This window comes from Sparus aurata, chromosome 17 (assembly GCF_900880675.1).
Source record: "Sparus aurata chromosome 17, fSpaAur1.1, whole genome shotgun sequence".
NCBI classification, from domain to species: Eukaryota; Metazoa; Chordata; class Actinopteri; order Spariformes; family Sparidae; genus Sparus; species Sparus aurata.
In genome coordinates, this window is record NC_044203.1 from 27,437,466 (window position 1) to 27,508,434 (window position 70,969).

General features: G+C 41.9%; 3 protein-coding genes across 7 annotated transcripts; 1 reads left to right on the forward strand and 2 right to left on the reverse strand.

The window, feature by feature from the left end:
* Positions 1–6,228: 6,228 nt before the first annotated feature.
* eva1ba (eva-1 homolog Ba (C. elegans)) lies at positions 6,229–20,470 on the forward strand. The gene is made up of 4 exons (XM_030392917.1): positions 6,229–6,543; positions 17,463–17,604; positions 19,114–19,208; positions 19,307–20,470. The coding sequence occupies exons 3-4, from the start codon at positions 19,142–19,144 to the stop codon at positions 19,732–19,734; spliced, it is 495 nt and encodes a 164-aa protein (XP_030248777.1). The 5' UTR covers positions 6,229–6,543; positions 17,463–17,604; positions 19,114–19,141; the 3' UTR covers positions 19,735–20,470.
* Positions 20,471–24,287: 3,817 nt separating this feature from the next.
* On the reverse strand, positions 24,288–39,839 carry sh3d21 (SH3 domain containing 21). 3 transcript variants are annotated; one of them, XM_030392915.1, is made up of 17 exons: positions 39,674–39,837; positions 38,733–38,890; positions 38,558–38,615; positions 37,690–37,799; positions 37,196–37,286; positions 37,052–37,113; positions 36,928–36,967; positions 35,320–35,414; positions 34,514–34,615; positions 34,082–34,133; positions 30,066–30,116; positions 29,858–29,975; positions 28,353–28,518; positions 27,506–27,586; positions 27,171–27,367; positions 25,707–25,770; positions 24,288–25,595 (listed from the first exon to the last, which is right to left on the reverse strand). In XM_030392915.1, the coding sequence occupies exons 1-17, from the start codon at positions 39,675–39,677 to the stop codon at positions 25,563–25,565; spliced, it is 1,482 nt and encodes a 493-aa protein (XP_030248775.1). In that variant the 5' UTR covers positions 39,678–39,837; the 3' UTR covers positions 24,288–25,562. The 3 variants fall into 3 exon arrangements, with proteins under 3 accessions (XP_030248775.1, XP_030248774.1, XP_030248776.1); XM_030392914.1 differs by having other exon boundaries at positions 28,353–28,521; XM_030392916.1 differs by lacking the exon at positions 27,506–27,586 and having other exon boundaries at positions 28,353–28,521; positions 39,674–39,839.
* Positions 39,840–41,855: 2,016 nt separating this feature from the next.
* thrap3a (thyroid hormone receptor associated protein 3a) lies at positions 41,856–60,151 on the reverse strand. Of its 3 annotated transcripts, none has more exons than XM_030392911.1 (11): positions 59,800–60,151; positions 53,318–53,462; positions 49,081–49,968; positions 48,115–48,795; positions 47,805–47,977; positions 46,964–47,075; positions 46,572–46,656; positions 44,172–44,353; positions 43,860–44,040; positions 43,563–43,709; positions 41,856–43,433 (listed from the first exon to the last, which is right to left on the reverse strand). In XM_030392911.1, the coding sequence occupies exons 2-11, from the start codon at positions 53,437–53,439 to the stop codon at positions 43,200–43,202; spliced, it is 2,805 nt and encodes a 934-aa protein (XP_030248771.1). In that variant the 5' UTR covers positions 53,440–53,462; positions 59,800–60,151; the 3' UTR covers positions 41,856–43,199. The 3 variants fall into 3 exon arrangements, with proteins under 3 accessions (XP_030248771.1, XP_030248770.1, XP_030248773.1); XM_030392910.1 differs by lacking the exon at positions 59,800–60,151 and adding an exon at positions 53,553–53,711 and having other exon boundaries at positions 43,091–43,433; XM_030392913.1 differs by lacking the exons at positions 53,318–53,462; positions 59,800–60,151 and adding an exon at positions 51,735–51,843 and having other exon boundaries at positions 43,091–43,433.
* Positions 60,152–70,969: the final 10,818 nt, after the last annotated feature.

Genomic DNA, 70,969 nt, shown 5'->3' on the forward strand with positions numbered 1-70,969 from the left:
CCTAACAAAGGTTTTTTTAATACCATAAACCATACATTCTCACTAGGTTAAGGTGAAAGCTAAAGAAACAGAAATTTGCAACAAAAAGAAATGCATATTTTCAAAATGGTTTGCAGAAATTCCCAACATTTATTCTGGCGACTGGGTTGAAGATCACCGAAATTGACTACGATCATTGGCGATGGTAAAATCACAAATCTCCACCAGCTGGTGGTGTTCATAACAATTTGTCCAATAGTTGTTAACATATTTGAGTCTGGATCAAAGTGTTGGCCTGACAAATGGAACAACCCAACTCACACAAGCTAAGCTGCTAGCATCGTTAAAAAAAAAAAAAAAAAAAAAAGGTGCACTCATAGATAAGGGTTAAATTTCTACACTATCAGTGCTACAAGTTAAAAATAGCAAAGTATAAGAGCGCAAACCTGCAGACTCACTGTCTCCTATTTTACAAGGAATGTTCACCAGTTCTTAAAAAAGGAAACCTCACTCTTTTTAATACCACCTAACTTGACACCAGGACCATCATCATGATAAGCTGAGCAGGAGGAATGTGAGAGGTTCAGCTAAAGTGCTTGGATCCTCGTGGTAACTGGCAACTCACTGTCAGGAACCGAGGCCGAATTAAGTTGAAGAAGTGAAGAGGAGGCAGGGAGGAAGGGAGACTATCTGACTGAGGAGGTGAGCAGAGACATGATGAGTTGCTGCAGTGTCGAGATGTTTATGTAATGTTACACCTTACTTTCTCAGTTTGTGCAGTCACTCCTTTCTTCCTACATTAGTTTAATCTCTGTCAACCCCTCTGTGGTGAGTGACACAAAGTTGGATGAGGGGGAGGGTTGAACACTAAGGGCCTTATCCTCGCCCCCATGGTGGTCCGAAAGCTGCCTGCCCCGTGGATGGACGGCCTCTGCGAAACCCCCGGTCCATTTCCTGTCCCGGGCTTCCCGCCTTATACCAAACAGACCTCTCCCTCAATCTCCTCTCTATTCAGAACACTGTTTGGGTGTGCCGGAAGTGAGGTATTAAGCCCCTTTTCTTGACGCGGTTCCAAAAACATAGATGTTTGACAATATGATATACTGTACTCCAAGCTTTGACAGGACAGGAAGCCAGTGCGACTTATTAGCTGTAATGAACCATTCACTTTTATTTAACCTCATCCTTTGGATGTTTAAAGTGCTCCATTAAAGAGCATTGGTTTGCAAACAGTTACAAGACAGGAGTCAATGGTTTATTGAATAAATTCATGTTCAACTCAAAGAACAAAATGTCAGGGAGAGTAAACGATATAGTAAAGCAGAACTAGACAGAAAGGTAGCCTACCGTGATTGGTGTTCTAGCTGGTTAGCAGATATCTTGCCAGCTACAGTGGTAAACCAGTTAGCCAAGCCCCCAGGAAGTGCAGAAGGCTTGAAACCAAGTTGATATATTGTCAAAAACCTATAATCACAACATGGCCCAAAGCCTGCTGTAAAATGGTGAATAATTTTCTTTTTTACAACAACAGTGAAATGACTTGCTAGATCTGAGAAACAACTCCATTGTGAATCAAAGATAGCGCCCATTCTGTCCAATGAGAATTGTTCGCCAGCTGCATCAGCCAAAAAATTGTTCTAGCTTCCAGGTTGGACATCACAATTTGATGCATTCACCAAATATGCAGCCCACAGAGCATGAGCAGTATGCATTCATCCAGGTTTTCGGCCTTCTTTTCCACTTAGTAACTTTCATACCTGTATATAATCCATGCAACTAACCCCATGAGCTGTACCTACATTACCAAGCTTTTAATATGTTGCAGTACAGATTAATTTTGACGTCCTGTTCCTAGTTTGACCATTTCTTTATTACCCCCTTTTGACCAAGGCGGTTCAGATGCTGGTACTACTCTTGAACCACTTCTTTCCAGGCCGGGAAAACTGGTTCTACAGTGGCACCAACACTAAGATGGTCTAGAACAAAGAACAGCTTACGTCAGGGGCTGGGGGGCAAAGTTATTATGACCAAGGCCCAATTAAAACCCTGGCTGCATTTTTAAAAACCAAAGCAGGTAGCTATAGACCAAATCAAACTGACAGTGGTCCGAGGACCAGTCATGTTTGGATGCCAACATAGGTACACAAAGCCAGGAGCCACACCTGTAAAGAGTCAATTTAGTCTGCCATAGTTTTTCCAAACAATGCTGACCAGCTGGAGGAGTATACAGTGACTGAATGATGTGACACTACAGTGGCTGTCATCCACCAGCCCAAAACCAGCACTTTATTCACTTTGGCTCGAAAGAGGGCATACAAGGAAAGTCTCTTGAATTCAGTACTTTGAGCAAACAAAGCAAAACTATCTGCATGGCCAACAGGTAAGTAAGAACATATGTTTTTTGGTAATTTGAGTGAACTAACGTGAGGAATTAACACCACAGCAAGCATCAGTCAGTCAGTAGATACTGTACGCAGCATGCTCCTGTATGTCTTTATACATGTGTTTCTATGTGCCTACATATGTGCATTTGATTTCTTATTCATGCAAGCAGAGGGATTGGAAAATCACAGCGGGAAGGAGATCGGGCTCATGATCACAAAACAATCCCCGAGCACAGGAGCTCCTGCTCTGGGATCCCATCTGTCCCATAAAGAAGATACTGCTGGCAGATGCCTCCAGTTTTGCTCTTTTATGGGGGGCACCGGGGGCCAAAGACAAAGACATGTGTTTTCATGCACTGGAAAGAGGGTGTGGAGAGTACCTGAAGGTAAAGACCCAGACTGGATCCATCTACAAGTTTGAAGAAGCTTTAATGAGCAGTTTGTGAATGCCAAAGTGTTCCCTGACAAACGTGATGATAACCTCCATTAAAAAATGACACAGAAAATCTCCTCCCTCCTCTTTTCGTCTTCACTCATCCTGTCTACTTTTCCTTGTTTTTCATTAACCTTGTCACTTGGCGTAAGTTCTGAGCAACATGTGTTTGCAGTTTGATATCTCAATGTGGTTTTGATTCGAAAAAGAACAATGCTAATTCTCTCGGGGCGTCCTCCTAGGATATTAATTTCAGTGTGCAGAGTGCAGATGAGTCATCCATGGGTGGTGTTTTTTTTTTCTTCTTTTCTCTGAGGTTGCACAAGGAAGTCGAAGCTTTAATTATTATGCTTCAGTGTCAATTATCAGATTACTGGCTTTTCCTGAGAGAAAAAAAATAAAAAATTACCGTTTCCCTCACGTGGATCGTGTTTGCACATTGTCTGGAGTGCAAACAACCTAAGTGTTGCTCCTCTTGGTTTTTCTCTTTGCCCTGTGATCCGCCCTTATCAACCAAACTCAGGCTTACATCATAGGTTTCCGTGCACCATCCATTCAGTACAGCGCAGATCGCCAACAAAGGCTCTGTGTGGCAACCTTTGGAAAAATGAGTGGGTGAGGCCACTCTCACATGAAACGCACTGCAAATATTAATCTAGACTAAAGACTGTGGTTAGCTTTTGTTCCTATGAGACCTGACGAGAGCGTATCGCCTCGCTTCACCCCGGCAGTGAGCTTTCAAAAAAATAATAAACGAGTGCTATCTTGTTTAAAATCTCCCCACCCATCCCCCGTCCGTCTCCATCCGCACACCTTCGCTGCTCGTTTCATCCTCTCCCACCTGCAGACGGAGCCTCCCCGGTCATCAGCGCACATATCACTGCCTGTTTCCGCCTCTGCGACAGATAAGCATGATGTATTGTGTGTTTACACTGAACGCCACACCGGCAGGCGCAGGTTTTGTCTGACATGATCCAGGAAAAAAAAAAAAAAAGCCATGGGTGCCCTGTAATTAGGCCGCTCTCATTTCTCTTTAAGCCTCATTTTCACCTCCTCTCTCTCTTATGCTTGCTTGCATTTTCTTTCTTCCTCTGTCTCTCTACTTTACTCCTCTACCCCTTAACTTATCCAACCTCTTCAGACCAGCCCAGTGCTGGAGTATAAATCAGCCCCAGGGACAGGTGGACATCTGCCAGCCATGAGGAGATCCAGGCAGGAATGTGATCACTGATGCAGCTCAGAGAAACGTTTAAATCCTGGCACTAAAGGGACTACTTTTATCAAAAGAAAAAGCCCCTGCTCCAGCCCCTGCATACACCTCCTCTGCACCGATTGAGCTGACAGTAAAAGGTATTGGAGAGGTGCCTCCCGCTATCCTTTTTGTTTTGTTTGCATCTAGGATTTTCTGTTGTTTTTGTTTTAATGAGGGTATAGGGAAAAGCAGAAATTTGAGAAAGAGGCAGTGGGAGGATGTTTGATTTGGAGTGATGAGCCCGAAAGCCCCAATGGGCCCCGAGCGCGATGCAATTTCAGCCGAAGCGAGTTCATCATAAGATTTTTGCGGGCCACTCGTTCCCAGCCTGCTCAGGTTAGCGAGGCTGGCTAATGAGTGAAATATGTGGGATCGAGACCAAGATGTTCTTTCAAGTCCCAGCAGGGTGTAGCGCAATAACAGCTCTGCTCCAGTGTTGACCGTTTGGAAGAATAAATGAACTCCGGATTTAAAGTTCTCCTCTCCTGTTTTCTCATGAATAGCAGGGGTAAACGCTAATGAAAAACGCCACAATGCCCTCATGAGCGTATGGCTTCAATAAGAGGGAGCACGGTGGTCATGAAGATTTACAGCTGAGCCCACTGAGATGGAAGTGTGCGCTGGGGGTTCAAATATGTGGCATATCGAACAATGTTGTTGTCGGCGTCACCTCAGCTGTATGGTTGATCGCTGATGCAATCTACCATGAGAGCCGTTTTGTTTTTTCATGTCGCCCACAGCTGCTAGCAATTAGTCCATCAACTCCTTCAGCATGGGAGTTGACATATTATTGTGATTACATGTTTACCATGTTTTTTGTGCGAGGCTGCATTCACCAGAGCTATACAGGCTTCTCATTATAGCCGTGCGCTGCAGCTCTGGGAGGAATGTGACCTCGGTAATAAGCTGCAAATGCTCATAGCATCTCTGAAAATGTGACATAAAGCGAAAGCGATTCTTTCATCGTATTGTAAGCATCGTGGCGGCGTAAGACCACTGCAGAGACACGCTGTATAGAGGTACATTTGCACAACTGTGTACAACACTCTGAGGAAGCTCTTCTGGCATTTTCTGTTTGCACATTGAACCGCATGAAAACAATACATAGTGATGATAAATGTTCTCTTACTTTAAAGGACTTTTTCATCCGAGCCCAACAGAATCAGAAATAATCTACTTCAAACGGTATAAATGCTGTAAAGACTGTAAATACAACATGCATTTAAAGGGGCAGTATGTAAGAATTTTTGAGATTTTAGAAATAGTACTACCAAAATTATCAACAGAATGTGAAAGAGCGCTGACGTGTTGACATATACGCATTGTGTTGCAGAGATGTCTGAGTTAGCCAGCTAGCCAGCTAGCCTCGGCCCAACCCGACCCAAAGCTCCGCTGCACGGCTAACTGAGCTAACTAGCAAACAGCAGCTACAGTTAGCAGCAGTTAGCCTTCACTCTGTTGATATGCAGCTTCAATTTATTTCAAAGCTGCCATAGGCGTTGGCGCTAACCTCCCGTCTGTTTTGAAGTTGGCGATCCCCAGTCATAATAGGTCCGCCTCTTTATGGAGTTCTCTGTCCTGATTGGATAAAGTTGGTAGGGATACCAGAACATCACTGGTCAGTTCCTACAAACTGTACTGCACCTTTAAAGAAATATTTTGACATTTTGAGAAGCACGCTTCTTCATGACTACTCCAGGCCAGTAAAACACAGGGGCTACAGCCAGCCAACAGTTAGCCTAGCTTAGCATAAAGACTGGAAATGGCCCCTGGAACACTGTTATCGATCTTCTCATCTAACTCGCACAGTACATTTCCAATAACAACAAGCTATTGTTATTAAGATTTAAAAAGGAAACTTAAAAAAAACACACACTGCAACACACAAGCTACACACACACACACACACACACAGTATTGTGTCTTTGTTGATGTTGTTTTTCTGTCTCACTGGACCGTGCATGGAAAAACTTGAGCTAATTTGCCTGGAGTCGCTTTCTGCTTGTTCCCTTAACAACAGAGGGCAAGCCCACACCACATCACACCCCACCACACACACACACACACACACACACCACCACCACCGCCGTTTTCCTCCCTCCTCCCCTTCTTCCAAGAGCTTGCCCTTTTTAGGCTGTTCCTTTTTTTTCCATCTGAAAAGGGGGATAGTATGACAGCTTTTCCTGCTTCTCGTGGATTGGAGCCGGGAGAGAGAAAACTCTGTTACTCACTCCGTCTCCAACTTTGGGAGGAAGTTACCACCTCTTCCCCAGACTCTGAGCACACACACACTCACGCTCAGGCAGATATACACACACACACATACACACGCTCTTCAGGACTTGACCACAGCAGCAACAGGGACTCGGCTGAAACAGGACTGCTTGTAATGCTGCTTTTGTTTTCAAAATTTGGAGGGAAAGCCGGCTGAAATCTGAAGCTTTCTGCACGGACTGAACGGCTTCAGAAGGCACATTTCTTGTCATCACAGACTGGTGAGTTTGACAGTTTAACTCAGTGCATGCGGAGCCCCATAGAAACAGCATTGAAACCGCAGCTCTTCTGTCACTGAACTTTTTCAATGGCTGAAGTGTTTCTGCGGCTGCTCTGCATCTCATTTAGAGTAAAATGTTAGTGCGGCAGGCTTGTTGTGAGGTGAGTGTGTTTGGGAAAACTTACAAGTGCTGTAAAGTTCGGTATCTGGTTTCAATCACAGCAGCTCTAGTAAGTTTTTTACTTCAGATGAAATATCCTCATGTGGTTGTTTATGTTTTGATCAACTTGTTAAAAAGGACTGAAAAAGTGAATGAGTTTTGGTAGCGGCAGAGTAAACACCTTGATAAAGCCATTTTACGCATGATGTTATCAGAGCACAGTGTGTTTTTGTCAGTATCTGTCCAGCTGAAGATCAATCCATCGGAGCAGTCTCGTGTTTTTCTGCATGTTTTCAATGAACCGCCGCCAGAAAGCAGCTGATGCAGCACTTGCAGCTTGAGCCTGGGTACGGCTTTCCTGTGCAGCTGCACGTTATTGGCTAACCTTGTGGGTGATTAATTAGTTGTCACCTTGCCACAATCAAAGCAAACATCCTGTCGCTTTTTGTATTTTTCTTGCTAGTCGCATAATCAAAGACAACTGACGTGTAAGATCTCAGATACGAGGCATGAAGGGCGCACACATGGTGCATATGACTCTTGTTTTTCAGCTGTTCCGCCGCGATTCTCAGAGTTCATAGGAACATTCATGCAGAACAGCAGTTGACCATATGCTTCAGCTCCCAAAGGCCCCCTCCCTTATCCTCTGTGGTCAGCTCCTCTTATCAGCCGACTGGAGGTGATGGGTGGAGGCTGGATAGGGGCTGGGCTGCTCTCAGGGGTCTCCTTTAATTCACACTATCTGAGTGGGCTGGCAGCACTTTAGCTGTGCCTCCTCCTGCAGTCAATCAGATAGCCTTCCATAGGATGAGTGTGAATGCTTGGTTAAGTAACCCCTTCGAGGCCAGCTGGGAAGAGTTGACTCCTGCGTGACCTCTCCGACTAAATAAAGCCAGGAGACGTTCCTCTTCCCCAAAACCCCCGCCGACCCACTTATCAGTCGGGCCTGTCTTATCTGTCCCGAGGATGGTTGTTAACGTACTCTATTTACCGAGATGCCAGAGGTCAGACTCTGATTTGAACTGCTCGTCTAAACTCCCAGGGTACCAATCTGTTTGCAGGGGAGATACAGAAAGTTTCAGCCAATCAAAGCCGAGCTAAGGGAACAGAAAAAAAGCCCTGCGTAGACAGCATTGCACAAGAAACAAACACAACCCCCTGCAAGAGAACAGAAGATGTGCTGTTCATGATTGTTTATACCATTAGTGAGCGAGAAATATCTACTTAAAGAAAGAAATCAGAGCGTGTGATGCTGCCATTATTATTATTATAGAAACCCCACAGACTTTGGATTTGGCTGATTTAGCACTCTTACATATGAACTTTAAAAATACATTGTCATCACTAAATAGTCCCAGTAGATGTTCTCAAAGTCACGCTCATTAATTTTCAGTTTTCTCATTTAGTTTGTAGCTTAAGGAGAATGCTCTCATATAAAAAAATTAATTATCTTGGACTGTTAGACCAAAGTAATAAGATGAGGTAATTTTCAAGTTTAGCGATTTAGGTTTCCTAAAGTATATGCATACAGTATCGTGTGTTCTCCTGTTTCCCAGAATTACTAAATTGATTATTAACTTCTGCATCAACAGCTCACTGATGGTTGGTCAGGTTCTGTATTGTAGCGTAAAAGCTGGTGCAACAGGAAAAGTAAAACGGATTAAATGGAGAAGTTTCAAAACTCAAACAAATGTAATCCCTCTAATAGTGAAATATAGTTGGATTGTTGAGTCTCAATCGCAGGTTGTCATATACGTTGCTTTGGGTTGGCGAGCCAACTTCAACGATCTTTATCTAAAATCGCTTACTACTCCTTTAAATGGTGTCTTATCTGCATAGTATGCCTTTAAAATGAGTTATGATTTCAGGAGCCGCTCTGCTGTCGCGTTTACCTCTATTTCCAAAAACTCTTCAAGGCTAGCTACACATCACTTACAGTTTACCTCAGAAGTAAAAAAATAAATAAAATTTTTACTTGAAAATCCTACTGACCCGAACTGACCTACGACTTTGATGGCCTCTAGCACTGACCGAGGACGGTCGTATTGTGAATACAGGAAGACATTAATGTGTGAAAAGATCGAACACTGTGAAAAAAGATTTCATGGTATGCATTAAGGCGATGACATGGAGCCATTACAGTTTCACGGATCAGCTGATCATCAGATGATCTTTCTTAACAGAGTGATCCATTCAAACACTTGGCTGCTGCTGTTATTTTTCAGCCAGTGCCTGCTATTACACTACAAACTGTGAACGCATCCTCGTGCTTTTGATTGTAAGAGGTTCATTAATCGTTTTTATAACACTGTCTACACTTTGAAGTGTAAATGTAAATGGACTTCTCAAATAGCTTTGCAACACCGATAAGCATTCACCCATTCACACAAATGTGGCCAACTGCTCATCAGGAGCAATAACCATTCATATGCACACTCACAAACCACTTGAAAAGCGAACAGGAGCAATTTAGCTTTCAGGATCTTGCCCAAGGACTCTTTAACATGTAGACTGCAGGGGCCGAGGATCAAACCTCCTCTATCTCAGGAGCCACTGCTGCCCCCTTCTCATCTTGTTGTTTTACTTGAGAACCAAATGTCTTTTGCTCATTGCACCATCTTCCATCATGCAAGAGTTTGGTCTTGATTAATGCCTTTTCCATACCCTCATATTATGGTCATCTAATGGCAGAGTTTTGGAGATAGGAAAAGGTTTACTTTAACCAAAACCCTCTTTTATGATGTTGCTGTTCAAATTTGAATGGTAAACATCCTGAATATCTTCATGAGGATAATGACAGGAACTCCTGTTCTGCCAACCGCAACTCTAATCTTCACTAACATGAAGCAACCGAGAGGCTATTTTAGAGTAATTGAGAAACAGGAGTTTGATGAATGACGCATCTCACAAACTGTGTTTAGCAAAGCCCCTGTCAAACGCTGATGTCTTGCAGGGCTCAGGGCTTACTGCTGTCTTGTAGGAGCTTCACTGGTCAAGACACTCCCCTGCTGAGGCTCTGGCAGATGTTTGACATGCTAAGTCCGGCGGGTTTGCCTAAGCTCACACTGCTATCTCGGACACGCACACTCACACACATACAAAGGGAGGCCACACAGAAAACCGAAAGACACACAATAAAAGAACTAGAACATGCACACAGGTGGTTAAACTGCCTGCTGGTATTTGCTCAAACAGGACGCGACAGATCAGAACCTCACGTATTTGACATGTTTGTTGTTTAAAGTTGTTTTTTTAGCAGAAGAGAGTTAAGACAATCCCAAACTGGAGGCAGTTTTAAAGGATAAGAGCACCCAAAATGTAAAATTCAGTCATTAAGTCGCGATTCGGGGAACTGCAGTTTTAAGCACTTCTGCATTGGCTTCATTTTTTCTGCCACGGAGGTTGCAACTTGATTTTTACTCATCTCTATAGTGAAATATACGATGCCGATGTACTTCAAAGGGGCCATGACAAATGATAAGACTATTGGTGTCTTTGCTTTTTTACTGCTGGTCACTAATCAAGGTCAGTTAAAGTCACTCAAAGGCTTTTTAAAACACTGAAAACAGGCACCGGCCGCCGCTCACGCTAAACAAAAACAGTTCCTGTCACGACAACATTTCAGGAAAACCTCCTAAATCTCACGGAGCCACACCGTGTTCTCGAGCGGTAAAAGGTAAATGCCGTGGACCCAATCACTGAAAGGGCAAACACGTGTTTTGCGTCACCGAGTAATCTGTAGGGCCCATGTAATTGATACAGTATGTGGCGCTGGCGTGCGGGCTGGATGGTGGCCCAGATCGATGAAAAAGGGTGAGATCATGGCTCTATTTTTGGAGCTCTGAGTTAAGGTTAATTTAAAGCCTGCTGCGCTTTAGAGAATCATAGAGGAATGTTCATTCGAATCAATTTTAACGTACACAAACACACGCAGACGACCAGCATCTGTCAGCACGCAGACACATACTGTACACACACACAGCTGTGGTGGCTTCCTACTGCCATGAGCGCTGCTTGATTTGCTTGATTGGTACCGCGATAGCGTCAGTACGAAGATGGCTCGCAGGATATCTCCTCTGGATTTACATAGTAAAGCATTCTGGCTTTGCCTCACATCAGGAACACATCTGGGTGCTATTATCCACTTGCCCTAACCCCCAGCTCAGTCAGATATCTCCATTACCCTCCTATTACCTGCCATAGCCCACAAAATATGCTCTTCACGGGACAAGCAGTGCACTGTGGTTCACTTTTTATGACACGAAGGATAAACAGGGATTCATTGGGCCAAGGGTTGCAGTTAGTCTGAGCCAGGCCGGCGTCACGTTGGCATCCTGAGTCATGTTGAAATGTACAACCCTCCCCCCCTGGTGAAAAGCGCAGTGTCTTCAGTCAAGTTGCTGGCCGACGATGTCTGACTGATTTCTGTGTTTGCGCCTGGAAAAGTTTTTGTCCTTAAAAAGCAAAAGCTGTTGTTCATCGAGTGTACGTCAAATAAAGTACATGCCCAAAGCCGAATACATCAACACGCAGGGAAACACAAAGCTTTCTTTCAGCTCTGTATCAAGCAATAAACCATATTCAAGACGTTTGGATAAGATCAAAATCCTCTACTGGAACAAAAATGTCAAAAGTTTGAACGCCGCACAAACAAAACAGGTTCGGATCGCAATTCATTTCCAGCTAAGAACCACTCAAGAGGAAACTTAATAAAAAGTTGGGCAAGTTCTGACTGTGCATTTACTAGAGCCGTCTGTCTCTGCAGCTGGCAGCACATTGTGGTTCAGGCGAGGGTCAATTATTGTTTAACATGGGTTGTTTTGATTGTTTGATTTTACCTACAGACTGTGTTAGATTGGTGTGGTTTTGCACAGTGACGTGTAGCGTGGTCTACATGCTTTCTCTGAGGTGCTTTAAGAACAATCTGAAAGTGATGAAAAGCTGTTTTGTTTGGGGTGATTTCAGGAAAACACAGGGACAATAGCACCATGGAAACCAATTGCGTCACCCAATTTTTGTAACTTTGGTAAAGAGAAGGGAGAAGCCAAACCGAAACCTTGAGAGTATTTCGCGGATCTGGTCAGAGTTTCACGGCACAGACTGAAGAACTTGACAGCGCTGCAGTGATGAGTCAGCCGTCAGAAAACTAATCGCCAATTATTTTGATATATCTCCATATCATAAATATGGAGATATCCTGACTTTTTTTTTTGCAGAAATCACATTTAACCGACAGAAATATGCATGGTAAAGAAGCAAACAGGAGTTGGAGAGGGAAAGACAGATTGGTATGACATGCAGCAAAGCTCTCCAGCCAGAAACCTAAACTGTGCACCCAAGTTACAAAGTATGAATTTTAACAACTCCACTGCAGGATCCATCACCAGGGAAAAGGAAAGTTTGGAGGGATCAGAGTCTGAATTAAGTTCCAGGGACATTATTTTGACCCCCAACAAGTCCCTGCTCTGGAGTAGCGCTCTAAAAAAGTACAGGAACTTTAGAGTTGGGGACTGCTGAACACTTCAGATTGGGGGAGTACTCTCAGCCTTACACATAGGCCCTGGGTTATACAGAAGAAAGCATGTGACAGATGGAACAATGATGACGTCCAGGCTTTTGTTGTTGTGTAGTCGCACACAAAAATGCCATGTAGAGACAGCTTTTGCTTGTTCATGCATCGGTGGACGGGTCTGCCCGTAATCTCCGTGGGTCTTTAATCTGCAGTGGAAAAACACGGACAGCGTGGAGTGAAAGAACGTTTTAGTTTTGTGAAAATAAGCTCCCAGGACTACACGTTTGGGATCACTTGGGTGGAATCACGGCTAAAGCAAACAAATGCTGGAATAGTGCAATGTTTCCGTCTCTGCGGCCTGTTAAACTCATCAAACACTAATCTCCCTTTGGCTTAGAGATGTTTAGCTTCTCCTCCTTTGAGTGCAGTCGGTCTCCATCAGACCTTGTTCTGCCCGTTTCTTTTACAAACCCATATGTGGTCGTTTCAAAACATCTTAGTCCATCACATTCTCAGTGACACACTGCGTCTCAGTAATCCAGCACGCAGACAGAGTAAAACAAACCATAAAAGTATTTGCAAACACTCCGTGACCCAGGTCTGTTTGAGGTCACCTTCACCTGGTGCTCCATGTCTCGGCCCTGATAGCAACCACATGCCTGTCCTGTCTCCAAACGCAACAGTTCTCCCTCTCGGTCGGATCCTCTGGCAGGCCTCGACCGCGAGGGGAAGCAGCACTAACATTACACACAGCTTGAAACCAAAGATCTTCATGTCAGGAGGAACTGGGAAGAAATGCACCCTCGCCGTCTCCAGAAATGTCCTCCGCAACCCTCCACAAGACAATTAACCTTCACCCCACCGCGGACCGTCGTGAGCGCTTTCACAGACACTGACGTCGGTTTGGACGATGTTTCTGTTTACTGTGCGGAAAGTGATCGCCTGCACCTCTGCTGTTCTGGGGGAGCGCTTGAAGATCCATTATGTTTTAGTGCTTGGAGACGGTTTTCTGGCCTGATCGCAGGTGTGTGACGAATGGCTCGTAGAGAGACTTTTGTGATACAGTTTCAGATTCTCTGGCAGTTTGAAGGCTGCTGTTAACCTTTCATCAGCTACTGAAAGAATTTCTCGCTCCAGCCAAGCCTGGGCTTTGATTCAGTATATTTATTTAAGGGGGCACACGCAGAGTTTCAGAATGTGCTTCGCGAAGCCCAAAATAGTGTTTAAATGACTCAGATTGGTTTGTTTGATGCTGTGCATCATTAAGAACAGGCTGATTTTTTTTTCTTCAGTAGCAGCCACAGAAACAAAGCAGGGACATTTTAATGAACATAATCAAGAGCGAAAATAAAAATACTATAAGATGCTATAAATCCTTCTGGCAGCTCCTGTGATCTCCCTCACCAGAGAGCGCATGCATGTGTGTGGACTTTCATAATAAATGTGATTAGATTTAAATCTGGCAGTTTTCAGTCAGCGGAGCTTTTGTCCCAGGCGAAACCGCAGAAAAAGCCGTCCGCGGTGCCAAGAATTGTTGCGGCTGCACAGAAATTCGAGGCATTAAAAATATTTGTTCCCCTCTGCGGTCCGGCGTGTGTCATTACAATGAGTGGAGAACACCAACGCGCTCCCTCGCGTAATCGGACCTCTTCATCTTCTTTGTGTAAATCAAATGTGGCCTGACTCCCTGCATCATTTTCACCGAAGGGGCTCTGACTTTGACATGATTTCTTCATTGTGGAAAGGAGGAGTGTTGAGGTCGGACGGTTTACGAAACGAAGGATTACTGGTGAGGCAGGGAAAAGGGTTTGTGTTCTGTGACAAACTTTCGCTTTGGAGGTCTGCAGCCTATAAATCACCCGGCTGACGTGTGCGTACAGCAGACAGCTCAGTCATTCTGTCCCAACACACTTATCTCAGACAATAACAATGATGCTGGAGGAAGGGCTTCGAACCTGGATGTTGTCCCTGCGGAAAAGGGACAAAACGTCGCGGGAAGGAAGCGCCATTGTGTTTATGTGCAAGTGGATGATAACAAAAAACATCACACTGCATGATAGTTTGGAGTTTTTGCTTCCACTCGACTCCTCCATCGGAACGAAAAAGCAAACAACGCTCCGTCAGAAATAGTGTTTGGCCTCTTCCCCGGGCCACGACAGACCGTGTTTGTGCTGGCTTCAGTCGGTTTCTGCTGCGATCTTACATAAATAACTTGCCGCTGACTGACAGATTTAAGGAAGAAGAATTAGCCGAGTCAGTTGCAACCTTTAACATTCGCTACTGGGAAAGTGTTATCATGTTTTGATTTAATGTGAGATAAAGAGATGTGGACGCAAGTTTCCCACACAGTTACGGCCGTATCAGGACGGGTGAAGTGATTACTCAATAGTCAGCAGCGTGCGAGGGACTCAGGAAAGGGATGCCTGAGTGTTTGACCTCAGGATATGAGTAGATAGATGATAAGCCAGGACTGACCAGAAATAGGACCAAACATTAACGTCACGGGAGCTCAGGCGTGGCGCAAAGACACGTGCTGCCAAGGGTTTGGTTGGATCACTGGAAAATTACATCTTAGCTGTGTCATATCTTTTGTTTTCCACACTTGACTTACGTCTGATGGTTATTCGATAACTAAACAACGGAGGCTTGTTTTAAAGCCTAACAAAACTGCAGGGAAATTGGATTTTATAGCTAAAAAATTTTAGGCAGTTTTTTGCCACATAATAACACCATACGGTGTCCTGATTCTCGAGATATTCTCACTTCTGTGGCAGAGCAGTTGGTGCGAAACGCTTCCAGCAGTCAGCAGTCCGCAAAAGTTGCAGTTTCGAGTGCGAGAAGTGCGAAGCTTTGTTTGTTTGTTTGTCTGATTTTTGCCAAAGTTCATAGCTATCGCAATCCTACCCAAAGTGATGCACTTCATTAGGAGTTGATTTCCCCCCTCTGCAATCGCTGCTTTTCAGTTAAGCCGCCGCGGTTATTGGGAATGTTTGATCACGTAAGGGGCCATAATTTGAGGATTCATTACATTTACCAGGCTTAAGTTTGAGTAAAAAACGATGCGACAAAATGATACATCCAATCTCTAATGCATGACTCCTTTGTTACAATTAAGGTCTCGCTTTCAAGGCTGTAAGGGTAAGGCAACATCTGCAAAAAGAAAAAGCGAAACGGGTCACTTGGAGAAAATGACTGAGAGTTGAGAGCATGGGATCGTACATAGCTGGGAAGGAGGGAGGTCTGTTAATAATTTCCTTCTCGGGCTAAAACAAAAACACAACAAGACAACAGGGCAGGGTAATTAGTGTTTAGACAGGCTTTAAACAGGTCTCCAGTTGTTTTTAACCACCAGTTAATGGATGCCTGGGTCCTGATGAAGCTCAGTTTGGCTGCGTTCCAGAGCGAGAGGAGGCCAGTTACTGTACTGGAGGTGTCCGGTCATTAACTTTGACCTTGGCTTGAGTCATTCGAGCCGCTCGCTTTATTACCCTCGAGACAAAAACAAAATATCTCATTGAGGGCCCGTGTTCCTGGATAATGATGAGGAGATTCCATTAGCAGGGAGGGATTAGGCTCCGCGGGAGGGGAGGAGATGAACTTGTTCATAATTGAAAAGAAAGGAAGGAAGCTCGACGGGTAGACAACGCGTAGGTCCATCCCCGCGGTGCCTGGCAGAAACAAAAGGGCCATTCGCTGTGGCTCCCGCGGGGACCGAGGGGGTGGCCTGGAATAGCACGTTGCCATAGTGACCGCGCTGTCACTTAGCCCCCCGAGCGCTGTCTCAGTCGGCCGCTCCGTAGTGTACATTGGATCTGCCAAGAGTCAGCAAGATCAGAATCTGCCCTGGAAAAGCACAGCGGCTCTGCTAAACCAACGGCAGCTGGCAGAGGAGTTTTTTTTCCTAAACAAGGCTACGAGTCAGAAAACTTCACAGCTCAGCATTTTCTACAGCTCCTGATCCCCCCCACCTGGCATGTGAAGCACCAGACCCCCCCCCCGCACAAGTTACAGGGCTTTTATTGAGTTATTCGAGGGCTCCTGTTGTCGGATTTTAGAAAGATCTTCTAGATTTGAGCCGTTGCATTAAGAGATTTCAGTGTGGCAGGAATACCTCATATTTGTCACATTTAATTATGTGTTTGAAAGTTTTCTTCGCTTTATTCCACCTCCGTCCTGTTTCAAAATCAAAGACAATAATATATCATTATATATAGTACAACATATAATGAGACATGCAGCTATTGTATTGTGTTTGTTTTTCAAAAGAAGAGAAAGCTGCACAGGATTGGCAACGTGCGCATGACTACACCTTCCCCTCTGCAACCCTCAACTCATTCGAGGTTCAATCATGCTGTGAAGTTTGTACTCCACTTGGGGCCGTTGGAAGACTGGTACCCCCCGTCATTCGGACAGATTTCCCAGATTTACCTAATCATAACTATATCTAATACGGTGCAAGTTTGATACACAGACTTTATATACAGGCCGTGGTTTGATAGAACGATCTGTGAACCAATTAGGGTTTTGTCGAAGCAAGTAGGCAAGACGTTACACAAGCAGTCCACCTGAACCAACATTAAGGCAAGAAATTAGCAATGTAGTTGCTACATCTCCGCTCGTCACACTTAAAAGAAAAAAAAAAATCGGCTAACTTAAAAGCATGTTCCAACTTTCCTAAGGAGAAGTCACTACTTTGCATTGGCAAGCTGGTCTGGCTGTGGCGGGCTAGGCCCTCGACACTGGTGGTCTGGAGCCCCCATATTCAAAAAAATGCTGCAGAAGTGCTCTCTCGGATGCCCCTATGGTAGATAGAACATGATAGAGTGCCCCACTGTGTACAGCTGGTGCCTTTGTTATGTTTTCCTCCCCTTCCTCTCAGACATCCTGAGTCCGCCACTGGCCGTTGGCAATGAAATGATGCAACTAACTACACTTACCACCCACACGGACACTGAACGAATACAATTGCAGTAAAGACAAAATGCAGGGCTTCTGGAGAAACTAAAATGTATTATAGCCTGGGAATTTCTATGGTTTTGGAGTCTCTGTGCGTTTTACAGCACAGTCGAAACCCAGTGAAAAACTGAAAAGCCTGCCTCTAGTCTCCTGCCGGACCGTGTATCCTGCTGCAGGACTGTCATTGTTTGCATTGCAGACGCCTCAGTGCGTTTGGATCTAATGTAGCTTGACGTCTCTGTGTGTGTGTGTGTGTGTGTGTGTGTGTGTGTGTTTGCTCTTGTCTGTTTAGCCTGAGGACCAAAGATCACACGGGGCCCTGATCCAGAGGCAACGGGCAGAGAGAGATAGGACCGTGTTCGCTTCTGCATCTCAAACCTCTCGCCTCACCATGAACCGGGAGTGAGTACGTGCTACGAAGTTTCATTTTTGTGGTAAGTTTTAAACTCTATCCGTACTCCACTTTCTGCTTTACTTCTGCTTTTAAAAGAAGAGCGTTTGGGGGTGTTTTAAAGTTTATTTGCAGGCCACGTTACACATGGTTTACACATGTGTGGTTTCATGTTTTGAGTCTGACTGGAAGCTGCGTCAACAAACAAGCACAAATGCTGCATAAATCACCGAGGTATTTGCATCAGGCCACGCATCAGGCTCTGAGGTTATCAGCGGGTACAACTTAGAGGTAAATGCAAACACAAACATGTGGTTTGTGCAATTTGAGGACGTCCATATGATCCACGTGTAGGCGCGGCGACATGTGGTTCGACTTAGAGAGCAAGCGCGCACAGGTTAGAGCGGGGGGTGGGGGGGTGGAGGCAACGTCGCAGCCCGTCATCGCTTCACATGGACAGACTGTTTTTTTCCACAGCCCGGCCACAACACGAAGCACATGTCTGAGCGTGGCGCTAACATTACAGTGACTGGAAGGATTAGAAGCACCTCCTTTTATTTTGAACTGGTCTCTCCTCTGTTGCCATCAACACTGTTATGGTGCCACACCGTGACGTCATCACACCAGGGAGGTGGAAATTGTTCTCAACGTGAGGGAGAAAAGCCAGAGTCAGCAGGAAAGGGCAGCAGGGTGGAGGAGGAGGAGGAGGAGGAGGAGGAGGAGGAGGAGGAGGAGGAGAGTCGGGGAGGGAGGAAATGCACAAAGACACGACCCTGGTTTGGTATTCCGTGCAGGCAAATCCAATATTTTCAGATGAGAAACAGACTTGTTTCTCCTGAGGAGCAAAAAAGCTACTGAGTGAGGAGGAGGTAGAATGAAGGTAACACAGAGGACTGGATGTGGATAATCGCTGGAAACAAAAACCAGACTGCAGGGGAGAATGAACGTGAACTTTTCTTGTGTCTCCTCTCCAAATGTTTTACTTCCTAGGGAGTGTGACTTGCTCGCAGGAATGGTTAAAAACACAATAGATCCTCAGATCAACAGGAAAAGAGGAGGATAGGCAGTCAAAATGTCAGGGACACTCAGCCTTAACAGTACAAATAAGTCCACAACACACTGGCCTTTTAGCCCGAGCTCCACAAATTGATCTGGGAGTCCCATCAGCCTGGAAGGAGTCCTTTGTGGATACTTGGAAAATTGACTCTTGACCTCCTTAATAGAGGGCTGTCATGGTTCAGAGAGAATGGCAGAGGCAGAGTGCCATGTGCCAAATACGTTATGATGATCCCAGCTGAAGGCAGCACTTCAGGAGGACACAGAGGGGCTTTTGTTTGACACTTGGAAGCCTCATCCCACCCACACGATGGCGCATGAAAAAGCGCCGCGCTCGGTGGGTTTGACATCCCGGCGCCGCACAGAACTTGACACTGGAGGAGGGGTGCCTGGGAAATATTTCAAAAGATTTCCAGTACCTGGAAGAGCATCGATGTGGTGTCGAGTTGCATCTTAAGACAGATTTATATGATGTGTCTTGTTTGTTGTTTTCCAGGTGCGAGGAAAGCAAAGTCAGGACCACCATGGATGTGAAGAAAAAAGAAATGGACCTCCTGAGCAACAGCATAGCCGCATACGCGCACATCAAAGGTAAGTCGCACTGCGGCACAGAACAATAAGATCTCTATCCAAAAAAAGAACAAGTAACAGCACTGAACTCCATCTGCTCGTCTGTTCTCTTTCCTCAGCAAACCCGGAGAGCTTCGGCCTTTACTTTGTGCTTGGGGTGTGTTTCGGCCTGGTGCTGACGCTCTGCCTCCTGGTCATCCGCATCTCCTGCAAGCCGCGCACCAACATCGCCCCCTCCACGCCCGAGAAGAAACACTTGAAGGACATCAGCGAGGAGGACGAGGAGAGCGAGGAGGACGACGACAACGACGACGGGGACGACGTAGAGGCGCCTGTCCTGTTGCCAAGCACGGAAATCCCCGTCGGCAACCACACCAGCCAGTCGGACGGGACGCTGAGCGTGAATGTGTTCACTTCGGCCGAGGAGCTGGAGCGTGCACAGCGGCTGGAGGAGAGGGAACGGATCATCAGGGAGATCTGGAGGAACGGCCAGCCCGACATCCTCGGGTCGGGGACAGGGACTATTGGAAGAGTGCATTACTACTAACACACACACGAGAGGTTTTTAGGGGAAACACTGTGAGCTCCGAGGCCTGATGTGGACCTTTGGGTGGGCCTGGCGTCCCCGGAGCCTGTGTTAGATTCAAGGCAACATCATTGAAACAGGACACTGAAATGCCAAATACTCTGACTGAACTTTGTGATATTGCACTTCCTATGTAGCAATGATATTTTTTCGACTGACTACATGAAATTAAACCAAATGGTGTCTTAAGGACTGATGTGGGAGCTGACGGACACTTGAAGTAATCATTGTTTTTTTTTTGTTTCTTTTGTAATATATGGCGCTTATGACAAAAATGCACACAACTTATGTATGAAATAAGTGAAAGATGAGAGCATATGTAAGGACAACGTATGTACTGTATGTCTTGATTACCTGTTTGCAGCGAGGATGTTTATCCTCCAGGGAAAAACAGGAAATGACATTGTTTGAACAAGCACATATGAATCAATTTAGGAGGGGTGAGATTACACAGTATAATGTAAAGTCAATACAAAAAAAAAAATTGGAGTCTTTAATTTATGAATACATTAAATTGGTGTCTGTGTTTTCAGGGATAATTCCAACAAAAAGGAAATGACAGAATTAAAGTATTACAGTGAAAATCATCTACTGTTGTTTTCTCTTCATCATTCTCTGCAGACCCTTTGGCTCAAGATTTATAATCTAGATAAGGATAGAGAGACTAAATTTGCTAATAAAATGACTGGAAAGGTCACTCTTTGTCATTTGTTATTTCTGCACAATGTCTCAAAAAGGTTAGAACATGTCAAGTAAAAAGAAATGTCTGGCAAAAGAAAAAGGGCCCTGGCAGGGTCAGACATTAGTGCTGTGAAAGGAAGATGTTCTGATAAATATATGCATCTCCAAATTATATTAATTTCCTGTTGCCTTTACAGAGAGACAAAAACTTGCAAATGGAGCCAAGTCTGTAAGCTAGTTCAGGTGCACGGCACGGCCGGTAGCGACGGTGATGCAAATCAAGCGCACCCTATGTCTAACGGCAATTAACTCCACACCTGTTGACTTGTTAGCTTCTTTAACTGTCTCCTCTGTCTTATACAAAGTGGCCTAACCTCGTTACATTGGACTGGTAATGCCCATTTTCTCCTCCGTCATCCTTCCACACGCTCCACCTCAAGCTGAGGTGAGTTTTCCTCCACCTGTCCTCAGCTGTTGGACCACAACATCCCTGCTCCCCCACCTGACCGAGCTAATTGCTAGCTTAGCTATGCTATGTGCCCAGCAGTCCAGACTGAAATATCTCAACTATTTAAATGCTTGGCCAAGACATTTAGCACAGATATTAAGTGTTGCCTCGAATAACTTTGTAATGACGTTAAAGACTTTTCATTTCGAGCTACCAGCAGGTCTAATTTATTCATTTGTGCATTCAAAACATCTCAACATCTTACCAGTCCTTGCTGGAAAAACTAGCATAGACCAGCATAGCTGCTAACTAGCAAGAGCAGCATATATTGCGTTTTGGTGCTGGTATGCTGGTGACCAGCATGGGATGTGTCTACAACTTATTCCATATTGCAGAGTATGAGGAGGAGTTAAGTTGGCTGTGAAAGCCCAATACAGGGCACAGAGTCAGTGAGGTGTCACAGTACACCAAGTTTATTGAACACAAGTTTCAAACCTGCAAGATTTTGGGGTCATTTGAGGGCACCTGAAACAAACTGTAAATACTGCACTAAATATACAAACATATAAATGCAACACTTTGTGTTTTGCTCCCATTTCTCTCACAAGTTGAAGTAAACAATTTTATATTGGTTTTCTTTTTTATGTACACAAAATAATTAGGCTAGTTCTTTCAGATTTTGAGCACGTTTGTTAAAATCCAATCACTTAAGATACTAGTTATTTTTCATATGTCTTGCTGCATCAGAGCCAAATGAGTGAATGTTTAAATTAACAGATTTTGTAGACACTCAGAATTAAAAAAATGATATTGACAATTTAAAAAATGCTGAATATTGGATAATCAATGTACCCATAGTATACAAACATGTAATGTATGATTTACCTAACGTGTAGTTTTGATACTTTTCACATGAGACTTTGCCAAAGCAATATTTTAACATGACGTCTTTACTGTAGTGGTAGACTGATTTTTGGCCCTGGCAAATTATTGTGGGCAGATATTCAGCATTTTCCAATTATCTGTATCTGTGATTTTTTTGTCATATTGCAGATAAAATAAACACATTTAAAAATGTGCTATGTGGCTCCGATGCAACATCCTCTCACATAATGTTCTGCACACAACATTATCTGATTGGTAACACGTCAGAATTTCAGTTATAGCCTGTAAACACAGACTAATCTGAATCTGCAAAGTAACTATTAACTACATTAATTCAATAAATGTAGTGGAGAGGAAATGAATAAGCGGCGGAAAATGGAAATATTCAAGTAAAGTAACTCAGAACTGTACTTAAGAACAGTACTAACATAAATTGTTCTTAGGTTTATGCTGTATTTGCGTTGGTAGTAATTGTGGACATCATCTCAATGAGCTGGGTTAATTTCTTCTCTTTGTTGTTTGGCATACTATGATGCTTTGAAGCTTGTGATAGGGGCTTAATTGGTTTCATGCCGTATTTCCATCTTTGTTGGCGACGTTGCGGGCGGGCTGCATTGCTTATATGTTGGTTTCTGCATTTTCTTCATACACTTCATGTTTGGATTAGTTAGGGAGTTGACCCTCGCTACAGCTTCATGCAAGATATTTTCCTGGATTTGAGGTCAAAGTAGTGGTAGTAGAGTCGACCCAATAGCTGGTGCCTTGCTCTCTCTCTGATGTGGTTTTGGGGGAAGTCTATTAACATTGCTCCCCAAACTCTGCTGCTGTGACTTGGGTGCATGCTCACAGGGCTTGACCAGGTGAAATGGCCAATATCAACTCTGTTTTCACATTATAAATCTCTTCCACCTGAGTCGACTGACTGAATCGTTGCCTGGCTGCCAACAAAGACTTACAGAACATTGATGAACTGCCCACCCTGGGCGAATGTTTGTATTGGACACATGCACAAGTCAATTTTTAGTGGTTTGGTGATTTACAACTTATGAATAAGGCTAGTGTGAGTTCTTGGCATGGCAATTAAGACACACAAAGGGGAAAATGTACAAAATAATCACTTTTTTATGGCATATGTTCACATTCAGTCGAGCAACCTGGAGCTGCTGTGAGGCTGGTGTTGCTTGGAGAGGGGGCTTGGTTGGAGATGGAGTCAGGCCAAGGACATCTACTAGAGTCGTCCTCGTAGCACAAGCAGACAGGCTCCAGGTTTGCCTTGGGCCCTGCTCTGTTTTTAGAGGGAGCCCACACTGGACTCCTCTCTGTTGAGGTCTTAGAAAAGCCTCTCATGTGGTCACGGGCTTTCAGAAATCAGTGGCGTTGATGGTGTGGACTCTTTGAAGAAGTACAAGTGTAATTACATTTGTATAAAGTTCTTGTGAATGGCATCTACTTCCAAATCATACAACCCAAAATGTGTTTTACTCAAGCCACCATTCAGTATTTTGAATAGCGTGTTTTTTGTTTGTTTTTTTTATTTTACAGGATGTGACCAAAAAAACACATGTAATTAGAAGCAACATATGTTAACCTCATGGTAATTATGCAGTTATGAAACAATCAATGAAATTAACATGAAATCCAGTTAAGGAAAACCATAAATCTGAACCACAACACGGCATGGGAAAGAGCTCTACAAAGACCAACATAGTACAGACTGTTTTTTGCGGTCCCTCCATAAACCAGATAATAACATTCAAGCCATTTAACCACCGCTTACGACCGTGGAATCATTACTTTTTATCTTGATGGCCAAATTAGAAATGTTTTTGAGTCTAAAATTGCACAAACAACATAATTCTGTGGCTATAAGCAGTAATTTTGGACAGCCTCACGATTCTTCTCATTAAAAGGCTCCCTATTGAAACAGCATTTTTAATTGTGCAGCAGATTTAATTTCCATTTGCCATGAGGCCATCATTCAAAGGATTTCTTTCTGCATCTGTCCAGCCCTTTTCTGTTTTGACAGAGGGGAACTGTTCTGCATCAGTTCAGTTTCTAATTTTAACTCAGAGGGGCTTTTCTTGGTTTTTGACCTCTGAGCTCCAAACTGCTTCAGTTGTCAACACTCAGTTTTCACTACTCCCAACTGTTAAGCAGCACCTGTATCACTGACATTATTGTAACAAATGGTTAATCGTCCTTTGTAAATGTTTCTTCCAATTAGTCTCTCAGTTAATCTATGAGTGATTTGTTTTATAAAATGATGAACAATTGTGAAAAATGTTGATCAGCATTTCACAAAGCCCAAGATGACGTCTTCAGATGTCTTGTTTTTAAAATATATTTAGTTTGCTGTCATAGAAGGGTAAGGAACCCAGAGAATATTCACATATAAGAAGATGAAATCAGAGACTTTAGACTCTAGTATGTAGTTGACAACTAACTAATTAATTGTTGCACAGTTTCTTCGGTAACAAAAAAAAATCATTCAAAAAGTCAGAACTGTTTCCATATAAGCTGATCCTTTGTTTATTTTCATTTATTTCACCCCTTGACCACAAGGGAATGTGCCCTTAATGACCATTATTCAACACAGTATTTAAAAATAGTATGTTCCCATGGCAGTTTCAGAAGCACCCCGATCCCTGATGAGCTCCAGATGTTATCCATATGTGCAATCCAGTGGGCAACACTAGAAGGGCTTAGACAGGAGCACACCACCACTACCACCACCGCCGCTGCCACCATTTGGAGCCAAAAACCAAATCTATACGCCTTCCTCTGAAGATTGGACTGATCCTAATATGGCAGAGTTAAATAGCTCTCTGGTGGGTGCAAAGAATTTCTCATTAATTCTCTCCCACGTTCTCTGCATCCATCGCGATGAGTCACTATGTTCGGAGTTTTCAGAGTGAGTCAGTTTTTCTCTGAGTGACACAGGATGGCTTTTCCACTTAACTGCAGAAGAATGCAGTTGACCACAAACTCTGTTTAAACGCCTGAAGTGATTCAACGACAGTTTTTTAGGATTTTGCTTCATGAAAGCTTGATTCATTAACATCAGCAATTTACTCCTCTGAATAAAATATATTATCTGTTCTCTAATGTGAGGCCACTGGTGCCAGGTCACTTCCACCAACCCAGCATTCACTGGGAATCTTGGCACGTCTCATTATGTAAAGTTATCATATAGTGCCCCCCAGTGGATTAATGCAGCATTAAAATCTGGTGAAAAAAAATCCCCTGCAAATCCCCCATGTTTTTGACAGTAGTATATTGGTTATTAACATTCAGGTAACAATTCCCCTTTGGATGACTTAGAACTGTATAACAGGTCTTTGCAAAAGACATTACAATATTTCCTCCTATGTACAGCTGCATAACATTTTCTGCTGAGGCATTAAATGTTAAAAGTACAGTAAATCCTTTGACAAATGTAATAGAGGTGACTCTTGAGACAGAACAGTGTAAAATAAAAAATTCCAACAAAGCGTAACCCACTTCAGTCTAAAATATTTGTGATTTCCAGCATTCAAATATAAAATTTTAACAGTACATCTGTTTTAAAAGTCTTTTGAAGGATCAAGTTTTTCTAGTCCACTGCAGGAGTAGCTCGATCCAAAGTCTGACTGTCTATTTTTTCACTGGGAGGGCTTGCTTGTCTTCTCCATCCCCATTCCATGTCAGAAAAATGCTCATCTTGTTTTAATCTGCAGTACCATAGTCTGCGTGGCACAGTGTCAGACAGCCAGCCCAGTCACAGTCTGGGTTTGGATTAATGCTTCATCCTCAAACTGTGCATTTCCTCCTGTGTGGGAAAGATATTTAAAAGTTAGTTATACCAGAAGTTATGATTTTGGGACCTGCAACTTCTGTATTCTTTCTAGTGAACACAAAGCTCAAGTCATGCCTCACTGACCTGCAGTGTCATTCGTTTGTTTTTCTCCTCCCTCAGTTCTTCTTTCACTTCCTGCATGTCTCGTCTGATCAAAAGAGACAGAAACAAAAAGAGGAGTTTGCAGACATGAGTATGTAGGTCAAGATGTTCAAGTCAAATGAATAATACTAATAGGTCTTGATCACTCTATTGGAGGTTTGCTTGTCTTGAACATGTCTTTCTTTACAGCAGCTTTAATCAATACATTTATAATAATGTATCAAATGGCAATGTAACAGTGGGAAAGGGGTTGCTTGTAGTAGTAAACCTACAGAGGGTTATCACCTAAATCTGCAGCTCTCCTCAGCTTTACAGAGCTTTAGAGTTGTGTTGTGCAGCCCACAGCTTTACTGTTTTGTTTGCTCGCGCACCTTCGGATGCAGAAGACAGCTGTTTTCAGTGAAAAGCTCTAAAAACTCTCTGTACACTACCTTCCATGCACCAACCAACAGACTGACACCGATAACGAAAAGCATTTAGCAGCTAAGAAAACCAATCATTTACCTCCTGATTTGGTAAAGTCCAAAAGCAGACGTAAGGTAGAGTTAATACTGGACTGATATTCATCATGAGCAACTCGACATGAATGATCATTTTGTTTTGAGCTGCTGGTGTGTGAAAATGAGTAACTGTTCGCCATATTAACTATAAATGTGATTAAACAGTATGTCAAAGTTGTGTTTACAACTCGTTTCTGCTGTCCCTAAGTGGCCAAAAAAATCAGTTACTGCAGATTTAAATACAAAGATGTAAATCTTAGGCGGACCAGTGTAAGAAACTTTCCTGTCATCGTGAGAATAAAAATGTCGGATCACAACAGATTTAATGCAGGCTGGTAGCAGGAATGAAAGATTATCTTACAGATAATGTCACAGAACATTTTTCAAATATTGTGACTGCTCACTATGAACAGGTACGCTATCTAAAACCTGGCAAGCCAACTGTTCCAGACAGATGCACTTCTCTGATTGAAATCGTGTCTACAATGGCACGTCATGTTGCTGATGCGTCATATTAAATCAAATCAAATTTATTAGGGATGAATGTCGCCTACGCGTTCTCAGTTAGGTAAGATGGGAAACTTGAGTGTTATGAAGTCCCTCTGTGTGATTCAAACAACACTGTGTCATACCTAAATGACTGAATAGGTCAACTGACTCCCAAACCTCCCACGTATGACAATACCAAAAAACACATAATCAACCATTGGCCAGAGGGCTACCAGCAACAGGTGTACTGAGCCTTTATCGTCATGCTGTAAACTTTGTGACAGTTTGGTTAGATCTGGGCTCCAAATGTCTTGGTAAGGTTTAGGTACCAAAACTTTTGACCTCTTAGTTGGGTTTAGAATTTTATCGTGGTTTGTGTTGAAATAAGTACATTAGTTAAATAAATATTACACTACGTTTTTGACAGATCTTAGTACGTTAAACAAGTTCTACTTACTCATGTCGTGTCTGTAGAAGCTCTAGGGCCATCCTCAGCTCTTTAATCTCAGCCTGCAGGCTTTCCATAGTTGGCTCTTCTTTATGCGTCACAGTTCTGCCATCCACAACTACTTTAGGTGGTGTTGGTCGAACGGGAGGCGGCGTCCTTGGCCGATGATCAGGCTTTGCAGGTGTTGGCAGAAGGTTTTCTGTACTCTGCAAGGAATTAGGTGACTTTGCATGACATTGTAAAGACCACTGAACCTCACTGGCCGCAAGATTAAATTATTCACACAACTTAGTGAAATGGAAAATGCACCGGGGTTCCTTACTGAAGCAGTCAACAACACAAACCTTTTGAAAGCCAGGCAATTTCTCTGTCTGGAACTTTTTTGGCGACAATTCTGGCTCTGTCTGGTCGGTTACATTCTGGGCCTGCAAAGGGACATAAGTCATGCCTTAAAGGCTAACATTTCTAACAATCAGTCAATCCTCACACCTTGCCTTAAGAACTTGCATGCCTGTATTATGCCAATTTTATGTTGTTATGTCTGTCTTTGGGGCAGCTATGTACAAACCACAGGAGGATATTTCAAGGAATTATCTTAATTTCCCAGAATGACTTTTGATCATCCCTAGAGATCAGGACAGAACTTGTTGCTATTGGTGTACAGTTGGCATGTGAGCGACTCATGAAAACTTGTGTTTATCACAAAGGCTTTATTCTTGTTCAAACAGATCTTTTGGCTCCATTGCATTCTGATCTATTGAGAGTACAAGTGCGGAAAATTATTATGTCTTCCACTCTTACAATGATTTCTTTTGCATGAATACTGTACCTTGGTAGTAGCATAAAATATGATTTGTGCTGAAAATAACCTGACAACAATTGGAGTGCAGAAAACATACCACCAAAGCACCAAATGGAGCTTGAAATGCAAGGTACCTCTAAATATGTTCAATCCATTGACAAAAATGTTCGTACTGTTATGTGGAAAGTATGCACAAGATAAAGCAAGGAGTTGCCTCATTGTTGCAGTCATAATCACAAGTTGCAAAGGTCATCTAAAGAAATGGTGGTTAGCACCACTCATGTGGTTTGGCAAGTTGTCAGCGGTTCCTGCCTCATTTTCATTACATGACTTCTCACCTCTAGAATGGTCACACCTCAAGCATAAATCAGTACGAGTCTGTTGCTAACCTGGATTGCTGTGACCAGGCCTGATGGTGGTCTCCTCTGTGGGGGTTTGGCTCTGTTCGCTGTGGGATGACTCAGCTTTTCAGTCTGGAAATCCACTCCGTCAAAATTGTCGGCCTCTTTCTCCTCTGGTTGTTTTGTTGAAACAGGAGCCACATCACCGTTGGTTCTACTGAAACAAAGAGTAGAGAACGAAGAGAACACTATTATATAGTATAAGATATAGTATATATTATCTATTTATATCAACCTTTAATTTCATTTAAAAAGGGGGGGGGGACCTATAAAAAAATATATAGCATTTAGGTCTGTCACAATAATTACATAATTAACTTATCATACACATTTTGTGGAATTATCGACTTATGTGCATGACCGCAATCATTTTTGCTAGCCTCAATACTGCCCGCTTTGTTTATTTGCAATTTTTGTAAGCAAGCCCATGAGCCTATTTTATGCATTGTTTTGGTTGTGTGGTTTTATTTAATTTATGTTTATTGTTCATTGAGTATTCTTAATAATAGATAATAATGAATACAAGTTCATTGCTCTTTGAAACTGTACCACTACTATAAAATGTACTTTTATTTTACATTATTTTGTCTTTACTTTAGTGATAATAGCAATGTTTATTGCAATTATTTCTGGGACAGTGTATCAGCTAACAAAAGTACTTATTGTGACAGGCCTGGTGGCATCGTGGGTGATGTACAGGATGTAGTTCACATTCTCAAATGAAAAGAAAAAACACTTTAAATGTGGTTTCCAGTTTCTGAAACTGACATGGGTGCAGGTGCAGAACATGGCAGCTGCGGTCTTAAAGTCTCTGTCTTATCTTGCTCTGGCATTGGTTTCACTTTTATAGCTCGTAAACAATGGTGGCAGAAATGTTCAATAACCTTTATGCATTTGTTAGATCTGATACGAGGTTTGTAAAGAATCAGCCTTGAGGTGAAAGCCTATAACATTTTTAAACATTAAGACGTATTTGAATGGAAGCTGGAAAAGTACTTTCCAAATGCATTTGCTTGGAAACAATCTTCAGAAAAAGCTCCTTTTCCATTAGCAGCCCCCTCAAGACAGGGCTGTTTTTGTTTGCTCAGTTGTGTGTGTGTGTGTGTGTGTGTGCGTGCGTGTGTGTGTGTGTGTGTGTGTTTTTCTCAGGAAACAGGAAATGGGCTGCTCTCGTCTGTTTAGGCCCGATCTGACTCATCCCAGAGTTTCCACTGAGCCGCTTAAGGTCGGGCATCCTGGCATTCTTCTTTAAGGACACCATGGCAACTGGTGGCGGCGACCAAAACCTTTAACATCTAAAGGCGCTGCTCCCGGTGCCAGACCAAAGAGGAGAAAGTGTTCCTGACATTTCCTAAGGGCCTTTTTGCTTTGGAAAGGTTGGATATGAATCACAGTTCATGTCCCTGAGTTGGAAGACTTTTCTCTAATATTTCTTCAGTGGTTTTGCATCAAGATTCGTTCTAAGACACAACAGCAGAGATGCTTTCACTCACTTGGCTAAAAGCTTGTTGGGTTTGTCCTTGACTGGAGGCGGGCTGGGCCTGTGGAGGGTTGGCAGCTTGACTTTGGTTGGAGGATTGCTTCTCAGGTCCTTAACCTCTGGTTTATCATCTGTAAAGCAGATCCATAAATTTACTCCACAACATAATTGAATGGCTGTGTGACATATAATGTTACAATTATAATAAAAGCCATATATACCTTTTGTCTTTGCTGGACCACCTTTATCCATCGCTGAGACCGCTGGCTTCACTGAAAAAGTAGCAGTGAATAAACCATTACCATAAAGATATATTGGATATGTGAGTAGCATGGCTGCATTTTAGATGAAATGCTACAAGGATTTTATTTGGTTATATTGAAATGAGGACGTTGCTGCGCACAATAAAGCGGTGACATCCTACATCAGTCTTTCCGCAGACAACTATTTTTGCTTTGAATCCATTGATTAAATTTAAAAAGTTTCACACAGCAACTACTTTGAAGGTGCTCTCAATCTGCAGGTCATTTCCCATCTGTCGTTGCAGAAAATTAGTTGCCAACCAATTGGATAATAGATAAATCATTTAGGTCATTTTTATAGCAAAAAAATGTAAAACATTTGCTGGTTCAAGCTCTTTAAATGTGGATGTGGAGGATTTTCTGCTGTTCTTTCTTCTCTGGGTTTTGGACTGCAAGTTGGACAAAAGAAGTAATTTGAAGATGTCAATTTGGGCTCTGGGAAATTGTGATGAGCATTCTTCACATTCTTTTTTTGACAAGACAAAATAGAAAAATACGTCTATTTCAAGGGACAAGTTAGACAATGTGCAGGAGTTTGCTTGCAACTTTCAACATTTTATAGACCAAAAGAACAATAAATAAATGGTGAAGATAATCATCAGATGTAAACATTATGAGGGTAATTGTTAGTTGCAGCCCTGATGCTGTTGTGTGTAACAAAATGAATATAGAGCGGGCATACATGCTCAGCAGATCTGCCTCCGACGTACAGTATGTTAGCTTTAACACCTCATGCAGATGTGGCTTCTGCTGTAACAAATGCACTGTATCCATTGCCTGCTCTGATTGTTAATGTATTATTGTCTCATTGAGTTCAGTCAGGGGAAATGACAGTAAAAAGCTGCTGGCTTATTGTATTGGTCTACCAGGAGGATTTGCATTTATTTACCATGGAAAGGATTATTGTTTAATGTGGTGGAGAATACAAAATGCTTCTGGTGTTTTAATTGAACTATGATCTAGTTTATGAGCAGTTGCATGGGAAGGCAAAGTTGTGCACATTACTGGAGCAGACCAAGTCACAGCTGTATCCAATAGCACTGCAGTTACCAGTTCCCAAGGGTCTCAACAAGTTCATCAGGGACAGTCGCTCTGGCTCAGCTCATAGAATAATACAGCCTCTGAGAGGACTTTGCCTTGGAGACTGAGAGAAAAGATGCTTGAATTAGGCAGCCTCAGTTAACTGAATGTAATGTGAGTGAGGTTCCTGCTTGCCATGCAAGTCAAGGGCTTATCTCAAACAGACGAGGTTTAGGAACACTGGTAACAGACCTGCTAAGTAAATACAAACACAACCAACAAGTAAAACTGCACTAATGCATAGCCCTAAAAACATCTTTTTAAAAAGTACAATACTTTGCGTAACACTTAGGACTCAGAGATGCATAACAGACCAAATGATAACACAGGAAGCCTACCTTGTGTGTTCAAAGCATTGTGCAACATTCCCTCTCAAGCAAACCATCCGCACAGCAGCAGTAGCTCAAGTGTTGCCTCTTGTGCTGGTTGTGAAAATCTCTGTGACAGAGCTCTCCTCCACACCCCCTCCCCACCCCTTGTGTTTCCTCCAAGACTCCTGAACTGTGTCACATGACCAGTCTAACCATCCCCCAACTGAGTGTGAGACTTCCTGTGCAATTCTTGTGAGTGATACTGCGTGGAAAAAAAATGCTGTGATGAGACAATGTTGTGGCATATACAATAAATGAGGCTGTGTTGATATTCAGTTAGTTCGGGTGACACCTTTGAGTACCCGAACACTTTGTATGAAACTGTTACACCTCTCTGTTTGACAAAAGTACGAAAGTGTAAAATTGTCATTTTTGTTGTTTTGTTGGTAGAAGTAATTACTACATTTGCATCTTGCACTACATGCAACACTCCTCTGCTGAACCTTGACAAAAAGCCACATCCTGCTCTGTGTGACTGGCAGATTTGATTTCAACATTGTCTTGTTTCAAAGTCTTTCGCTGTTTTTTTTAAACCACAACACTAAAAAGAGTATAATTTTGGCTTCCATTACTGTGAGAACACATAGAAATGACAACTACATGTAAGACATTTTGGAATAATTAAAACTTTTACAAGAAAAACCTACAACACAGAATTCCTGCAATTGCTGCATTGATTCAAAGTTGCTCACAAACCTAAGAAAACCTACAGCAACACAATAACGAATTGTTACTGTCTTCCTGCACAAGATAGGATATCACACTGCAGATACAACAAGATATGTATGTTTGTTTTGTGGGTGGGTGGGTTCCGCATTAATGAGATCGCCAAACTTCCAGTTAAACAGGTCTGCCTGTCTAGCTTTTGTATTGTGAGACGATAAACACTTCTTGTCAAGACATCTGAAACAAGGTCACCATGTGCAGGGAACAGCATCTTGTCAGTACTGGTAAAACACTTTGCAAATAGTTTAGAAATACTACAAACTAGAGTTGTATTAGTATTTGCATCAAAATAAACCAAGTATTAAAAATTAAAGTACTCACATGCAGAATTGTATATTTTATTACAGCTATGGATGCGTTGGTGTTTACTTTAATATTGCTGCTGGTAGAGTTAGGTGTAAATTTAACGACTTTATATGCTTCTGGGTCAGATTTATCTCTAGCATTACATGATAATTAATTGGTAGGGGTGGGCGATTGGACAATTCTAGATCATGAAACATCTTGAGGGTGTCCAAAATCAAGTTTTCAAGCGAATCATAGGGATTGTGGTATTTAATGTCCTCCCCACATAACCTTTAGATCTGCGCCATGCGAGCAGACCAGTCAGGAATGTAGCAAACTGAACAGGTATGGTGGCCAAACAAATGAATGACAATACAATTGGGGTAGGCTATACCCAGCAACATGGCAGCTAAGTAATTTGAGTAGAAATTAATTAATTTCTTCAATGCAATAGTGAGTTTTAATGGTTTTAATGAAGAAATGTGTAGGCGAATTCAAGTCTGGCTATAGCATTTCAAAATTGAGAAAAAAGATTGCAATTTAAATCTTGATTATGATTAGATGGATGGTGATTTTATCTTTTGGCTGCATGGCACTTATTTATTAGTTGATCATATTTCATATTAATAATTTAAACTGTTATTGCAAAGTAAGTAGTGGCTAAAGCTGTCAGATAAATATAGTGTAGTGGATATAAAGCATAAAGTAGTGTTAAATGGAATTACTTAATTAAAGAACACGAACATCCAAATTGCACTTCTATTTTCAAAGCATATTTTTAGGCAATATCCTTAAACACAGGATACAATTTGATATTTCTAAATCTCCTCAAAAGCACATCAACGCTAGGACTGGGTGACAAAATCAAATATCTGAATATTTTTGACCAAATACCTCCTACCTCTGTGGATATAATGAAGAATAAGTCATTTACTGTAATGCAGTCTTTAAAACCAGGAAACAGTCTATCCTTATATAACAATATCCCAAATCTAAAGTGACATATAGTCTCATATGACGATGATGTTATAATATTGACATACTGTCCAGCCCTATTAAATGCAGCTCTTGAGTTAATGTAATCCACCACTGAGTAAATGAACATAGATTAAAATGGAGGAAACGGATGTATAATTGGCTTAATTAGTGAAATAATTTGGAAAACATACTTGAGAGGCTTCAAGTTGCTTCAGCAGCACATTCAAATAATGACATTGATCAGGAGGCCATTTTGGCTGCTTTTACACCAAATGCAGAACCTGACCAATATCACTGCCAATATCTCCATCTGCTTAAACAACACTCCATCACAGTCCAGACTGCCAGCACACTGCCAGGCTAAACACCACTGCAGCCAGATGTCGTGAGTCAGAGGAGAACCTCTAAAACATGAAGCCTGGTAGCTCCCCACTCTGTCAAATAGCGTTTGTTTCTGTGCTGCTGCACAATGCAGCACACATGCTGTTCTCTTACCTGAGGGGTTCTTGTCGACGTTGCGCGCAGGCGGCTGGCTTGTGGTCCCAGACTAGAGGGGGAGAAACGGAAAACTCAAACAGGTTGGCAAGTACGTCTTCTTGTGAACTGAAAGCATCTCTATTTCACACACTCTTTCCACTAAGGGAATTTTCAGTGAGTAATTCCAAAACAGAGGATGTTAAGGACAAGCCTGACTCACTGCATGCTGGTTGCAGACTTACTAAAGTGAGACAAATACCAGCCAGTGGCAGCTACTCATTACATTAGGAAACATTTCAAAAAATAGTGATAAAAAAAGTAAAGCAAATATGAATTACTATAAACCATGTCCATGGCTTCATGGTAGCACAGTGCAGTTGTCAGATCCTGAATGAGGAGAAAGTCCAGTTCAACAGGGATATTCTTGAGACTGTGTTTTAGTCCACTTACTTGCAGACTGTCCATCGGTGGTATCACCATGACAAAGTTATCAGGAAAGAAGCCACAGCGTCCGTTTAGCTCTCCCTCCCACCAGCCTTCATCTTCTGTTTCCTTCACATGGAGATTAAAGAGTCACATCAGTAGTTCAAACACGGCAGAGTCCTTTGGGACGTTAGATTGCTGTACAAGAGGTTACTAAAAGGTCAAGCAAGACACTGCTGCCTTATTATCATTTGTTCTAAGGTATTTCAAAAAATATTTTCCTATGATGCAGTGTGGTTTAGAGCTGCAATGTTTTATCGATCAATCAATTAGCTTGCAACTGTTGAATTAATCGCCAACTATTTTGATAATGGATTAATTGGTTTGACTTATTACAACAAAAGCCAAAATTCTCTGATTTCAGCTTTTTTAATGTAAATATTTTCAATTTCTTAACTCCTCCATGACAGTATATCTTTTGAATACCATTTAAGGACATCATCATTGGGCTTTTGGAAACACTGCACTGAGCAACATATTGAGAAAATAACTGGCAGTGAAATTAACCAGATGTCTTGGTTCTAATTTTATTTGGGTGACTGCCACTTTTGTGTCTTTAAAACAAATGGGCGGAATCTTGTGCACTGTGTCAGCTGATTCCCTTGAAAGGAACACAACTGGTTTGACTGGATGAACAATCTGAAGCACCTGCAAGTACTTTGTAAGAAAAGAAAATGCACCCAGAGGAGGTTATGATTCTGCTTTAAAGCGTGACATCATGGGAAATCATGTTCCAAACAATGTGGGAAAATAACAACACAACATGCTCCAACCTTCGCCAGTATCGCAACGACGTCTCCTTTTTTCAGATCCAGCTCATCCTCCGCTTTGGCCTTGTAGTCGAACATGACTTGGCAACACTCTGCCACTGAGGAGACATGGTACAAGTGATAATATGATACAATAGAACCTGAACATTATAGCACACCCCCGATTCCAAACAAGATGGTACCCTGAGCCTTCAATTTCATACAAATCATGATACTATCACCTGTAACCAATAAATCTGTTTACCTGTGGAATGTCCCAGACAGGTTTGTTGTTTTTTTTTAACCCTTTCCTTATGTTGCCCCTGTCCCAACTTGTTTGAAACAACTTGCTGGCATCAAATTAAGAACAAGCATATCCAATTATTGTCACAACATCCAGCGCATCTTGTCACCTACAGGAACTGGCATTTTCCATGGTAACAAGACGCTAGTCCTCGCTCTTAGAGCGATTGGTAATGTGCATTGTTCATTCTTGAAGGTCTAGGTTTGCAACTTTATTGCGTGATTACTAATTACACTGTTATTTTTGCGTAGCTCACTATGCTAATGCATCTAAACAAAACCACCAAACATTCACTGAACAAGATTGCAGCAACCAGGTGCTCTTACAAGTTTGTACAAAACAATGGCATAAGTAGGCCAACATAGAAGAGATCATTTCACAATCGGTGTTTACTGGAGGGATGTAATACAGGGGAGTGTCTCTCTCTGCAGAGCATGTGTGATTGACAGTATACGGGAAGGAAAGACCGAGAACATATTGTCCACGAGATAATGAATCACAGGTGGCATCTTTCAAATAAAAATAAAAACATGATGAAATGGGTCGGCAGATATACTTGGGCGGCTGTTAATATACCTAGACGGCCCGTCCAAGTAAAATATATATGTGGGAAACACTTGGTTAAACAAGGGTTTTATTACTGTGTTACTGTCAGAAGGCAATGATAGCATTCTGTTTTATTTATGTTTTACAGTGACCCAAATATTTGGGAATAGCTGTTTGTTTATGTTTGACAGGAATAGAAGGGTTTTGGCTAGAGCCTGAACAATGTATGGGTTGGCTAAAATGAAAACTTTATCTTTTATAGATTATAATGTAGAAAAAGATACTTGGGTAATCCATAATTATTAACTCTCCAGTGAAGTTTACTGTCAGTGCACTGATGTCATTTTCGTATCGGCCAGACTCTAGTTTCCATGAATGATGACTAACCTTATCATCCTTCCGTAACTCACTCAGAGAATAAGCGGAAAGAGGTTACAATAAACTCGAGATAAAAGTTGTAAACCTTGATCCCTGAAGGATGTTCCACTCTGATTTAACTCTGAGACAAGCCACATTACCTTAAAGTAATTACAAATGACCGCACCCGTAAACCATTCAGGTAAAAGTACAGGAATTACCACTTGTCACATGTTATTGGTGTGTCTAGGTATAAATAGACCTGTCTTGTTGCTTTTGAAATGGTGTTCAAAAATAGAAACTGTGTCTAAAGTTAGGGAATCCCCTGAGGCTTTAATCCACGATTGTGCAAATATGTTTAACAACTAGCGAATGAAGAAGAAGAAGCTTTTGATAATGACATTTAAAAAAACATTTGAACTTACCATTTTTTCCTTTGTTCCTCACACTGGCTCTTTGAGAAATCTTTAGAAAACAAGAACAGAGTGTGTTTAATCAAAGTTAAGCATTTCATATGTTTTCAGGGAAAGTTATTTCTGCATTACAGACCTCCTTATTGAACACTGCATCAGTGAGTTTGGGTCTCGCTTTGCCCTCATTGTGCTTGACATCTGTAAAAAAAAAAAAAAGTTGTAAGTTGACTTTGCTTTGAATTACATGTAAAGAAAGAAGGAATGATGTGACTTTACCAACCTTTAGGTGAAACAAAAATTTCATTGACAAAGTTAGAAGGAAATGCCCCAACTTTGCCATCCTTAACTCCCATCCACCATCCATCTTCAATCTGTTGTGAAGATGATATCAAGAAGAGAGAGCACAGCAAGAAAGTGTGTGAGAGAACATTTAAAAACATGTATACAATTTATCAGTCTATTGAAGATCTCTGATAACTTGGTGGCATTAACTCTCAGAACTACTCCAATCAATTCACATGTTTTTCCATTGAGCTGTATTGCAGAGGCATGCTTTGTAACCCTGGGGGTCGAATACAAAGAGATTATAGGACCCACAGAATCAATGAATACCTTATTTACACATTGAAGATTGGCTGAGCAAACATTTCACCAACGCCCTGATTTACATACAATGCCAAGCTTTTGGCTAGTGAGCAGGTGAAGCAAGCAGGAGGTAAATGCCTTGCTTCAGGTGTTCAAGTGTTTGAGCAGTGATAAGAGACGGTACTCTACCTCTCTAAGGATTTCTATAGTCTCCCCAACTTCAAGCTTCAGCTCATCTGAATTCAGAGGATTGTAGGTAAAGGCCACTTCGCATTTCCTCGTCTGTTTCATCCTTTTCGCTGGAGAGACAAAGAATCAGCAGCCAAATCAACAGACCAATGTAAAGTTTCTATCCAGTATCTGCTGATGGAGAAACTACAGCTCAATACTGGTGCAAGGCAGAGTAGTCCATTCAGCAAGACTGCAAAGCACTTGGCACTCATTCTTGTTTCTACCATGTCTAATCCCATTTCTAAGGCACTGTGTGTTTTTATCGGCATCATTTTCAGACATTATAATCAAGCTTTTTCTGTGGCGGGGATGTGGTGAACATATATTTACAGGTAGCTCGATCGCTGCACTGTCTTGCTGAGTGCATGCGCCACACTGACCGCAATTTCAAACACTTGTTTTTTTAGACCATGACACAACAAGCTGGTTTTAAATAGCGCTGTCAAATATTTTCATAGTGTATTTTGAGCACAGACAAGGTGTACATATTCTAGTGTGCAATTTATACTATTCTATTCTAAATGTATTAAAGGTGCAATGCGTAAGAATAAGCCAGCTTGAATTCATCCCAACAAATGGGGGCAGCACACCAGAATAACTGCTGACTGTTGCTAACTGTAATCCTTTTATCCATGATTGTAGCGACTGTTAGCTCAGTTAGCCATGTAGCTAGCTGGACAACCAGGGGATTGTTGGTATTTACACCGCTAGCACAGGAGCTATGTACCGCTGGGAGAATGCTGTTTGGACAAAGTGTGCATTGACCTTCTCAGCTTTTATCAGTGAAGAAAAATAAAGTGTTGAAAATTTAGACTGAGCATTGTACTTGTTCTGATGCTTCTTGGTTCCCTCTTGCTGTCACCCATCAAATAGACTGGCACCTCCTGAAATAAAAAAAACAAAAACGGGGCACATTTTAACATGCTGGATAAATGTGAACACACATACACACCCAGCACAGTGACAGTACAACACTTTGGGCTGTGGGGGTGGTAACAGACCTTGATGAAGTTGGCAGGGAAGATGCCTCTCTTTCCTCTCAGCTCGCCCTCCAGCCATCCCTCCTCACTGGCCTTGGTGACGTTTTTGACCACATCCCCCGCCCTCACTGTGATCTCGTCTCCCATGGTGCCCTCGAAGTCGATCAGCACCAACACCTCTACAATGCAGCCGTAAATGGGGCAGAAAATTAGATTCTTTGCACAGAGGCTGGTGTACTTGCTTCACAATTGATGTGTCCTGACATTTCAGAACCAAGACAAACCTCGAAGAATTGGAGGGCAGCCAAGGATATGTGCTTTGCGCAAATGACGATTATTACACTTAATACTGTACAGTTTTCTTCTGTCACAAGAAGAAAAACATATATTCCATGCCAGTATTTTCCTTCAGCCCAGGGCGAGCCAGTGTTGGAGGGTCTTTCAGCACTGACTAACAGAAAGACTTCTCTGAGTGCAGGCCTAAACATTACAGTCATTTTTGAAGCAAAAATGTCAAACATTTGCTGGTTTCAACTTCTTAAAAGTAAGGATTTGCTGCTTTTCTTTGTCATTAGTGATAGTAAACAAAGATTCTTTGGGTTCCTGTTGGTTGGACAAAAAAAGTAATTTGAAGATGCCATTTTGGGCTCTTTTCACATTTTATAAAACAATGGTGAAAATATTCGGCAGATTTTTTCAACAAATCTAAAGTAATTATTAATTGCCTACTAAAAATAAGATTTTCCCGAAAACATAAACGCATCCAGTCTGTATTATGCAAACGTGTCCAGTATGTCCCACTGCTTTAGTTTATTTGCGCGACGTATAAAAAATACTATCAACAGCATTTTGTGCGGACACAAAACAACCAACAGATGTTTAGATTACAAGCTAACAGGCAGCTGAGAAGATTAAAACTTTAAGAAAATCTACCAGTACCAAAGAACAGGCCATAAACTTACCCATGCTGACTGACTGTCTGTCTCCTCTGGATTTAAATATGTAATTCCTTCACAAAACAGCAAACAAACTTTTGAGTGGAAGGAGAACTGAGAGAGTGCGGTTGTCTCGTCTGTGACCGAGCGACACGGCAGCCGAGGCCCCTTCTTCCTACTTGTCAAACATTAACATTGAGCAACTTTTCCTGAGGCTTGTCATGACAAGTTAACAGCAAGGAGTAGGATGGGTCATACAGTACAGAGTGAGAGGGGGAGAGCAAGAGAGAGAGAGAGAGAAGGAGGAGAGAGGGAGGGAGGGAATTGGAGAGAGGAACAGGTAAGACAGGTTTATAGTGGAAGAACAGAGCTCATAAGTGTTGGTTGAAGTGGAGCATGACAACATTGTTCATCAGCGGCCATTATCATATTTGAACTGAAAGTCAGCTTTCACAGGCAGTACAATTGCACTTCAGTTTGCTGCATGGATTCATATATTCCCACACTGGACAAAATTGCAACTCAATGCCTTTTTTATGTTCCATGGGAGGAGTTTGTTTTTAGTGTGGGTCTTTAATGTCGATGCTCTTGCACGGCCCTTCAGGCGAAGTGGCTGGCTGTTTATAGAAAGCAGAACTGGGCTACGCAAGACTGAATTTCACACACTAAAATAAGACGGAGCAAAGAATGAGTAACAGAAAACATATTATAGAAAGATATAAATGTAGGCTTCTCTGTTACATAAAGGCTGTAGTTGTTCAAGTAACTCAGGCTTCTTCCCTTTTCTTGGCTCAAGTTGATATATAGGTCATTAGGCTAATACATCAGACTGGGGAGAACTCCTCCAGTCAAGTACTTCCTCATCCCCCCTCTGTTGATTGCTAGTGAGTCTGACTCACAGGATGTAAACTTTAGGCATAATAATGCCATTGGGTGCCTATTTCAGGCATCGTTCTCCTCCCTTCCACTATTTGCGTGTTTTTTTTTTTTCAAAATACCCGACTCTACGGGAAATCACAACCTACATGCTGAAAGTGGCAAGTTAAAGAGATTGCTGTATTTAATGTCCTCTTACCTCTCTTTCAAAACATTACATGTTCATCTCCCTGTGGATCCTTGCTACGTGAACATACTGATACAGGGATGTATCCTAGAGGTTGTGCTGATTTAACTGTCACTGACTGAAGTTTTCTAACCATCATGGAAAAATCTGAAGGCTTTGACAATACTAAGGACAATCTAAAGTAGAAGTAGTAATTCATTCATAATAACATGTAGAAAACCTGTAGGAGACAGTGACAGCGGGTTGAAGAGCTACAGACTGGAGGCCTCAGAGCGCTCCTCTTGGGCAGAAGGAGTGCACGCGGGATTTCCTCTCACTTTACCTGAGCTTGCTATACTCTTTGCTTGCTATCCTTTGCAGTAGCTAATTTCTGTTAGCTAACTGTTTCAGTTCAGCTAAACCTGTGAGTTGTCAACATGGCTGGAGACCGGACACGGACCGGAAATAGCCTCTGAGGCCAACAGATGCCAGTTTGAAGTCTGGAGATACACTAAGGAGACCCATTATCTGTGCAGCAAACTTGGCGCCCTCATACATGTCCCAGTTGAAACTATGGGGCTATCGGGACTATTGGGACTATCGGCTCTTGTAGTATGAAGTGGTATTACCAGATGTGACAGGCCAGTGCTAGCTGTTTAGCATGCTCACTTGAGTAGACATCTCCTAAACAGTACACGTGGGCCTCTTTAGCTCGTCAGACCTGCTGTTTCTCCATTCTGGCCATATCACACATGACACACTTATAATGGTGCACATAGATAAATTGTAGTTGTCTTTTAGCTTGGGCATTCACTTGTGTAAGAAGTGAAACAACTGTTATGGGTATAGGTAGTTGTAAATAAGCTGTATCTCACTGATGAATGGGTGTACATTAATTTGCTGCATAGTTTCTTGGAGTAAACAAAGCTGTTAAGTGAAAGTTACAACAAGCAGTTGAGCAGAGGCCTTTGCTCTCAAGATGATCATTCACTTGATCAGTTATACTGTGTGAAATGTATGTTCAGTGTCCCTCTGGTGTCAAACTAGTGGACATGCATCAAACTTTGCCATGAGTAAACTACAAGGATAGTGTAAAGTAGCCCATCAAATAACAAACTGAATTGCCCTCAAACCTAAAATAAACAATAAAAGACATCAAGGCAAACATTAAAGTCATCAGTGTCTCTTTAATTTACAGTCTCTAAGAAAAAAAAACAGTAACAACACCTATTTAAAAAAAGCATTTTTTCCAAAGCAGGTAACCATTAAACAGTTAAATGTGTGTATCTGTAGACCTGTATTGTACAAGTAAGACCAGTGCACCAACAGCAAGGCACATAAATGATCGATTGTTTGCCAGAAAGGCATGGGCCTAATCCTCATGTGCACTGAAAGAACATTCTTATTCTAGGATTAAACAAACTGTAATCCTTGTCTTTCAAACTACAGACCAAACAAATGCTAATTTTGAAACCTCTTTCATCACATTGTTAACACAGTTCCACACAATTTACATCACTGATTAAATCATCACATGAAAACACATCAAAGTCTATGGCAATAAGGACAGATTCTGCTTTACAGACAAAGTCAAAAAACTACAATGAGTGTCTTTAGAGGAAAACATATATTCACTATCAATATTATACATTGATGAGTGGCATCCAAGATCAGTCAAAGCTACGGTAAATTATAGAAATCTTTGTCGGCAAAATGTTTAATGAACAACATTAAATGTCCAGGTAGTTACCCTTCTAATAACAGTCTCCTGCTGCTAGCTAGCACTGTAGATCTGGTGAAGGTTGTGTAATGAAAGACTGCAGAGCATAACCTTTGACCCCATACAGTTTGGTCCCATTGTCAGATAAGGGTCATTTGTCGAGTGCGAAATTGGCTAAACGGCGATGTGTTCAATGTCAACATGAACTACAGTGTCGCTGTCATTCTAAACCAGACAAGACGCAGCTTAAAAACAACAAACCTGCTTTTTTAAAAACTCATATATGGGCAACTGGAGCTGATTTTACTGCATTCATCAGTACAACTATTTATCTTGTAGCCCACTCACAAAACATTGCTTCACTTGCACAAGAATAAGGCACACGCTGATTTGATCTACTCTGCAATTTTTACCTGCTACTTAAAAAGACAAATGCCATTAGGGAGTCGTTTTTCAATCATTCCTAGAGGAGAAGCGTAAATACTACCAACATTCTGCTCAAAAACATTCACTTTTTCCTAAAAACATGTAACATAGATCCAAATTATTTTGAGGAACAGCAGTTCACCCTGAAACAGTGCTTCTACTAGTTATGAGTTGTATCCTCATGTGGCAAATGGTCAGAGATAGTATGCTGAAGTGAAAGCACAAAAGTTTTACTAGTGATAGCTGAGTCTTAAAACATTTTAATCTGCATTTATGAATCCACTGTGGTGGATAAAATCACTGAGTCGGATCCCATAACAACACAGAAGAAGGAAATTAAGATTTTCAGCACACTGCTTCATTGCTCAAGTATGCTCTCCATCAATTTCTTCGTCTTTATGGTCCTGTTCTGTCTCCTCTTCCTGCTCGCCACCTTGCTCCCCATTGACCTGGAACTTGTCATGGGCCCATTTGGGGCTGATAGAGTTGGGGCCCCCAGTGGCTTTGCGGATGATGAAACGTGCCCTACCACGCAAGAAGCTTCCCCGTCCTCGCCCTCGATTGTCCACCCACTTGAACTCCCCATCTCTGTCATCGTGCTGAGAGAAAGACAGAAAGAGCATGTAGATGTTAAGACAACAGCTGCAGAAGTAGAAATTTGGGCTTGATTAGCAACCACAACACTGTGCTTGGATGGGAGGCGTGTCTTGGAAAGAGATCAACCCTACCAAGTAGTATTTTCTGCTTTTGGGAGTGTACTCTGGGTCCCAGTCTTCATTTTTTGGGTGTGCTGCCATGTTCGGCATGTTGTTACTTTGAGAACAGTTTCCCTGATAATTGCCTCTGTTCCAGCCCCTTCCACGAATTCGGACTTGCTGTAATTCAAGAAAAAGTTGAGGAATTAAAAAGCAGCAAGTCATAGATGCACAGCAAACTATGGAAGTAACATGTACAGTTGAACTCGACACAGTCCTTGCTTGAAATTATTCTCATCCATCAACCCAACATGCTTTTGTCAAACTTACAAATCCTCCACGTGGCCCTCCTCTTTCAACAGATTCTGATGACTCCATCTGACCCAGTCGGGCTCTGTTAAAGCCCTTATCTTTGGGCTCAGACTTGCCATGGGGCACATCCTCTTTTTGAGACTTGGAGGATGAGGAAGATGAGGATGAACTCGAGCGAGAGCGCTTCTTCTTACTTTTCCTAAAAAAGAGAAATGATACATACAAAATCCTTCATGCCCAACTGTTTATCATGCAGGGCAAATGAACACAAATGTTCTATATACTTCAGATGGTTTAAAACAAAACAAAGAACAGGACAGTTTCACATACTTTGATTTCTTGTGACATTTAGAGGACTTTTCCACAGATCTCTCTTTACTAGAATCTGGGGAATCTCCTGTATCTCTTCCCCGATCCGGATTATAATCTCTTTCATGGGTGGAATATTTTTTACGCCGTTCAATATCCAAACGAAGGTCCATTGGTTCACCCTTCATTTTTTCCCCGCCGTCCTGAGCAAATCAAAACAGAGCACAACGTCGTGGACAGACTTTGGATTAGCATGTAGATCAGTTTACTCTGAGCCAAGCTGGTTTGTAAACCCAATAGCAGGGCTGACCGGAATGCTTCGAAGCTTGGAAGCATGCCATGATAATAGACATTCAAATCAGTATTTGAATGCCCATCCAAAGCACGATCTGATTGGTTGAACACTGAAGGTTACTGTAACAGCGATTTGAGCTGCTTAAGTCAGCAAGAGAAGCTGTGTGTTGAAGGGAAGCCAGCAGATATTGCTTAAGTTGCAAATAAACATCTCAATCGTATTATTTAATTCTGCCCACTTTGCCACCAATAAAAGTGCCCCTCAGAGTCATAGCCTACAGGATTTTCACTCAATGGAGGCAAAAGGTATAGTGTATAGGTAAGGGTCCAGTGTGTAGGATTTAGGATGATCTATAGGCAGAAATGGAATATGATATTCATAATTACCTTAAATTAGTGTCCTGAAAATAAGAATTGTTTTCATACCTTAGAATGAGCCCTTTACTTTTTAAAGAGGGAGCAGGTCCTCTTCCTCTGTATCTGCCATGTTTCTACAGTTGTCCAGAGTGGACAAACCAAACACGAGCTCTAGAGAAGGATTTTTTCGTTTTTGGCCACCATTAGCAAAGGGTGAGTTGTGCGGTACTTCGTTGATTGTAATCTCCACCACTGGAAACCACCAAATTCTTCACACTGGACCTTTGAATCCGTCGCCCTGGCCAATCATTGTGCCTCAGAGAAACACAGCGCGCATCTGTCTTGTCTATGTATTCACAGAAACTCTGCATCAATATTTGGGGAAGTATCATTTGAAAAGCAACAGCAGCAACCTTCAAAACTGTAAAACTGGATTTTATACCATAACAGTTCAATTGAAGTTGCAAGCACAAATGTGGTCCACGAGGACCCTTAATTGTCACCGAAGCTTTGAAGGGCCAAATATGGTATTCCGGACAGCCCTACTATATAGTGAAGTCCATGGGTAAAGGGGGAAAAACTTGTGTACCAGCGAGCTGACATTAGTAAAACCAAGTTAATTTTCCAGTGCACTGAAGGGTCAAAACAAGTCCTGTTGAATGTTTCTGCAATTTGAACCATTCTCCAAAGCATACGTTTTCAGATCGATTTTCTGCCCTTGCTGCAGCTATTTAAATATGGTAAGAAAATCAACCCTAACTGCTTCAGATGGGTAATTCATCACTTCAACAACAACTTTTTTGTGTCAAGGCTATTGCAACTGTCAGAGGAGTGTGTTTTGAAAACCTCCCTGGTGCATTCAAGTTGCTTGATGTCCATTATTCAAGCCTTCCAGAAGCTACTGCAAAACAGGAACAATCAGCACCAGCATATTTCACCTCATCCTTGCTCTTTTTCTCTTCCATGTGTAACATGACTTCCAGCAGCTGATTTCCATACTTTGAACATCAGAGCCGTAGCAACATGGTGCTTTCAGGTATCCTTAACCAAGTGTTTTCAAAACCATCCCTGAAGGTGCACAGTGACACATTTCCCATTTCAAACACGTTTCAAGTCTCTGCAAGTTGATTCTCTTACTGTACTGACAAGAACTGAATCCAATAGCTACCTGGAAGAACAGAAACCAATCTAAAAACTCTGAGGTATGCTTTGGAAAATAGTTGCTGCTACCTACTGTGAAGACTACAGAATGTGCAGTTCTTGAGCATCTGTATGACTGGCAAAACCACTATTAAGATAGGACTGTTCATGCTAATTTATGTGAACCTCATATTTACAAAATGCTTGACCAAGTTTGTCCATGCACATTCATCATAATTGGAAGGGTTTTCTCAGAAAGCATGTAAATCTAAGCACAGGTGCATAAAGGGCTTGCTGTTGGTTATTTCCGTTCCTTATTTTTTTAAAGAATACTTACGAAGACAATTGCTTCGAGTCCTTTGGCACAGTGGCTTCCATTTATGAACTTATATGTTTCATTAGCCTTGGTCAGGCCTGTGCCCACAGTCTAACCATGTGTGAAGGCGATATATAACAAACAACCAAGTCAAAGTGCCTTATTTCGCATTTGCGTCTCTCAGACTCTGTGCATCTCCCTTCAAGGAAAGTCACAGGCTTTAAGGGAGTGCAGTCTAAAGGCATCTGGCTTGCACACTGGTTTGCTGTCGTTTGTCTTTCCAACATACTTCATACAGCAAAATGTTCAGTCACCTTGTAAGTGCCATCCTCTGAGCTTTTCATCGCCTCAAAAAGTTGAGAGTGTTTCATAAAAGCTCTGGGTGAAACATCAATTCTCCTGCAAGAAAGAGACACAGTTAAGACAAGATAGTTAAGTGCACATTTTACAGGAAACGACGGTGCAGGTGCCCAAACAACCGACTGTTAGCTTAACTGGACTGCAAAGACAACACAAAACAGAAAACAGCAAAGAAAAATTGGTGGGAAAATAAAACTGACCTCCACCGAGCATGAGAACAAATAAGCCAAGATAGATAGTTGATTTTCAGGTAGGAAAGGTGAGAGAAATACCTGAAAGCTGTTAAAAGAGGAGGTGAAGCCACAGCACACTGAAGGTGAGAGGGTCACTCAATAGGCGACTCTACCTGTGTATCTCTGGGCTTTTTCTTGGCTTCATCATTTCCCTCTCTGCAGCTCGTCTTTGGTACATGGTGAATCGCTCGTTTAGAGTCATTCCACAAGACGGAAAGTGCTGAGCTGTACAGGGGGACAGTAGACAGCTGTTAAAGTTGTTAATGCTTCTAGTGTCTCTTGCTTTTCCATCCAACAGTGAGGCTGCATGAATTCAGTATTCCCATGGGCCAAATGCTGCAATCCATTGCAAGTTGGAAGTCGATAGTTTAGAGTCGTTATTCTGGACTTCCAGTCTAAATGTTCCCATTGCATCTGCTCAGGAAAACATGGAAGCCTGCAGCAAGTTTGTCAGGCAACCTATTTAACAGATTAGCACACTTGGAAAGACACTGGAGGAGTACACTAGAATGGAAAAGGCAACTACAGTTGCTATAGAGTCCCCTAAAAACCATGACACTGCTTTTTACAGAGAGACTGCAACTGTGGTCATGCGTTGAGTCACTTTGATGACGCTTGGCTTCCTCAGTATAGTTAGCTTTGTTTCAATATTCTGAGGTTGAACACACCTCAGGATTTGCGGTGCACTCTGCCTGCTAGTGACGGGGGACTGGGTGAGACAATTGGAGGTTGCTGTCAAAGTGACAGTGGAAAACAGTGATGGTTACAGTGGTGTGCTAATAAGCCACTCTTGCCTTACGGAAACTCTGAGGGAACACACACCTTAAATTGGAAATCACATAGTACCTCCCAAACACACCCCCAAAACAACGTCATCGTATATAGCAATGTCTCAAAGAGGACATCGTCATGTACCAGTTTGGTCAACATCGCTCAATCCAAGTGACGACTCACCTTTAATGTGGTGAACGATGGTGACAATGTGTTGAGCAAACAGCTCAGACGGACTCCTCTGTATATTAGCATTTTGAACATGTTGAAAGATGGAGCGGAACTCCTGATCCTTTTTTGAGGACTGCACGAGATCCTGAGACAACTGTCGCTCCTCAGCTAAAACATCAGAAGAACTGAAAAATAAATTAAAACCGTGTTCTTCAATCATCAGTTTCTGAGAAAGGTGCTGCTTCTGTTGTAAAATCTACAGCTGGATGTAACGATATGAGGAGATCGGTTACGGGACCAGAAACCACTATATGATGCTTACCTGATCAGACTTTCTCCAAGGAAATCCATTCTGACATTTACTTTTGCCTCCTGTTTTCTGGAGGACGTGAAAGGGGAGTCCTCACTCCTTATCATAAACATCTCTCTGTCAGAGTTCCTCCTTGGTGGCGGTGAAGGAGATGGGATGGAGGGAGATTTTGCCAGCTTCCTGGCTTTACCACCCAAGTCTGGGGACAGTTCCTCAAATTTTCCTGCTAACTCTCTTTTGTTGAGAGCAGCAGCAAGGGCAACTACTTTATCCTGCTTTCGACTCAGATATATGTCCTCTGCCATGGCTTCAAGGTCACTGTTGGCTACCTGTGAATTCTGCCATTTGCTAAAGCATTCTCCAAACATTTCCCGGGCTGAGTGAGTGACCCTGATCTTTGACTTAAAGGACTCGTCCTCATTGTGCCAGTCTTTCTGAAGTGACTTTGAATGAGACTTGACCATCATCTCATCGTCTTCCTCCCCTTCCTCCCCGTCAGCAGACAGAAAAGGAGAAGCTTTCAAAAAGCTGTTCAAAGAAACTCCACTATCCTCTTTGTACTTTCTCGACACTGAGTCAGAGATAATCTTTGTGTTGCCATTTAATTTCCCTTGTTCCATAACCACATCATTGGATTCTGTGTTCTTGCCATTTTCCCAAGATTTTGCTTTTTTATTTTGCTCCTCCAAAAACCTAAAGGAATGACAAAGAGATAAAGAAATGCATCTCACTGGGCATCCAACGGCAAACATTTTACCAATTAATTATCTGATATTATCCATACAAAATATGTCATCTTAGAGATAAGTACTTTATACATTTACACATAAAAACATATAAGCACAAGACATTTCAATGACAATGTGAAGGCATTTAAGAAATAATTTGAGACACATTATCATTATGTCTATAAAGCTTGCATAGTTTACTAAAACAATGCCACAATTAAGTTGAGATGAAAAGTAAATTCAGTCTTACTTTCCAAAGGCAATGGAAATTGCTGTTTTATCTCCATCCAGGTATTCCTCATTGGAGAAGAAGTCAAAGCTGGAAAGCATTGGATTTAGACCTTCACGTGAGGTTTTTTTTGTTGGGGATGAACTACACACCTTCTGCCAGGAGGGGGCCCCATTGCTCATGTCGTTGGTGGTTTTAAGGGAGGGACTGGACTGGTTAGTAGTTTGGCTGTTCTGACCAACAATAACAGGACTCGTTCTTTTTGGACTGCTGCTGCAGTCTGTCAGGCTCTGCCTATTCCCTTCAGTTTTCCCACTGTCTGTGCCTTCCTTGGCATCCCCTGCCAACACCCTGGTGAGCTCCACTGGCTCCCCATCTCCCCCTGCTTCCTTTAGGACCTCCTTGGAGGCTGAGGGCTCCTCTTTCACATCTTTGGAGTTTTGATTAGTTGGAAACAAGGTTTCCCTGCATTTGGGAGAGGAGTGTGAGGAGGAGGAAGAATGCTGCGAGTGTCTGGATAATGGCGAGGAGGATCGGTCAGAGTGGTGAGAGTGACCACGAGGGGGGCTTCCTGAGCGTTTCTGGAAGTTGTGAGATCGTCCTCGTGAATAGTTTTGCTGCTGCTGCTGCTGCTGCTGCTGCTGCTGATATTGTTGCTGTTTTTGAGGATTCTGCTTGTAATTCTTCCAGTTCCAGGGGCGGAAGTTGTTGTTATTGTTATAGCCACCACCACCACGCTGGTAGCGTCCACGTGGGAAGAAGCCTCGCCCTCGGCCCCTGAAGTTGTATGGCCTCCGGAAGCCGCGGTGGTAGCCCCGGTACTCACGATTGTTCTGGTATCCCCTCGGATATTTCTTCTCCCGGTTGTGAGGAGGAGAATGAGATCTTGAGCGTGACCGAGACCTAGAGCTGTGAACGAAAGCAAGGGGAAAAATAAAAGCACAAATTTGTCACTTAATTTCAAAAAACTAATTGATATACATAACCAAAAGGTTGTTTAATGGGTTCCTGAACCAAAAAAGTAGTGCAATCCATAATAACACTTCATTTAACTCCAAATCACAGCCTTTTAATTTAAGACAGATAACATTTCACTGATGCAATCTCAACAGATGGGAATCACAGCTCTATGAAGGGAGCTGGATCTTATGGTCCAGGTCCTTTCTTAGAGCCAGCTAATCATTATTTTCTTCTTAATTAGGAAATTAAGTTTATCTGTGACATAATCACTAGAATAATGATTTGTTCAAATTTGGATCAGTTTCAAACTTGGACATCCAACAATATAATTTAATTTGGCATGTGTGGACTAGGTTTAGCAGCACTTCATTATTCATATTGCAAGATCTAATGTCAGTGATCTGCAAGAGTAGCTCTTAAAGAGGTTAGCATAGATTTTGCAATAGCATCAGTTACTAGAGAATATTTCTTCATTGAAATAAGACGTTTTCACTCTTCTCATGACTGGCTTTGGCAACCCGTCATAGGTTCATCCGATCATCTGCCAAATATTTTCGAAAGTGCTGCCCTTTTCAAAATGGTTTCCAAGGACGACTTCTCAGATGGTTCTGTTTAAGAAACCATCTGGCATGGCAGGATGTAAAATTTGGGCACAGAGATTAAAAGAACAGCTCTCACCGAGTGCGGATCAGTTCCCTTCATGCCTACCAAGGAGCCTATACACACCTTCTGTGTTGTCATATAACCCACTGACATAACACAAATGTAATTACATCCTAGTCAATGGATTAATGTTGGCTTTGCTTAGAGTAAATAACAAGACAGCACTGTAGAGGACGAATAATAGACAACAATAATACCTGTACTACAGAAACACAAACTGTTTCAATAATAAATCTTTGGGGCAGTAAAAACCACAGCGGTGACCACAGAAAACTAAACCCAAAGAACCAAAAAATACTACTTAGCAGATTGCCACTTAAACCCATCCATCAGGCTTTCTTTAAAAGACTCCAAACATAACAACAAAGTCAGGCTAACCATTGGCATTAGATATGGAAAAGACGTACACAAAACACATGATATATATAGAGAGAGATATGCAGTTGCATCCAGCAACCATTTGTCATTTGGAATTGGCAACACAGGCTAGAATATAGTGGCCCACAAAAGAGCACTTCATGGAGATTTCAGTGTAGTGTTCAGCCACCATGCAGGGCCTCACTGGTCCACATGGTGGCTCTGCTGCACTTCTGATTAAAAGCCTTGGGGCTTTCTACCCTGAACCTTAAACACAGTGATCATCATAACCGGGATACAATATGTTCTCTCCACCAAATCAGTGATTGAATGAGCCCAGCATGCCGTCTTTTTTTAAGCGAACTGCATGTGAACACAACTTCCACAACTTTCCACTGACATATTTGAGATTATGACTTTTAACTAGTTCAGTTCTGTCTCACCATGCGTGTATTTTGTCTGCAACTTCTCTACAACGGCCAGTAAATTATAAGCAAAGGCTCAGCAAACTTCCTTATTGGAATCTTTAATGTAGACATGCAGAAATGTAAAAGGTGTACTTAAATGTGCAGTTGCACAGGAAGCTGACCATATATTGCTGAGCAATGTTCACACTTTTACAGAGCAAAGCAGTGCCACGCTGCATGCAAACATGTTAAAAAGCCATATAAAAACTTAAGAACCACAGGACTCACCTATCGTGTTTTTTCATTGGAATACAGCGGGGTTAAAGAAAGCAGCGCACTGAGCAGCACTGCACACTCACAGCGCGAGCTACAGATACTACATCTCCTCTGGCCAGCTCTGGTGGAGCAGAGAGTCACATGGACCATATGAGGAGGGGGAAAAAAAAGTCTAGTGGAATCCTTCGACTCCACTACACGGGCCGTTCAGCCAGTTTACTGAGGCTTTATAAAAACGATCCTTTAGACACTATTGACTATTCTGACAGCAAAATACTGCAGATGTTGACATTATGTGGACTTGGTATTATCAGCAGAGTGAAATATACTTTCTCTTAAAACATACTACTTGTTGAGACATGGCCTACATATGTGGACTATTTAACTACTGTAGTGATAGTGTTAAGAGCAAGAAGACAAAGCTCCATAATTTAAACTGTTTCAAGTAATTTCTTTGTGTTTATGCGTGGCTTTCAGGTTTTTTTTCCAGTGAGTCTGTGTTCATACAGAACACATGCAAATCAGTGTGCAATCAGGCTTGTGCAGTCCAGGCGTGACCACAGACCCATTTGTACATGTGTAAGGTGGGTTCAGGAAGAGCTAACCATTAGATTCCTTCCATGTCTCTTCTTTATGCTAATTTTAATACGTGCTGCGACACACTGCCAGGAAACGAGCCGCCCTGCCATTTTATTGCCATGCCACAGTCATTCTGCCAGAAACGGCAGAGGCATCAGAGTGAAGCCTCCCCTTTTTTCTCCCAAAGGCACACCACAGCCAGCAGATAACCCTCCAACCAAGGGATTTTTCTTGAAACAAAGCAAGACCCAAATGCTGCCCTAGTTAAAATATTTTCATAGGCTACTGAGGTAAACTCTTATGGAAATGTTTTTCCATGCAATGCAAACTGCAACAATAATATTCACTCTAGCTTATTCACTAACCGGCAGCTGAACTCTTTCTCAAACATCAATTTCCTCTGGATACAGAAGCCGGCTACAGAGTTTGGGTCAGAACCAAATCCATTAAACACTCCAACAGCTCTTGTCAGTTCACATGAGAACAAAAAACGATAAAGTCCAGCACAAGAGGAGGCCTTGCAGATAGAAATCAACAGATATGACACTAACAGGAAATGTTGATTATAACCTAACCCGGCCCTGCCTGTTGACATTCCCTACTGTCACAACAACTTGCACATCTTCATGTATTTTACATGTCAAACCTTAGCAGCACATGACATGGCCAGTCCTTAAAGGCAGGTGCAGACTTAATAGGAGGAACTCGACTGGAAAAAGAGCTGAGCAGGGAACATAGTGATCAGTACTGATGTCTGTGCAACGGGCAGCACTTGCTGCACCTGCTGCTTGTTTCCATTGTGACGACTGACTTACATTCAAATTGTCAGTCATATTTCAAGCGTTATACATACTGTATAATATCTTTCAGTTCCTAGAGAATCAGTTATTAAACTGTGATTGGCAAAACATGCGCATCTTCAACAGTCAAGTTAAGTGCAGTTGATCAGGACCATATATCACAATACAAGTCAGTATTAATCAGAGAGGAACATTTTTCATGAAAACGGACTTTACCTGTAGCGACGCTTCCTGGACCGGGATCTGGAGCGACTTCTGGAACGCGAGGTGGAGCAGGATCTTGATCGGGACCTGGAACGGCTCCGAGACCTCGAGGCAGATTTTGTGGATCTGGACATTGCTGCAGCCAGCCCACCTCAAACTGTCACACACACAAAAGAGATGCACAGTCGAGTAAGAGGTTTGGAAAAAGTACGAAAGCGAAGAAAATACTGACTGGTTATTCATTCACCTTTTCAAGGCATTGGCTGCATAGAATCGATACTATTTAAGAGCCAAATTAACATCACGACAGAAGAAAAATAAAGAGTCAAGAGTCAAAAAATCCATGAAATACAATATCCAACGGCGATAAGATGTGCTTCAAAAGCAGACTTAACACGAAAGCTGAGTGAAGAAATAGAACAGCTGTGAAAAAGTAAGGCCGCGATCTCTGGAAGTGCTGGGTATCCAAACACAACCAGTTTTATTTAGTCACTGGTCATTTGCATAGAGGGCAGTCTTACGTCAGTCATCTACCCTACTGTAGCCCTTTATAAACTACAGATACAGGTATCAGTAAGATATTGTACGCCTTTTGTATGTCTTCCTGCAGACAATACAAAATAAACCAACGATTAGATTAAAAGCTGGTGACAACAATGTTTGTTTTCTAGTCACTGTCTTCATGAGACAAAAAAACAGAATGTTCAGCGCTATTTCTCTTCAAAGCCAGTCTCCACCTATCTTGTTTTTGATTCAATGACTAACCCACAAGTCTCAGCAATCTTCTCCAACCCCTCACCACTTACACACATGTTTTACCTTTTATGGTTTATTTTCCATCTACTTGAAAACTTGTGAACTCCACCTACGACTGCTGAGAACGTGTCAACATAAAGTTACAGGTGCGAACAGCACATATAGCAAAAATGATCATTTTGAGGAAGTAATGAAAGTTAATATTTTACTGGATGCTTGGCTCCATAAATGCAAAGCTGCTAAATGTATTTTTAAACCACCTTAAACAAATGCAGAAGTCTGCACAGTAAAGTGAAGATGAGTGTATCGTGTCTTTGCCTGGTTTGTTTTTTTAATGTGTCTCTTCGTTTGTTATTAGAACGTCGGTTAATGTTAAACTCAAACCTGACCAGTCCTCAGTTAAGCAGTTAAAGTCACCATCAGCCCAGTAGATTAGATTTGCCCAGTAGATTGATGGGCAAATGGTGCATTTTTCACCATATTTGCTTGTGGTGAATGATCTGCTACCAGAGAGAGGCTCACTTGGGACTTCACGCTCTCTGCACTCAAGTGTGCCTTCAGCTTAAAAAAGCTCTTTTCTTGACTTCCTCCGCTGCTTTACTTGTATACTCCACACATTATGATACAGTTCTACAGTTGGGGCATCTACAGCAGTTCTTCCAAAAGGTCCACATGGCATTAGCTGTGACATATGATCCTCGGAGTACAGTAAATGCCAGGGATCAAATGATTGATCTTTCATTATGAGAGTCATCTTCAGGGACTTTGGAAGGAGGAAATTGCAGACTGCACATGACAGGGATTTTGAAAAAGCAGTGCACGCTATCACATGGTGGTCCAAGTGTGTCTCCTTTCCAATATTTTAAAGGGTACTGAAGTGGATCCCCCCCCGCCTCCTCCTCCTGCTCTGTGAACTTCCCACTCTCCTCAGTCTTGGCTGCCTGTTGTTTTTGGCTTTTGGAGAATAATTTCCTCAAGGGCCGGCCTCGCCAGATTGACAATTTAGCTTACTGTGCACATTTGGAGAATGGCATTCAGATGTGCCCCTACCCAGCGTAAGGCAGCTAAACAGCAACATAAATAAGCTGTCACAACCTTTTTAATTCTGCATTTTATCCCGGACAAGTTAGCCCTGTGGGAAAAAATCTTGAGGAGAAGTTTTGTCCTCAGTTTGTTATAATAGCTGTAATAAAAAAAAGTTTCAAACTGGCACATCTGTGTTTAAGATATTTTCATATGGCTGAAAATAGTTTCCATGAAACTTTCGAAAGGGTTTCGGCAGAACAGAACACCTATGCTGTAGACAGCTAGGGTTCCCTGCTCACTTTTATAGTATAACAATTAAAACAGAGTAAATTCTATATTTAAACAATTTAAAAAAAGTATATATTCTTTACTTACTTGTTTCTTTAATTTTGAATGTGCTTTAAAATCCTATAAATCATCTTATACTGTTACTCAACATTATTTTAAATGAGGACCTGCTCAACATGATATTTCTAGTTTAGAGGCGCAATATGTAAGAATTTTAGCTCAAAACATTAAATCGTCAAATCGTCATCAAAAATCTTCTCTGTACTGTGTTGAAGAGATATCTACTTAAGTTAGCATGCTAACCAGCTAGCCCCTGGTAACCCACTAGCTACATGGCTAAGTGAGTTAACAAGGTAACAGTAGCTGCAGTCATGGATGCATGAAAAGTATACAGTCAGCAGCAGTTAGCAGTTACTCCGGTGATATGCTGTTTCTATTTGTCTAAATGTAAGAATTTAAGGTAGCCACTTCTTAGGTAGTGCACCTTTTAAATCAAGGTGATGTATAAAACGGCCTAATTTCTCAAAAAGTGCAACTGTATGCATATTCATTTAGCTTCTGTTTTCCCCTGTTTTTGTTGTTTCTTGTAAAAAGGTGGATCTGAAGCTATTTCCTTGCCTCCTGCACACAAAATAGAAACTGTCTGGGACGATTGAACGGTGGTATCAGTTTCAATAGCCTCTCTCTGAGCGCTGGATTGATAACCAGCTGCAGCTGTCCGGGCTCTGCACTGTGTGGTCGGCAGCCTAATCACTGAGATTTCAGCCTGTCTAAAGGGCCGCAGTAAATCCTCTCTTTAATCACTCACTACTACATGGGCGCACACAAATGCATTTACTGACACACAAATGCACTAACTGCAATGTCTGCTTTCTCACTTTCACAACCCCCCTAACTATTAATGCCATTACACTTGTCCACTAAGAACCAAATCCTGCACTCGATGATGGAGTCAACTGCAGCACAGTGCCAAAAAAAATAATGAATGATATACAACAATAATAATAATAATATATTTTTCATAGTTATATTTTCATATTCGCATTTTCACTGGAAACTAACTTTTTAAAAATGTTTTTATTTTTTTTCTTTCCTTGGATTGAGCCCTTTATATCCACACAGGGAGCAGGCCCACTTCCATGAAGACCGCCATGCTACAATATCACGATTCTATCAGAATTCAAACTATAATCGATTTTCGGGGGTGATGCAGAATTTAAAATTCTGGTATCGATTAATCGGCCGATATACAAACAGTTTTTGCAATGATCCTTCATTTTTTTGTTATCAGACATTTTTGTGTCCAAAAGAGGGATGGGTCATGATTTGGGAATATTGGTTTAACTAGAAAATTTAAATAGTTTATTAAACTGTGGTTTTGTCTTAAAGATACATTTTCCATTGTTTTTCTCCTGTTTTTACCGTTGCCTGGAAATGACGTGATACCACAAGGTACCAGGTCAGTCTGCAAATCATCGTCACAAAGTTGTTTTATCGAATGGCATTTTCACTTGAAAACCTCCAGTCCAAAGTATGTAACTGAGGCAGTATATTTTACAGTTTAACATTGACCTTTATAATGTGGCATCAGCGCACTGACGATGCTGGAGTTTAATAATTATAAATGACTGTAAGTATCTGTTTCTATATTATAATCTCCAAAAAGTTTTCATATCGGCGCATACTGGACCAAATATCCACCGATACACCTGTAATATGCCAATATCGGCCAATTATATCTTCCAACTAATATATAGTTTGGGCTCTATGTTCTGCAGCAGCCCTGAAGGGCCAACCAAACACTGGTTCTGGGCATCCGTCAGGGAAGGTGAGAAGACGGGTGTTAAGTTGGTTGCAATCTGCAACCACGCTGCTAGATGCCACTAAATCCAACACGTTGGACCTTAAAGAGTTTGGGATAATCGAGTCCTCATAAAATATAGATTTATTATTGATTAACCATAGACAACTTGGGTCGCCTCGATAAAAAAAGGAACAACACAGTGTCAACAGGAACAACATGTAAAACTAGAAAAGCAGGTCGTTGTACAACAGGAAACACTTGCAGGAAAGAACTAAAATGAACTGAACCGAACAGAGTGTGAGGAATACACATATTAATAAACCGATAACGGTTCTCGCATGGGTAGAAGTTCAGGACCGTGCACACATGTACAGGATTCAGAGTGGAGAGCGACAGCTGTGTAATCCTCGTCACCTGTTTGTTTCATGTAACGGCAAAAGTAGCTCTGATCAACAATGGTCCCGGCAACTCGATCCGTGGCTCAAAGCGTACGAGAAGAAACACTCCACTCAATCAACCGCCCTATCATTAAGACTGGGATGCCACAGTGGCAGCTGGAATCACATTTGCTATCTATATGTGCCCCAGAGACACCCTGCTTGCTATTTCAGAAAAGCCACAGCAACTGTCACTGGCACAATCTTCGCTTATTGAAATGTTGCAGTCCCTCTTAGTATCCCCTCAAGACTCTTCGCATGCTGAGGCGGTTAATGGATAGCAAAGCCGCCGGCTCCTCTGTTTGAGATGAGATAAACCTCGCAGCTTCCTTCATCATGGGTTACTGAATGGACGAAAACAAACTTCTGACACTCACTCGGTTGTCTGAATGAGTATTAACCGACTCTGTTTGTCTTTAGGGAGCTACTGTAACCGCTACAAAAGGCAAATGGGTGATGTCACGCAGATTTCCCTGCAACGTTATCCTTCACTAATCACTTACAGTGACGGATGAGAATACCGTCCAGCTTAGTGTTGAACTTGCTGGTTGACAACATGATCCCAGTTCAAGCAAACTCTCTGCTAACTCAGGCACTTCAACATCACTCTCATCTCTGTGGATGTTTGGAAAAAGAGTCCTGCTGAAAGAAAAGTTCTGACAACAACAGTCAACAGTTTGTAAAAAGCAGCGTCTGACATTGTACGGCGTATGTGAGGCTACTTTTTCCTGGAAAATGGCCTACAGCAGAGTGTCGCCGAGGCATCCTCGCGCCGACATGCTTCTCAGCTGTCTGTCATCACCACATCTCTGCTGCGTACGGGGGGGGGAAACTCATCGGCTCAAGGTCCTCTCTATTTTGGTCAGCTGGTAACAGCCTGGCAAATGATGAGTTACAGCTTTTATGTTTCCAGAATGCGTACGGTTGTTTGTGTTTTCCAGAGCCATAGAGTCTCTGCGTGAAAGCTGGAGAGGCACTTGGGTGTTTATTGTTGAATATGGGGGGCATGTTGCATAACCAGAATACTTTCCCTTTGCGCTGAAACAACAGTTGATTGGATTAATTCGAGGAGTGTGAACTGGCATGAAGGTGAGCAACACAGTCGAGCCATTTTAAGCCAAGCGCACACAGCAGGTTCATCAGTGCGAAAACAGAAACTGAAGATGCTGTAGTGGTTGTAGTCACGTAACTTAAGCGTTGGCGCGCCTTTTTTTTTATTGTGTGTGTACTTTTGAGCAGCTGGTATTTATAAAAGGGGCTCGACCTCAACCAGGATCCTTCAGCCCAACAGGAAATTGCATGATAGTGTTTGTTTTTTTCTATTCGCATCACTCTTCCCCAGAAATAGACTGACGTTGGACCACAAAACCCCATTTAGATAAGCGTTCACAGGAAACGTGCGTCTCAGAGATGATTCTTGTTGCTATATATGACTTTTTTAGGCTTGGTTGAAGATTGTTGCTGTTTACACAAGGTGGAGGGACAACTGGGTGAAACCTGCAATCACAACAGTCATTCTGTCATTGGGCTGACCACTAAAAGCAGCAGTCACAGAGCTGGTGAAATCAAACATGTCATTCTACTGAGGTCCTCATTTAGTCCTCCGGTGGTCCAGGGGGGGTTGCTATATGGAAATCAGTGAAGTGCTGAGCAATATTCAAGATATAAATGTTGACTAACAGACTTATTATAAGCCTGTGAGCTTCCAGCAAAGGAGTCACCCCGCACTTCACAGATGTTTCCACTACACTCAAAATATGGCACCAAAGAAAGGCACTTAGTCCAAATTTATCAAAACCGGTGTTGGTGTCCAGGGTGGGTTGGACTGTGCATCCTGCCGGAGTGCATCATGCACGTAATGACGCATCAGTCAATTCGGAAAATGACAAATCTATCACATCAGAAGAGAACATAATACTATTGTAGCATATGAGCAAGCAGCTCACTGGCCAAAGCTTGTCTCTTTTTTCCAGACTGTATATGTGGCCAGAAACAGCCGCATTTTGAGGAGGGAAAAAAACACTTTCTGGCGATAAATGATCCTTCCGCTGGGCAACTTTCTTTCAAACAAGTCGGCTCCGTTTTCCATTGAAAACACATCAGTTTCTATTCATTTTCACTCCGCTTCCCAATCGCATTATTGCCCAAAAATGAAGAGGATGAGAAGAAAGTGAACTACTCACCGGTCGGCTCTGAGCTTCAGCGATGCCGCGTCACATTCAATCACCGCGGCGTGATACCGCAGAAACGAGTTAAAGACACTTTCTCCCGCTCTCTCTCTCTCTCTCTCTCTCTCTGTGCTGTTGAGCCCAGTTTATGTCAAGTGTGTATGTGTGTGTGTGTGTGTGTGTATGTGTGTCAGTCGGCTGGAGTGTTTAGAGAGAGGGGGTGTGACCGTTCCGTGCGGCTCAGAGGTTCAGATTTCCTTCCGCCTTCTTGCCGCCGTCGGTCTGAGCACCTTGGCTGCGCGGCAGCGAACAGGAGCGCAGTTTCAGGAAACCAATCCCTGGTACAAATACAATAGGGGGAATAAATCCGCCGCCCTGTAATGACATCATTCTGTGAAAGTCACTGTAGTAACTGTGGTCTAAAGGGAGCAGCTACTGGAGGTGGTAACTGTGTCTGCCTCCACAGTGGTGTCAGGTGATGTTCATTATAGTGGCAGTGTGGGATTGGTCCTTCTGGCTCCCCACCAGCTATCAGTGAACAGCACATTTATTGTACTAAAGTCCAGTTTTTATTTGTGCCTTCACAGGCTGCCTACGACCAGTGGGACACTTTATTAGGGACTTCTGGACAGTTTTAATGCAATCAGAGACAGCAGCCCCTTCAATGACATGTATCTTTACTCATCATGTTAAGCTTTTGGTGACATTGTGTCAGAGGTGCGCAAATCCAATAATTAGTTTTTTTTTAACATGACTCCATTTACATTTAGAGCATTTAGCAGAGGCTTTTGTCCAAAGCAACTTACAGTAACTCATAAAGACATACATTCATACACTGATGGCGTTGGCTGCCGTGCAAGGTGCCAACCAGCACATCAGGAGCAGTTTTTTGGGATACTCTAATCTTGCCCAAGGACACCTCGACATGCAGACCTGGGAATTGAACCAGCGACCTTCCGATAACAAGATGCTGAACTTTCCGTTTTTGTTGATTCCAGCGACCCCTTTTGACAAAGCGGTGCGTCACCCGCGCCCGCTGTGGTAAAAGTCTTTGCTAGCACGTGCCAGCGGTGCATGCATTTCTTGTGTGAAGTAAATGACAGAGGGACTGCAGGACGGATCCGATGAGTTGATGTATTTATAGCACAACCATTTATAATAATTGTATAAAAATAGAAGTCTTTTCACTTGTGGTTTCGTTTGTAGGTACAGGTCATTTATAATCATCGGAGGAATCACAAAACCCTTCCTCGTGGTCACTACAATACGTCAACATTATACCGGGCTACATTATACCTATCAGTGTTCATCTGATATGGCTTCTTCATGGCTGATACCGATTGGGTAAAAAAAAAACAAGGCAGCAGTAGCAAGTGTTTCTTTTTTTAATGACTGGATAGTACGCCGCTAACAAACTAACAAACAACCTCAAAGACTCTGCTTCTGCTCAGCATCTTGAACAACCCCCCCATCGATTCTAAACTGGATTGGACATCAACACTCGAATCAAATCAAATCAAATCATTTGAGATTTCCAAAGATTCACACCCCTAATACCAATTATTAGAAATCAAGGAGACTGGAAAGCAATATTTGGAACCAATATTCATTTGCAGTAAAATTCAAAGTCTGTGGGTCAAAATTTGGGTCAAAATAGTTTTAAACATTCAAGACAATCTTGCAAATCACTAATTATTTTGTCGAGGATAACGTGCCACAAAATTTTCATATCTTTTAAAGCCTAACCGAGAGGTGATTTCCATCATGTTTCTTACCATTTACATGCTCTGAATGCGGACCAGTCCAATCCCAGCACCATGGCCTCAGTATGCAAAATCTATGACCTAAAAACACCTCTAGGTGAGTGTCAACAAAAAGTGACCTTTATGGGTGTCAATAGGTAGACATATCATGGCAGAACAGTTGTATTAGATTGCATTGGACCATACTGTACATGGGTTCCTAAAAAAGTGGCCACACAGTATCTCAGAAGGAAATGTACTCTGATATTGATGGCTGCTTGATAAATGCAAATAGATTAGACATAAAAAGTCACTGTATCTCACAGATAGTCTGCAAATAAAGACCTTGCATGCAAAAGATGAGGTCCATTTCACCACACACTGCCAATAAATATAAACTGTCAGTCTATTCAACCAAGTGTCATGACGCCTGTTTTTAATGGTCAAATACAAATGCTTACAATGGGTTCAGCAAATATGGCATTACCCATTGTGATTGCTGTGAAATCAACTGAGTAATCCTATTTGGAATATGACAACAACAATTTCTTCAAGACAAATAAAAGTAAGGCTGACTGGCAATGAAAGCAAAACTTCTCATAGCCTGCAGTTGTATTCATGAATAAGGCAGCAGAGACACTAGATCCCTTCAACCCAGTGAAATACTGATGAGCTGGAGATCATCTGTCTCATATTTACCAGCCGTGACCGCGGATGTTTGTGAGTCTCGTGTGTGTCATCAGGACAAAAAAACAAGGTCCTGGCAACATCTTTTTGTAGTGGGAACAACCACTGAAACAGTATTTTTTTAAATTTTGCCAGGTGCATATAAGCCCGTCTGCCTGTCTGATAGAGCAACTGTACAAGATGCAGTCAGGAAACTATACAGATCGAGTGAACGGGCCGAGTTCGGAGGATGGGTGTGGTCAAAGCGAGGGAGCCAAAATTAGAAGGGATGGCCACCTTACATTTTATGCCCTCGGCCTGTGTACATTTTGTGTTGTGATAATTTAAAGGCGTTAACTTTAGATCAAACAAAGAGTTCCAAGAAGGGAGTGGTCCGATCCATGTGTACTCAGTGCTCGTGTTACAATCTTCCACCACCCTACTACTGAATACTAATGGGTCACTGCATCAACACATTGCCGGGTGGCTGGTGTGATTCCATCTCTAGTTAAAAGAAGTGTTTACGATTCAGTAATGTATTTTACTCTTCTTGGACTTGAATACCAACAGCTATTTGAACACGTAATAGCTGTTTTTCTTTCTTAATTCAAATGTATTATCATTCTAAAAGCTAATATTAGACTCATGTGTACCAAGTCACATGTTGTCTCAATGGCTCTCATGTCAAAAGGGTCATTTTAAGTCCAATTCCAGTCTTTAGTTCTTCTCTAACATCTTCTTTTGTATTATTCTTTTGGGAATTCAAAAATAACTTATGATTTCAATCCCCCCCAAATAACAGCTCTATTGATTTTGGACAAATGTATGGCCAGTTTACGAATAATTGGAGGTTGATCCAATAAATGGCAGATGGCATCTACTGCCAGTTAAACATTACTGAACTTAATGAAGAGAACTGTACTGATTATATATTTTTGCACGTAGGCAAGTTCATTCATGTATGATGTTGAATGTGAACAGTACGCTCCCAATCCCCAGTTTCCTCCGAAAAAAAACATGGGGCTCCCCAAAAAAGCCACAGTGTCATTCCAACACTTAATTTCACCGGATCGGGTTTCAGTGGAGGGTTTTAGTGGCTTGTGATCTGTAAAATAATCTTTCCTACCCTGCTATGAATAGATTACTGAAAAAAAATCTCAATCTTTAAACATTTGGCACGAATGTGTTGAACATTCCAGATGCTAATCAGTGGTAAATGTTGGTTGGAATGCTGATGAGGTGACTGAGGCATTGCTGCTTTTTCATGTTTTCACTGAAGCCTGCCAGAGCAACGAATAATAGTCAAGACTTTGTGAGAGGATTTACTTACTCTACGAAGTCATGTCTTCTTCTATAAAGTGTCTCTTTTAATAATATTCCTGTAATTTCTTTTTACCGGTGTTTGGAGAAAAGGCCTTGATGAGGCTGTTTTTGTAATAGTCAGGAAGGGTGTCTGTCAGATGGGCGTCCCGCATGTTCTATTTTTCCTGGCTTGTTTTCAGTATCAATATGTCCTGCATTCATAACACTGCTGCGTCCATTTTTCCTCCCTGGAATGCGCTGCAAAAAGAGTTATTAACATCATCATTTCTAGAGTAATCGGTAGCCAACACAAAAGGGGTCTTCCTCTGAGAAAATCGTCTTTCACAGTCCTACTGGGAACAAAAATTGTTGTGAATAATCCCGATAAATATAAATCAAAATCCGGACATGTTTATACGCACGGATCAACCATTAACATGGGTAATATCATTTCAACAACATGGCTGTCATCTATCATGTCGGTCTAGACACAGCCCACTCGCTGTCTACAAAAACAACATACTTTGGGAATGCTTAACTTTTGATCTGTTAATTATTACCATAAATCTTTATGTGGACCAGACAACATTTACTGGGTGATAAGATTCTTAAAAGCTGCAGTAAGAAAAAACATCTCCACTGGATTTACAGAAGCTTAATTTGAGACTTAAGTGGCGTTACAGTCATCTGTACGACTGCTGGTCTGCACGGGGGTAGGTCTGGTTTAAGTCTGGGACTGTGAATTGGCCGTCCGATCCACATGCACAAAGAATATATTTGAATGCGGCCCTTTTTATCTACAATTAGATGTCCAGGGAAAAATATCTCTTCATCAAGGCATGTTGCAATAACCTTCAGCAGAGTGTATTTGCATTGGAAATGTAAGAAACCAGAAATGGCTACAGCATCTTGTGCACGCGCCACTGATGCATCCTGTCGGTTCCTCCAAAGTGCTCATTTGATTAATTCAAAATATGAGTACCAGGAAACTGACACAACAGACTGCACAAGTCAGCTAATGCAGGCAAAGCAGAGATCGGAGTGGTTTTGAAGATGAGAGGCACATTAGGGCAGGAAGTGGTGTGTTTGTATTTTTCAGTAGTCTCTCACAGAACCCACTTCGCCCTCCTATCACTTGTTTCTGCACTATGTAACTCCAGTGAGAGGGGAGGATCACAGTGTTACATACATGACTTCAACATACAAGTTTTCAACACATAACATTGTTGTGACGTAATGAGTTTTGTTTGTAGTCAGCCCCTACATTACGTCTGACAAACTGTTACAGAGGATTCGTATTTACGACAGTTGCGTTTCACTCAGAAACAGTGTGCGACGCCAAATCGCACAAAATGCAGATTTCAATACAATGTCCCTAAAAACCTGTTAACAAGCAATACAGCACTGTAGCAAATGAGACAAAGCAGCTAACATTGGTCTGTGGTTATTTATTCAAAATAATACGGTACAATATAATGTATAGCGCATATTTGTCAAGTGATCATTTGGGAGTCAAATCAAAAAAAGTAAAAACTTACATTTTTGAGGTATTTGTCCTTTTGAGTATTTTTTTAAAATTCTGTTTCTTTCTACTTCCACTCGAACATTTTGGAGGCAAATATTATTCTTTTTACTTTATTTATTTGATAAATTCAGTTACAAATCCAATTTTTCTCAGCTGGTTAAAGCTGTTCCATTATTACATGCTGCATGTTGTGCAGTGTGTGTAGCTTTCAGTGATTATTATGCCGACCATTCCCATAAAACTCCTGCCTGCCAGTTTATAACCTTGACCCTGTCTTTGCTGAAAGCGAGTCGTCTGGTGGCTCTGCTTTAGCGCCTACAGTTTGCCCTTTGGGGCCTCCCTTCCCTTCCCTTCCCATCCATCTCTCTCGCCTGTTAGCTGTGCATCATATCGCCACTGTCCAGACACCGGGCAGGTTATTTTGGGCAATCCCTCTGACACCACTTTCTCCCTCTGTGCCTGGATAAAAGGGTTCATACTCCCCCTACTTTATATCCTCCCCACCTGTTGGAGCTGTCCGTCTCCTTGCTGACATGCCTGAACTCACTGAGCTTGAACATTACTTCTAATTACTGCACCTAAAATCCCCAAGGGAGTGACGGACTGCGGAGGGTCTTGAGCGACATGTTACTGCTGCCTTTACAGCGGCGGCACAGAAGAAATTAGTTTGCTTTCCCAGGATGTCAATCTGTATTGCAGTTGTTTTTTTTTTGGGGGGGGGGTTTACAATCCATTAAATGAAATATCCCTTCCAAAATATATTCCCGTTGAACAATCAAGAGAATTATTTTGCAGATGTATCACTCAATTTTGCAGGATGTGAAGCTTTATTTGAGCTTTTTTTTTTAAACATACCAACCAAAACAACTCTTCAAATATTCGTATAATATTGCATGGAGATGTATTTTTGAAAATCTTTTGAATCTCAGAAGTACTTTGAGCTGAACAAAGACATATTGGCAAACAGCTTGGTGTCAGGCCTAGTCCTTTTGCATAACGTTACTCTGATACAGTCCATCTGGTTGTGGTTACATCGCGTAAGAGCCAAACTCTACCCTAATAATGCTGTTACTGGCGAATGATTGTGCAATCCATCTTTAGTGGCACTGTGGTAACAATTTCGCCAATTAATTCTTTTTTTTTTTCTTTTTAAATAAAGCATTGATTGTCCTTAAAACAAAAACTCCTTCTGTCCTTTACTCAAATCCTTTCCAGTCCACACTCATTAAACATCCCTGCTTGTGAAAGTGCGCGGCCAGTTTCAGTATGACTCAACACAATGGGTCTGTGTCAAATCCCACATGAGGTCTGAGATCAGTGTCAACTTACCTTGGACAGTCTACAACCCCTGGCTCTTTCTCCTTCTCACAAAGAACCAATATTTGCTCTCTGGTAGTTGTTTTTTTTACTGCTTTTCTGTGGTTCACTGACGGGCCAAAGGTTAACCTGAAATGAAGTAACGATGATTTGAGGAAATAATACTTAACTTTGTTTTTGGCAAACAAGGAAGGAGCCAGTTGCACAAGTTGTTTTTTTCCTGATTTTATTAAGTGGTGGAAGACGTATTCAGATCCTCTTACAGTGTAAAAAAGTAAAAACTATTAAAAGTGCAGCCATATTATCAGCAAAATGCAGTTAAAAGTTACAAAAGCCTCTGACCCCTCGTTATATATTACATCACTATGTTGGTATTGCTGATGAATCACTGCATACGGCCCATTTTAATGATGTAGCTGGTCGAGGTGAAGCTAATAATAACTAACCATAGTCACTGTGAGGTCTCTGAACTCTGTGGATAAAAAACTTATCAAACGTTTTCTTATCTGAAATCTTGATCTAAAATATTACCTGTAACTGCACATCCGTTGTCACATTAATGTTATAAAGTGCAATATTTGTCTCAGTAATGTAGTCAAGTACCAGCACTAAGGAGTTGCAAAGTACCTAAAAAGTTAACTTACAGTACCTGAGAAAATGTGGTAGATAAAAAAAAGTACCCAAATGTATTACCTGATTAAATGTAAACATATTGTGTTACAATATTACTTGCATTTAAATGTACTTAAATATCTAAAGTAATTTTCTGGGAATTAATGTACTTATACAGTATATTTACATGTTTGTATAATTATAGTATCCAATGTTTTCTGATTATCAGAGTTTTAATCTGATTGCTGCTAAAAAAAAAATTATTTTTTAAGTCCTTCTTTGGCTGTGATGCAGCATGCAATCTGCAAAGTAACTAGTTACTTTAGATATCAGATGAATGTAGTGGAGTAAAAAGTAGCAGAAAATTAAATTACTTTTTTTAATTACTTTACTAAAATCTTAGGTACATGTGCTTATACAACAGTTTTATTGCACTGCTGGTTCAGGCAGAGCAGATCTTCCCTTGGCAACCTGTTGAATATAATAATGTGATACACAGGAAAATCAGTTCATGGAACTTATGGCTGTTTTTCAGCACAGCAGCTGTAAATCCTTCAGGGCTCACATCGCTGTTGAACACTGCAAGTGTTTACGAGCATTATATTTTAGGGTTTAAATGTCCAGTTCGTTTTGGAACATCCATCCAGATCCAGCTTCCCCACCCTATAAATGATCATATTTGGCCAGAAAGTGAAAAGACACCCGATATGCCACCACCATCCGCACCGTCCTCGACCAACACCGTAAGCGCCAGGTTATCTGACACCTTTCCAACCCACGATGGATCTCTCTCTTGTCCTCTTTGTTGTCAACACACCCAACCTGGCGAGTCGGAGAAGATGGACACGTAAGCAAGACAGCTGCCTTCAGAGGGTTCCATGACCCCTGTCCAGAGCCTATTATCACCTTCTAGACGTTTCTCTGGGGCTTGAATCCCACTCCTACCCAGCAGACCCCCCCGTGGCAGCAATAGGAGAGGAAGCTGCTTGGGAGGGAGGTTTATAAGAAGCTGATTATGAGTCTGACGTGATTAGTAGACAAAATAAAGGAAAGCCAAAAAGTCATAAAAATGGTGTGTAGCTTTAGCCAAGTGTGCAATTGTTTTGAAACCAGATAGCGAGAACAGTCTGTCCCGGTATCCACGTGTCTCTAACATGATAATATAATGAGTTGGGGTTTTTTTCCTTCACCAAGGAGAAAAGATGCTAGCGTATCATTTAAAAGATTTACATATTGGCAAACTGGCATAAAACTGGATGTGCTTATGGACTTATTCGTACTGCTGAGAGGAAGAGTGACCGATGAACCCATTCACTTAAACAACTGTTGAACAAAAGGTTGTAGGCACAAAAAAGGGAAATAAGAATATCACCGCCAGCTGTGCATGGGGGCCAAAAATATTGGCATAGGATCCAATCATTAGCATAGATAAAAATTGTTACTTCCCATAAAAATCAATTCACACTATGACGATGTGATAACAAAGGTTCTGTTTTTTTTTCATGAGGGTTGTGTTGACTGTAAAGAAATAGCTTCTTTTTCTCCTTTTCCTATCTTTATTCAGTCTTTCATTAGTTACCAAGCATCTCTCTTGTTCTAAGATAATTAAATTTAAGCTTTAATAGTTGCAATGAAAGGGCAAAGAGCTTTATTTTTCCATTTCTTTTATCATTTACTTAATTATTTAGCTTTATTGGGCACTAAAGTGGAGCCCCCTCCTGTGTTAGCTTGTTTATTTCTCTCAAAAGACTTGGGTTCATGAGATATGCTCTCTGAGCAAGTCCCCACTTCCTTCCTCATCATCAAATTAACATGGAGACCTTTTGTATTTGTATTGTATTACTTTACGTAACTGGTTACGAAACAAGCTCAATAGATGACCTACATATGCAGAAAAAGACCATCAGTGAGGCAATTGTACAATTAAAATAGTTATTTTTAATGCCTGTCACCTGATCAGATTCCTACTTATCCATCTTTAATAAATCCTAAATGAAAAGCATTTGTTATTACAGAGTGCTGACTATGATTTGAGGAGTCTCATGGCCCGAGGGCAGAAGCTGATCTGTAGTCTGGTGGCACCGTGATCATATTTTGTCTACACGGGCTGCTGGAATAAACAATAAGCAAAAGTTCCTTGAAGTAGCTTTAAAGGATACATGGTATGTTTTTCCTTTTTTGTCATCTCCTTCACTATTTAATAAAGGTTCCTGCTCATGGACAAGGTTTTGAAATTTTAAAAGCCAACAGGAGCTCCTCTCTCCCAAAGAATACACTGCTCCTGAAACGCCTCATGAGTAGTCCTGCCTTTAATTCAGTGACTTTGTGACATCACACTAGGTCACCATGTCAAACATTTGCATAATTTATGCCTAGTGGCTAGTTTGGCACGTAAGAATTTATTTAGCACAGCTGCTCTGTTAGCGATGCTGGGTCAGGCATGTGCGAGCTGACCAATCAGAGCAGACTGAGTAGTTGGGAGGGTCCTTAAAGAGACAGGAGCCAATCAGATTGTCTCAGACAAAGGAGGAAACAAAATGCATCTTTTGGGGCATTAAAGCATGTACACCCAAGAAGTAACCCAAAATGAGCATCCTATGTCTCCTTTAATTTATCTGTAATGTAACACAGGCACTATCCACGTCATTTTCCACAGCATAAATTATGGCACTAGATGGTACATAAAAAATTACAATTATTGTTATACCGTGTGATGTGAAATATAGAGGGAGGATAAAACATGCTGTGCGCCTGGATACTGCAGAAATACAGTAACATTTAATGTTATTAACCGAGATGAAAAACATCAAATTGACAATTAGACTTCTGTTTTGTATTATGGGATCGAAAAGGCTACTAGATCTGGAATAAACATGAGAACATGAAAAAATATGTCTTGGAACAAAGAGGCCAGTGTGTTTCAAAGATACCAGTTGCATTGAAAGCACATGTCAGGCACCGAATCCAACGAAAAAAGCCCTTTTTTCAAAACCCCAGCTCTCTGTGGGAGGAGAAAACTGCACATTTCTGAGTTTCTCTCAGACTAAAGTACACACTGTATGTAACTTAAGCATCATTATGAACCATTAGACGTATGCAATTACCAAATCAACCAGAGATGAGCTGAGAAAAAGTAGGGATTTGCTCAGCTTTCCCGTTGTGAGTCACTCATTGTTCTTTTTTCTCCCAGCTACTCATCACAGCATATTGAAAACCACATTTTGGGACAACTTCTGTAAATGTTGTGTATATCCACATTTAATTGCAGTCATTTAAAAATAACAACACAGAGCTCAATGATTTCTCTTTGTTTTCAAGAGATTGATGCTTTGGTTTCTGGAACCGAACCCCTTCTGGCGTCAGAACAGAACCAAACAGAACATTCTCTCCTGTATCTTCACTGTCTCAATGCAGATTTTTTAAAAAAACACCACACTCCCTTCTCTAGAGACCAGTTTTCCCCCAGCAGGGCTTCCTCTTTCAACTAAGTTTGGTTCATAAGCCCCTTCTTAAGCTCCATGCCAGCAGTATGGACCTAAATAGACTACCCATATGATGCGGCACAGCAGTCTCATAAAAGAAGAACTCTCCCATGTGCATGTTGCTCACACACGCGGCCCGGCAGCTGGGTCAGTTGGAGTTACAGCTGAGAGCGGTCTGCGTCAAGTGGGGGATTGTTGGTGGGGGGCTCAAGGTTTCCATGCATGAGGTTTTGATGAATCAGTAACTGGGGGACGTGGAAAATGTTGTGCTTAAAGTGTAAGCCAAATACATGGCCGGTGTGAGCTGCCAGCCACTGTCAAAACAAGCGGAGAGACTGTGATGGCGCAAGTTTTTTCTAATGCGATAAGATAAATGACAGCTTCACCGGTTATGTTATCTCAGCGGGGAAGGGACAGCCGTACAAGCAGCTAATGATGGCAAATAAATGACCAGAAAGTGAACTAAGCTGGGGGTCTAAGGCCACACGACACCTCTTGTGGCATCTCCCCAAATATTTTGCAAACTAAGGAACCCGACC

What these genes read in the sequence shown, in the direction of transcription:
- eva1ba (XM_030392917.1), top strand. Translation starts at nt 19,142, where the DNA reads ATGGATGTGAAGAAAAAAGAAATGGACCTCCTGAGCAACAGCATAGCC. An exon ending in CGCATACGCGCACATCAAAG is followed by an intron (nt 19,209 to 19,306) that starts GTAAGTCGCACT and finishes CTCTTTCCTCAG; the next exon opens with CAAACCCGGAGAGCTTCGGC.
- thrap3a (XM_030392911.1), bottom strand. Translation starts at nt 53,439, where the DNA reads ATGTCCAGATCCACAAAATCTGCCTCGAGGTCTCGGAGCCGTTCCAGG. An exon ending in AAAAGCCCAGAGATACACAG is followed by an intron (nt 46,657 to 46,963) that starts GTAGAGTCGCCT and finishes TCTTTCTTGCAG; the next exon opens with GAGAATTGATGTTTCACCCA. An exon ending in GAGGGCCACGTGGAGGATTT is followed by an intron (nt 43,710 to 43,859) that starts GTAAGTTTGACA and finishes CTTGAATTACAG; the next exon opens with CAAGTCCGAATTCGTGGAAG.
- sh3d21 (XM_030392914.1), bottom strand. An exon ending in CCCAACAAGCTTTTAGCCAA is followed by an intron (nt 28,522 to 29,857) that starts GTGAGTGAAAGC and finishes TCTTTGTTTCAG; the next exon opens with TAGAACCAACGGTGATGTGG. An exon ending in AATTGCCTGGCTTTCAAAAG is followed by an intron (nt 27,368 to 27,505) that starts GTTTGTGTTGTT and finishes AATTCCTTGCAG; the next exon opens with AGTACAGAAAACCTTCTGCC.